Source organism: Macrobrachium nipponense, chromosome 24, assembly GCF_015104395.2.
Source record: "Macrobrachium nipponense isolate FS-2020 chromosome 24, ASM1510439v2, whole genome shotgun sequence".
NCBI lineage: Eukaryota > Metazoa > Arthropoda > Malacostraca > Decapoda > Palaemonidae > Macrobrachium > Macrobrachium nipponense.
Window position 1 is genome coordinate 3,568,068 of NC_061091.1, and position 72,089 is coordinate 3,640,156.

The 72,089-nt window shown below is 36.0% G+C and overlaps 1 protein-coding gene and 19 non-coding genes across 21 annotated transcripts; 13 read left to right on the forward strand and 7 right to left on the reverse strand.

The window, feature by feature from the left end:
• Nucleotides 1-19,920: 19,920 nt before the first annotated feature.
• Nucleotides 19,921-19,993, reverse strand: Trnar-acg (transfer RNA arginine (anticodon ACG)). The gene has a single exon. It is a non-coding gene; the product is annotated as a tRNA-Arg (tRNA).
• A 1,846-nt stretch (nucleotides 19,994-21,839) lies between these two features.
• Trnar-ucg (transfer RNA arginine (anticodon UCG)) lies at nucleotides 21,840-21,912 on the forward strand. The gene has a single exon. It is a non-coding gene; the product is annotated as a tRNA-Arg (tRNA).
• Nucleotides 21,913-22,378: 466 nt separating this feature from the next.
• Nucleotides 22,379-22,451, reverse strand: Trnar-acg (transfer RNA arginine (anticodon ACG)). Its single transcript has one exon. It is a non-coding gene; the product is annotated as a tRNA-Arg (tRNA).
• A 937-nt stretch (nucleotides 22,452-23,388) lies between these two features.
• Trnar-acg (transfer RNA arginine (anticodon ACG)) lies at nucleotides 23,389-23,461 on the forward strand. The gene has a single exon. It is a non-coding gene; the product is annotated as a tRNA-Arg (tRNA).
• Nucleotides 23,462-24,618: 1,157 nt separating this feature from the next.
• Nucleotides 24,619-24,691, forward strand: Trnar-acg (transfer RNA arginine (anticodon ACG)). Its single transcript has one exon. It is a non-coding gene; the product is annotated as a tRNA-Arg (tRNA).
• Nucleotides 24,692-26,502: 1,811 nt separating this feature from the next.
• Trnar-acg (transfer RNA arginine (anticodon ACG)) lies at nucleotides 26,503-26,575 on the forward strand. Its single transcript has one exon. It is a non-coding gene; the product is annotated as a tRNA-Arg (tRNA).
• An 882-nt stretch (nucleotides 26,576-27,457) lies between these two features.
• Nucleotides 27,458-27,530, forward strand: Trnar-acg (transfer RNA arginine (anticodon ACG)). The gene has a single exon. It is a non-coding gene; the product is annotated as a tRNA-Arg (tRNA).
• Nucleotides 27,531-27,853: 323 nt separating this feature from the next.
• Nucleotides 27,854-27,926, reverse strand: Trnar-acg (transfer RNA arginine (anticodon ACG)). Its single transcript has one exon. It is a non-coding gene; the product is annotated as a tRNA-Arg (tRNA).
• A 669-nt stretch (nucleotides 27,927-28,595) lies between these two features.
• Nucleotides 28,596-28,668, forward strand: Trnar-acg (transfer RNA arginine (anticodon ACG)). Its single transcript has one exon. It is a non-coding gene; the product is annotated as a tRNA-Arg (tRNA).
• Nucleotides 28,669-30,926: 2,258 nt separating this feature from the next.
• On the forward strand, nucleotides 30,927-30,999 carry Trnar-acg (transfer RNA arginine (anticodon ACG)). Its single transcript has one exon. It is a non-coding gene; the product is annotated as a tRNA-Arg (tRNA).
• Nucleotides 31,000-32,795: 1,796 nt separating this feature from the next.
• Trnar-acg (transfer RNA arginine (anticodon ACG)) lies at nucleotides 32,796-32,868 on the forward strand. The gene has a single exon. It is a non-coding gene; the product is annotated as a tRNA-Arg (tRNA).
• A 310-nt stretch (nucleotides 32,869-33,178) lies between these two features.
• On the reverse strand, nucleotides 33,179-33,251 carry Trnar-acg (transfer RNA arginine (anticodon ACG)). The gene has a single exon. It is a non-coding gene; the product is annotated as a tRNA-Arg (tRNA).
• A 338-nt stretch (nucleotides 33,252-33,589) lies between these two features.
• On the forward strand, nucleotides 33,590-33,662 carry Trnar-acg (transfer RNA arginine (anticodon ACG)). Its single transcript has one exon. It is a non-coding gene; the product is annotated as a tRNA-Arg (tRNA).
• A 2,740-nt stretch (nucleotides 33,663-36,402) lies between these two features.
• Trnar-acg (transfer RNA arginine (anticodon ACG)) lies at nucleotides 36,403-36,475 on the forward strand. Its single transcript has one exon. It is a non-coding gene; the product is annotated as a tRNA-Arg (tRNA).
• A 454-nt stretch (nucleotides 36,476-36,929) lies between these two features.
• On the reverse strand, nucleotides 36,930-37,002 carry Trnar-acg (transfer RNA arginine (anticodon ACG)). The gene has a single exon. It is a non-coding gene; the product is annotated as a tRNA-Arg (tRNA).
• A 465-nt stretch (nucleotides 37,003-37,467) lies between these two features.
• On the forward strand, nucleotides 37,468-37,540 carry Trnar-acg (transfer RNA arginine (anticodon ACG)). The gene has a single exon. It is a non-coding gene; the product is annotated as a tRNA-Arg (tRNA).
• A 415-nt stretch (nucleotides 37,541-37,955) lies between these two features.
• Nucleotides 37,956-38,028, reverse strand: Trnar-acg (transfer RNA arginine (anticodon ACG)). Its single transcript has one exon. It is a non-coding gene; the product is annotated as a tRNA-Arg (tRNA).
• A 670-nt stretch (nucleotides 38,029-38,698) lies between these two features.
• Trnar-acg (transfer RNA arginine (anticodon ACG)) lies at nucleotides 38,699-38,771 on the forward strand. The gene has a single exon. It is a non-coding gene; the product is annotated as a tRNA-Arg (tRNA).
• An 8,526-nt stretch (nucleotides 38,772-47,297) lies between these two features.
• Trnar-acg (transfer RNA arginine (anticodon ACG)) lies at nucleotides 47,298-47,370 on the forward strand. The gene has a single exon. It is a non-coding gene; the product is annotated as a tRNA-Arg (tRNA).
• Nucleotides 47,371-59,063: 11,693 nt separating this feature from the next.
• On the reverse strand, nucleotides 59,064-69,759 carry LOC135204930 (uncharacterized). Of its 2 annotated transcripts, XM_064235186.1 has the most exons (9): nucleotides 69,527-69,759; nucleotides 68,841-68,993; nucleotides 66,236-66,365; nucleotides 66,048-66,145; nucleotides 64,382-64,516; nucleotides 63,733-63,916; nucleotides 62,176-62,288; nucleotides 60,867-60,935; nucleotides 59,064-59,334 (listed from the first exon to the last, which is right to left on the reverse strand). In XM_064235186.1, the coding sequence occupies exons 1-9, from the start codon at nucleotides 69,575-69,577 to the stop codon at nucleotides 59,284-59,286; spliced, it is 984 nt and encodes a 327-aa protein (XP_064091256.1). In that variant the 5' UTR covers nucleotides 69,578-69,759; the 3' UTR covers nucleotides 59,064-59,283. The 2 variants fall into 2 exon arrangements, with proteins under 2 accessions (XP_064091256.1, XP_064091251.1); XM_064235181.1 differs by having other exon boundaries at nucleotides 66,048-66,365; nucleotides 69,527-69,758.
• Nucleotides 69,760-72,089: the final 2,330 nt, after the last annotated feature.

The window sequence follows — 72,089 nt, forward strand, 5'->3', positions numbered from 1 at the left end:
CACACACACACCACACACACATATATATATATATATATATATATATATATATATATATATATATATACTATATATATATATATGAGCTGATTCAATACAGTTTTCAATATGCCTTTTCCGTGATAGTCTGAAGTTCCGTGAAACCGTTATAAGTGATACTGTGTGTATGTGTAACAAAAACAAGTCAACTGCCAAAGACGTTACAAGTTGGCGTGGCTTGGGCATTTCAAAAGTGCCAAGCATCTCTATATCCCTTCTTGATTGGCCCTTGTGTCTTAGGAGCCAGAATAGCCAATCAGCTTCTTGCATAACGATGCTGTGTGTGTGGGGCATTTGAAACAGGCCGCACCATCGGTCAGATGAGTTCGTTAGCGGGTCCCATACAGTACAGACTGACTGGGTCGAGACACGGTCACACAAGTGCCCAGTGCCCCCGCAGTCCCGTTCCCGTCGGCCGCCACACAAAGACGTGCGTCACCATGTAGTGTCAATAACAATCTAACCTGCCGTCCGGTTGTGCACTAGCATAGTTAACGTAATATTTACAGTTAAAGGCCACCTGTGTAGCTAAGAAGAATACACCTGTGTTAAGCGTTCCGTCGATTATTATTTTTGCATGACCTCTATTGCATGCACGTAAATTTATCTCTCTCCTGTTTTTTTCCTTCATATCCCGAACCCACAAATGACCGAGATCAGGTCATATATATATTATATATATATATATATATATAATATATATATATATATATATATGATATATGAAATTTAATAACTTGATCACGAAGTATATAAACGTGATGCTATGTATAAATTAAAGGTTTTTGCCGCGAAGGAAAACCTTTATATATATATATATATATATATATATATATATATATATATATATATATATATATATATATATATATATATATATATAGTACTGGTAATCTTAGGCACGAAGATAAGATAATTCAGTTGTATTCCACACAGGAAAATGAAAATGGTTTATCTCAGGAAATGCCCAACAGTTTCGTTCTCCAGTGGACCTCTTCTTGGAGCGTTTATTAAGGACAAAACCTTAATAAACGCTCCAAAAAGAGGTCCATTGGAGGACGAAACTGTTGGGCATTTTCTGAGATGAACCATTTTCATGTTCCTATGTGGAATACAATACAACACATATAGTGTATATAGATATATACACATGGCTTGTACGTCAGTTACGTGCTCAACTACCGATCTCATGGTCTGAGTTCGGTCGCCCGCTCTGCCAACGCGAAATCACAGAAATTTATTTCTGGTGATAGGCATTCATTTCTTACTGTGGTTCGGATCCCACAGTATGCTGTAAGTCCCGTTGCTAAGTAACCAATTGGTTCCTAGCCACGTACAAATATCTAATCCTTCGGGTCAGCCCTAGGAGAGCTGTTAATTAGCTCAGTGGTCTGGTTAAATTAAGATCACTTAAATTGTACGTTGTTACTTTAATGTTCTTGTGAACACACGCACGCTCGGATAAACTGGAAATATCCTATTCTGGATAATCGTAACCATCCAAAATCCACGAAAACCAATAAAAAATATAGATAAAAAAAAGATCTCTAGCAGACTCTTGACTAAGAGTGTTTATTCTCACCCCCCCCCCCTCTTAACTTAAGCCTTTGAACCTTTCGCGAATAATATGCAATAAAAACTTTTCCCCGGCAAGGCGCTGTCTGGCAGTGATTTCATCATGGCAACTCATTCTGGCGGGAAATTGCATTCCCGCGCTCCGTGGAGGAGGGAAGGGAAGAGGAGGAGAGGGGAGGAAGAGGAGAAAAGAATTTCTTCAGTTATTTTCGTCTCTCACGGTGATCGTTTCGTGCATAATTTTTCCTCTCTTCGCGACCTTAGTATATATTGCTTTTGCTTACTGGCAATATGGGGAAAAACAAGGCAGTCGTCGGTACGCATGCGCGTACGTTCATACGCACACACACACACACACAGACACCCATAGCTGTGTGGTTAAAGGCTCTTCACTCACTGTACGTCCTGATTCTGATTTATATATATATATATATATATATATATATATATATATATATTATATATACATATATATATATATTATATATATATATATATATATATATATATATACATATATATATATCATATATATATATTTCGGGGTGGGGAGGGGGAAATATTTGAAAAGTCGATGTGGTAAGGAAGTTCTCAGTGACACTGAAGTGTAATGTTTTATTTTTTAAGTGATTTGTAGGGTCGTTGTATATATATATATATAATATATATATATATATATGTGTGTGGTTGGGTGTGTGTGTGTTGTGTGTGTGTGTGGTGTGTGCTGTGTGGGTGTGTATTACTGAATTACGGAAAATTGGGATGTGATAAGTATGCAAATAAAATCCTCGAAAGCAACAAGACTTATGTCTGTTTTAGAATTCTTTGTATGCCAGCCCCTACACATATATTTATGAGTGCGCGAAAAAGCTCGACTAACGCCCACAGAATGAGATAAATAATTATTTCAAAAAACCAACGATTTTGCAACATCTACGCCTGGAAACAAATGTCATAAAAATAACAACAGGGGGCGCACGCACAAAAAAAGACACAGTTACGATTTAAAAATAGAAAAAGTGCCTTGCGGAGGAGCGTTATCGTACATCGGGCGACGGGGAGTTGGTAGATGTTCCCATTTGGATTTTGTTCAGCAAATATTTATTTATACGAAAGGAAAGAATGGGTAGGGAAAATGTACAAGCGCGCCTTTGCATCGTAAAACGCATTTACAGATGAAACAGATTCTTGAATAAGGAGGTTATATATATATATATATATATATATATATATATATATATATATATATATATATATTATATATATATATATATATATATATAATACAAACGGGTGTCCATACAGTCCCATACCATTATAATTATTCATGGATTTGTTAATGGATTTCAGGGATTTTATGGACACCGTGTTTTAAATATATTATATATATATATATATATATATATATATATATATATATATATATATATATATAACGATAAATGAGAAAGACGGGTCAGAGTGTAGTTTTATAGTGGTTTAATTACGTGGAGAGAATAAAAGGGAATATATATAATTACATATATATTAATAGTTTATAACCTTATATTATATATAGATATATTAATTATAATATATTAAAAAAAAAAAACCATACAAATATGTGTATATATAATTACATTATATGCAGAGCTTGAGAGCTAGCCCTTCTCAATACGAATCGCTCGCAAATGCTCGCAGACACTCAATCGCATTATAATTATATTACGCCGTCCATTCACGGTTAAACTTCGGCTAATGATGATACAAAGTTCGCATTGCATAACGCTGACTGACGCATCGAGAGAGAAAGACCTATCGCCCTTTGAGTGACGTCAGTGGAACTATGAATAGAACTGGAACAAGTGATGGATGGTGACCCTGTTTCGATCAGTTTGGCCTCTTGTTGGTTATCGTCCTTTTTTTCGCGGTGGTGGTTGTCATTGGTTTCGTACCACCCCAGTGGCTTGGTCAGTATGGTGCTGGCGTGCCACCTAGATGACTGCGAGTTCGATTCTCTGGCATTCCATTGAGGGGTGAGAGATGTGTATTTCTGGTGATGGAAGTTCATCACTCTTGACGTGGTTCGGAAGTCACGTAAAGCCGTTGGTTCCGTTGCTGAATAGCCACTGGTTCCATTCAACTTTAGATCACCATACACAAAAAAAATAAAAATAAAAAAGCCATTGATTTCGTGTATGATTTACTCTTTGATAGTTTATTATATATTTTTTTCCATTTTTTTTTCTCGATTGATGGCCTTTCGAAGTCGATCTGTATTTTAAGATTCTATCTTCCCGCCGATGAAGGCGAGGCGGTTACAACGGAGGATAAACAAGGCTGTTATTTTATTATTTTTTTTTTATAACTTTTACTTTTGACGTAATACATGCTTCCAACTTATTCAGAATTGTGAAGATATTTTCCCTTTTCTTCGCATAGATGATTTTATTGGTTTAATTGACTTTCTTGTCATTATTTGTATTGGTTATTTTAAATTTTAGTTGTCTGAATTCTTTATTTACCTGTGTTTTAATTTGCTTTTTTTTTTTTTACTTCTTATCGTCTCGTATTTCTGCTTTATATGCTTAAAGGAACTGCAGTGTTATTACAGTGACCAAAAAATGCCCAGTACTGGCACTATATATATATATATATATATATATATATATATATATATATATATATATATATATATATATATATACATATATATATATATTTTTAATTCCGAGGTAGAGCGAATTAGATATTAAAGGACATTTGTAGCTCGATATATAGATATATGTGTGTGTGCGTGTGTATCTACTGGGAAAAATGCCTCCAGACATATACCTCGACCACGAAAGTCCCCCCCCCCCCCCCCCCCCTCCCCCTCCCCCGCGCCCACCCCTCTGGAGGGAATCTAACGGCTTATCCGTGGATTCAAACGCCACGTGGAGCTGTTAGTAAAATAAGTGGCAACAGCGCTAAAATGAGTTGCCATGTTGATCGAAATTTTGATTCCATTTTTTGCTTTCGGATAAAACAAACTGTCAATCGTAAACCTACATAATTGACCTAAGATTCTGCGTAGCGAAAAAGATGACATTTGGTATCTGTCAGTGGAGAAATGATTTTATCTCTGTTGTAGTTGTAGATTTGACACATGTGCGGTGTTGTTATTGTAGATTTGGCAGATGTGCGGAGATGAACCTCACGTGGATAGCCCCGTCCAGAGAGTTCATTTCAATTTGGAATTAACTTTTTTTTTATTTTTTTATCTATTTATTATTATTTTTTTAGTGGGGCTTAAAGATTAATCTCTCGTTATGTTGTGTAAGTCACCGAGGGTGTTCAATATTCATTCCTCCGACCGGATGCGACTCTTCGATGATGAAACGTAGGTGAAATCAGGGCGGAGTTGGATAACGCACAGAGCGGATGCTGCAGACAGATCCTTCATGGGAACAAACGGGAGGGAATGAATTCCAGGAGTTGTATCGTGTTTTCTCCCCGCTGTTCGATTATATATATATATTTTTTTTCGTGATGAGGCAAAAGGAGGCCGTGGTCATTTCCTTTGTATTATTATCATTATATTTCGTAATATGATGATATTCGTACAATTATACAGATTATCATAATATTCATAGAATTATTCGTATTACATTCATAACATTATTCGTATCGTAATATTCATGAAGTTATTCATATCATAATATACATAGAATTACTCATATTATCGTAATATTCACAGAATTATTCATATCATATTCATAAAATCAGTCATATCGTAATATTCACAGGACTATTTATATTATCATAATCTTCACAGAATTATTCACAGACTCTTCATAAAATACTCATATGAATATTCATATTTTCATATTCTTCACAGAATTATTCGTATCATAATTTTCATAAAATTATTTATATAATGTTCATAGTGCTATTCATATCATCATAATATTCACAAATATTCATATTATAATAAGATAGGATTTTTCACATTATCATAACATTCATAGGGTTATTCATACTATCATAATATTCATAGACATATTTATTCACGCCATGCATTAATATAAAAAAAGTTAGGAACAAGACGAAGGAGACACAAAGAAAACTCCATATTGGAACTCCAAACAAGGAATCGTGTAGTACAGCTTACGCAAAAACAACTCTAATGGAGCTCTAGCAGAAGGTCGGATTGTCGTAGCTGAGGCGTCTGACGGCGCCGAATTAATTGCTGGACTATTAACTCAGCCCCCTTCCTCCCCCCCCCCCCACCTCTTATGAGCTCGGTAGGTTAAGGGATCAAACGATGACACCGCAGACAGAATAGGAAGATCCCTGAATACTTTGACGTCGTAGATGTGAACTTACGTCGTGGGTACATATGCAAAGAGCTCGTGCTGGCATAAGGCCAGCTTGATCTCCACCAACAACGACAACATTTACCCAAGGAATTGATTGGTTAACCTGTCAGAGATAAAAAATACGCAGTAAACGTATAAACACGTAGCTAGTAAATATCCAGTTGACATAAGAATATATAATATATATATATATATATATATAAACTAAAAAATATATATTTTTTGTTTTATAGTTTTAGATATGCATATATATAAGTATATATATATCTATGTATATATATATATATATATATATATATATATATATATATATATATATATTATATATATTCATATATAATATAACGAATTCGTAGACACCGATGTCATGGAATGACGGAGTGTTAACCCCCATAATAAGACTATTGAATTTATAAAGAGAGAGAGAGAGAGAGAGACCTTACCTTACAGACCTTACATCTTGTTCGGGTTGCCCCAGGTCCCTCAGTGTGAGGCACCTCCCCTATGTCTAACCAGAGAGTTGCTAGTACATCTTCCGGTATATTTTGCATCTTCCAATCTTGGATGGTCTGGGATGCAGTTTAGATATTTGTCGAGCTTATTCTTAAACACATCTACGCTCACTCCTGATATATTCCTCAGATGAGGCTGGCAACGCATTGAATAGACGCTGCATTATCGTGCTGGTGCGTAGTGGATTAATGTCCCTGTGTGCTTTCCTTATTTTTTCCTGGTATAGTTTTGGGCACTATTAATCTACCTCTGCTTGCTCTTTCTGATATTTTTAGTTCCATGATATTTTCTGCTATTCCTTCTATCTGTTTCCATGCCTGAATTATCATGTAGCGTTCTCTCTCCTTTCTAGACTATATAATTTTAAGGATTGTAGTCTTTCCCAGTAGTCAAGGTCTTTAACTTCTTCTATTCTAGCTGTAAAGGACCTTTGTCACTCTCTATTTGTGCAATATCCTTTTGATAGTGTGGGTACCATATCATATTGCAATATTCAGTGGACTACGAACATATGTTTTATAAAGCATAATCATGTTTTCACTTTTTCTTGTTTTGAAGTGCCGTAATAACATTCCCTTTTTTGCTTTACATTTTGCCAACAGAATTGCTATTTGATCTTGCATAACATGTTCCTATTCATATCACACCCAAGGTCTTTAACTGCTTCCTTATTTGTGATTGTCTCATTATTAGGTCCCCTATATGCATATAGCTTTCTTTCTCTGTCCTCCATAATTTATTGATTCAAATTATCAGAGTTAAATACCATCCTATTTACCTCTGCCCAATCATATACTTTGTTAAGGTCTCTTTGTAGAGCGTTCCTAATCTTCATCACAGTAATTTCTCTGCTCATTCTTGTGTCATCTGCGAAACTACTCACTACCGAATCCTTAACATTACTGTCTATGTCTTCAATCATAATAACAGACAGTATTGCAGCTAACACCGTACCTTGGTGGCACACCGGATATTACCTTGGCTTCATCCGATTTCTCGTCGTTTGCAATAACTATCTGTTTTCTGTTGTGTAAAAATTCTTTACCATCTTCCTACTTTATCCACGATATTGTGTTTTTCTAATTTTCTTCGCTAATAATATTATGGTCTACTTTGTCAAAAGCTTTTGCAAAGTCTAAATAAACCACATCTGTTTCATTTCCGTTTTTCATATTTTTGAATATGTTCTCACGGTGGACTAACAGTTGGGTTTGTGTACTTTTTCTGGGTACGAAACCATGCTGTCCTTTATTAAACAAATTATTTTTTATTAAATGTTTCATAATATTTTTCTTCATTACCCTTTCATAACACTTTCATAATATGTGATGTTAGACTCACAGGCCTATAATTACTTGCCTCTAGTCTTGATCCACTTTTGAAAGTAGGGGTAATATATGCTAATTTGTGCTCATCATAAATCTTGCCTGTATCTACACTTTGTCTTAATAATATTGCAAGTGGCTTTGCGATAGAATGAACTACTTTCTTTAACAAAATAGCAGGCACTCCATCAGGCCCTGCAGCAGCCCCATTTTTTAATTTCATTAATAGCCTGCACAATATCAGCTTCATTAATATCTATGTCAGCTAAATATTCACTATTTTCATCCCTTACTTCTATATCATTATCTTCATTATCTATTCTAGGGGTGAATTCTCTCTTATATCGTTCTGCCAATATGTTGCAAATTTCCTTTTTTTCATTCGTTAATCTCCCTTCAATTCTTAGAAAGCCTATTTTCTATTTCTTCTTCTTTTATTCATCTTCTTTGCATATGAGTATAATGGTTTGGATTTGCTTGATATTTAATAGGGTTTTTTCTTCCAAGTCCCGTTTTTCATTTTCTTTTGATTGTATAATTTTTTGTTCTGCATTTTCTATCTACTTTTTAGTTCTATAACCTTTCCATGCATTTTTTTCTTTTGCAAGACCTTTTTTCCACTTTCTGATTTTCTGGAACAAGATCCTTCTGTCTCTTGGTATGCATGACTGATGTTTACTTTTCTTCTTCGGTATATATTTATCCACTTTTTTTCTAATATTTTATATAATATCTCCGTATTTACCCTTATGTCATCACTTACGAAAATGTTATCCCAATCTTTGTTTAATTCTTCATTTATTTCTGACCATTTTATATTTTTTACTGTAGAAGTTGTTTATTTTCCATATCCTTCCCACTTTTTCATTTCTGCTTATCTCTGTTTTCACTTGCTTTGGAATGGACTGTTAATTCTATGACATTATGGTCTGAAATACTCGCATTATAAACTATTATTTCTTTAACATAATTCATCTCGTTCACAAATACTAGTCTAAAGTATTTTCCTTTCTTGTTGGCAGGTGATTTATTTGTTGAATGTTGTATTCTAGTAGCATATCTAATAGCTTTTCGAATTGCCTCTTATCTTCTGCACTACTATTACTCTCTTTTTTATATGTATAAGTACATCCACAATCTCCTATTCGGTTCTTTGTTTCCAGTCTAGCGGAAAGGAAGTTGAAGTCTCCAGATAGGAGAATAGTCCAGTCCTTGTGATTTCTACATATATCATTCCAATTTTTCTATTATTAAGTCAAACTCTTTAGTATTAGGAGGTCTATATATTACTATGTTCATTAATTTTTCAGATTCAATTCTACCGCTATTAGTTCACATTCTGAGTTACTATATTTCTCATATATTTTTCCTTGTTTTTTGTCTTTCCCATATATTGCGGTTCCCCTTGATTCCTATTTTTTCTATCTGATTCTATAAGTTTGGAACCCTTTTATTTGTCATCATTCCCAGTCTCTTGGGAATACCAGGTTTCACTTATATTCATTATATCTATTTTCTTTTCAATTTGGGTTACTCGTAACTCTAAACCCGCGCTTCATCACTATATGGTTTTCGTGGGTTTCTTTTCAATTTGGGTTCTCGAACTCTAAACCCTGCGCATTCATCACTATGATGGTTTGCGTGTTTCTCCTTCATTTAATATTGGTAATTAGAAGGATTTTCCATGTCTCTTTCCTGTTCTGGTATGTTGTTCTTTTGTTTTTTTTTTCATTTCCAGAAATTCTGACATTAAAAAAAATCCAACTTTTCCATAATATTTGTTTTCTTCCATTCATCATAATTATTCATTTATGTCTGAATCTGCAATTTTCTCCATATCTGCAATATCCTCTTGCATAATAAAAACAGTTATTATCTCTTGAGTAGAATCTTTGGAGCTGATGCATTGAAATTTTTTGCTGACACCGTCTGCATATCTCGTTGATGGCTTGCTTTTTTCTTTTACCTGATATTCTTCATTCCTCTCTTTATTTGTTTCTTTCTTATTTTGGATTTTATTACTTGATTGGTTATTTATTTGATTATTTTTCATGGCTACAGGGTGCATATATTTACATTTTTTTGTCGAACTTACATCTTTTCCTTCTTTTATTTTTTGGTTTTTGCATATTTTTGGATGTAGATCTCTGCAATCATCCTCATAGCCATCTAGGTATGCACATTTACCATATATTTCATAGTTGTGGCATACCTTAGGATGTTTGTAGTAACATTTTTCTCCAAATCTGCAATTCCCTCTTTTCAAAAGGTTGCAGACTTTGTCTTTTTTGTATATTTTTTCCTCTTTCCCGTCATTGTGTAGATCTGGGTAGAGCCTCTTCGGCATTTTCTTTTGTGTTGTCATATCGTAATTTATTTCTTCGAGAGAGAGAGAGAGAGAGACAAGGAAATTTACGTCAAAAAAGAGAGAGAGATAGAGAGACAAGGAAATTTACGTCAAAAAAAGAGAGAGAGAGAGAGGGAAACAAGGAACCTTATGTCCAAAAGAGAGAAAGAGAGAAACAAGGAACCTTATGTCCAAAAAAGAGAGAGAGAGAGAGAGAGAGAGAGAGAGAGGAGAGAGAGAGAGGGAGAAACAAGGAACCTTATGTCCAAATCTGGATGCTACTCCATACACTTCTCATGCAGAAGCGCCTCAGTGGCGTGGTCGGTTTGGTGTTGGCGTCCCAACCCGGTGGTCGCCGGTTCGATTCTCGTGCATTCCATTGAGGAGTGAGAGATGTGTATTTCTGGTAATAGAAGTTCATCACTCTCGACGTGGTTCGGAAGTCACGTATAAAGCCGTTGGTCCCGTTGCTGAACAACCATACTGGTTCCATGCAACGTAATAAAGCACCATACAAACGAACAAACTTCTCGTGCAGCTGATATAGTAGATCTCTCTTCGCCGCCTGATATCTTGTTTATTTTCCGTTGACTGAAGTCATGGAAAGTTGATAACTATGAATGGGAACACTGCTCTGGATTCTTGCCTACTCGGGGAGTAAGCCTACGAATTACTTTGCTGTTGTTGTTCTTGGGGGGGGGGGGGGGGGGGGGGGGGGGGGGGGTGGGGGGGGGGGGGGGGGGGGGGGGGGGGGGGGGGGTGGGGGGGGGGGGGGGGGGTGGGGGGGGGGGGGGGAGGGGGGGGGGGGGGGGGGGGGGGGGGGGGGGGGGTTGGGGGGTGCGGGGTTAGGAAAGCCTAAAAGGTCTGAAAGAAGGAATGTTAGGATAGGGTATTTATGATTTATTTATTAGAATGAAGATGTAAACAGTAAATAATGTGCGTTTTAAACAGTACTGAAATATTATATTTCTGATAAAATATAGAGTATTTATTTTAATTTTTGTGAGTGAAACAACGCTCTATTTGACTGTAGATTTTAGCACGTACCCCCGAGTAAGCTGGATGTCGGATCACGCCTTGTTTACTAAAAGATAGTATAATTTGTAAATACGTACCCGCAAAAATGGTTGCGTCTGATAACAAAGAAAATATATGTTATAAAAAAAAATTAAATATTTTTGGATACATCAGACACCGAACGTCATAAAAAATAAATCAGTGAATAAACAAACAAACAATCAAACACTTGGCTAAATAAAAAAAGAAAGAAAAAAAACTCCTCCTAACTGACAGGTCTGGGATGCCATCACAGGTCGCGTTTGCTTTGAAATGGCTTTCATTCGAGAATGCGTTGCCATGGCAACGGGAGAATTTCGCAAAGAACGCAGTTATGAAGTATAGACCGTCACATGTTGAATCACATAATGAATTATTCTATTTCAGCCGTTTAATTGTAACGGAAATGTCATCATGGACCGGAGATCAAAGACGCGTCTGAATACTCTGTGGTAACACACACACACACACACACACACACACATATATACTATATATATATAATATATATAATATATATATAATATATATTATACATATATATCATATATAATATATATTATATATATAATATTATAATATTATACATATATATTATATCTATATAACTATATTATATATAATTATATGTTGTGTTGATGTAAAGCTTTGTGACTTGGGTATTATACTGTATAAAAATGCAGTGATGTTAGTGATGAGTAGTCTTGATGAAGTGCTGTATAGCGAGTCTTTGCTTTTGTGTTAAAGCGTCCGTAATTTGTTTAATGTTCTGTTTGTGACTTTAATTTCCTTACTAGTTGTTATTAAAGTACATTTTAAGTTATAGTGAGTTGTCACTGTTTCCTGATATATTCTCCTCGTAAATCCTTACCGTAGAGAGCGAATTTTTTTTTTTATGTTACAATATATATATATATATATATATATATATATATATATATATATATATATATATTATATATATATATAGAAATCCATACAGAGCCCTTTAGCCTTTATTGAGGTATTATCGAGGCACAAAAAAAGCCTCAATAAAGATAAAAGCACACACAACACACACACACGGACACAAACATATGTATATATAGTGTATGTATTTATGAAGGTATGTATACCGTTTTGGTACAGTCTATTTTCATTAAGTGTGACTGCAAAGTTGGTATCTGTGTCCGTTGCAACTCGTGCAGCAATTAATCCTTAAGCTGACACCTGTTTTAGACATTAACATTTAGCTTATCTTTAGGGCTACATTAGTAGTTCTGCAGTGTAACCACGACTGAATACTTGGACGAGCAGTGTAAGAATGATCAAAACTAAGTGTCATGAAATGAAATGAAAATCATCATAAATATTATCAGTCCAATAAAAGTAAAGATTAACAGATTTCAAGGACCAGGAAGCTTCTGTGGCTGCAAATAGTCCTCAGTGAACTGCAGCCATTTCTTGCGTCCGGTGTGGCTTATATCCCAGATTTCTTGGATCCTCCATTTCTTGCGTCCGGTGTGGCTTATATCCCAGATTTCTTGGATCCTCCATTTCTTGCGGTCCGGTGTGGCTTATATCCCAGATTTCATGGATCCTCCATTTCTTGCGTCCGGTGTGGCTTATATCCCAGATTTCTTGATCCTCCATTTCTTGCGTCCGGTGTGGCTTATATCCCAGATTTCTTTCTTGGATCCTCCATTTTCTTTTGCGTTCCGGTGTGGCTTATATCCCAGATTTCTTGGATCCTCCATTTCTTGCGTCCGGTGTGGCTTATATCCCAGATTTCTTGGATCCTCCATTTTTTTTTTTTTTTTTTTTTTTTTTTATCTCAAGGACTTCTGTTATAATGGAGCAGATGAAGATTCACACCAGTTTTATAGATTTCCTTTTCCTCTTCTCTCTCTCTCTCATGCCCTCTCATCTCCTCTCTCCTCTCATTCTCTACCGTGGATGAACAGTAAACCTTGCTCCCAGAGATAAGTGAGCACACGATGGCTCCTCTTAGGATGGACTAACAAGTCTTTGAGACATCCTAATCCTTGTAACTACTTGTAACTCTCCCTCTCAGGGCTTTGGTACTATATGCATATTTCCTTATCTTTTCATGGTTAGACCAAAATGTTACTCGGGACGTAACAACATTTTCGTTTCGTCCATTGATGGTGCTAACTCGGATCTTACCACAAGGGCATGATATTGGTAGCCATGTAATTAAAGTGAATTGCCGTATGACTAATCTTGATTATTCTTCAGTAGGCATTCTGTAGACTAAAGAAATACCACTTTTTAACGTAGACCGCCCTCATCATCTTTCGTACCCAGGCCGTCAGAATATATACAAATAAAGATATGCCTCCTGTTCAGTATTGGCGATTTTTTTTTTTTTAGAAAATAAGATAAAATTTTAAAAATCAACAATTTTTTAGATTTTTTATTTATTTGACGTGCTTATTTATTTGGTTTTTTAATTTATTTGTTTTTTATTTGCTTCCTCAAAATGTATTTTATGACAGAATTACTATTGATTTATCCTTCAGGTTTCCAGTTCTGGCCTAAAGTACGTACTTGCAATTTCTTTATATCAAAATAAATAGATGCAGCATAGTTATGCTCAAGTTTTCATTAACCTCCAAACCACATTTTTCAATTTGTTTGCTTTCAAATAAATTTTTTTTTAAATCATGACTTTTTTAATGAAAAAAATCAATGATTTGACCATTGCCAACCCTGCTCCTGTTCATTCATTGCTTCTGTGCACAAGGACGAGCGGAATATTTTTACCCAAAAATTTGTCATTCGTATCCTCCCGAACAAGAGACTGGATTCATAAACCCCAATTAGCCAGCTTGAACGATGGAAGTAAACCGGTATCATACGGGGGCTCGTATCTGTAAGCCCCCCCCCACCCCCCCCTTTGTATAACATGTTTTAATTGCTCTTCCTTGCAAAGGGCATGTAAACAGATTTTTTTTTTTTTTTTTTTTTTTGACTATTGGGTCCTTTACTTTCGAGTTCAGCTTCACGCATCCCTTCATCTTTTAATGACGAACAGAGGTGTGGAATAAATTAAAAAGGTGACGGGATGGGTGGAAGCAAAATCCGTCTGTCTAATTCGAGCCATGCGCTTTGATCCTATCTCACGCATTCATTCATTTGTCTAGGATAAACACAGATGCAGGATTAGATTAAATAGAGAACGAGTGGGAAGAGTAGAAGAGGGGAAAGATGAGAAGTTGGTCAACTAATAAGGTCTTGATTTGACTGCAGTTCAGTCTCGTTTCATGTTTACTATACTGTGTTTTTTCCATCTGTCCACCCGCCTGTGGTGTTCGCGCATGGTAACACTGTGTCCCGGGCTTTAAATAATTACGTTATGTGTAAGTTTTAGGTAAATAAAAGGATATCTGTGTGTACATTTGCAACTGAAAAGTGTTTAAATAATTTACTGTGTGCGCAAAAGTACACCCAGATATCCTTTAATTTACCTAAAACTTACACATAGCGTAACAATTTAAAGCCCGGGAGCAGTGTTACCATGCGCAAACACCACAGGCGGGTGGACAGATGGAAAAAAAAACAGAGTATAGTCTGTACTAAATTTTAGGCTGGTAGAAAATACATCCTAAACTTTAGATGATCTACACACTGAGCTGTCTTATTTTCAAGGTCAACGGTAATATCACCAGCAGTTTAGAAGTAGGAGAAGTCCCAGAACACTGCCCTGTGATACCAGGCATTTATTGGTCTAAGATCACCAAAAAAACATCCTCACCTACACCTCTCTGCGCCTGACCTTTTAAAGAACTAGATGGAATCAAGGACGCAGATAACACCAGGTCATTTAGCAAAAGTGTATGCAGGTGACTCGTGTTTATCCAGGTCGTAGGTTGCTCTGGAACAGGTGACTGAAGTTCATCCAGGTCGTAGGTTGCTCTGGAACAGGTGACTGAAGTTCGTCCATGTCGTAGGTTGCTCTGGAACAGGTGACTGTAGTTCGTCCAGGTCGTAGGTTGCTCTGGACTCTAGCAAAACTGTATACAGGTGACTGAAGTTCGTCCAGGTCGTAGGTTGCTCTGGAACAGGTGACTGAAGTTCATCCAGGTCGTAGGTTGCTCTGGAACAGGTGACTGAAGTTCATCCAGGTCGTAGGTTGCTCTGGAACAGGTGACTGAAGTTCATCCAGGTCGTAGGTTGCTCTGGAACAGGTGACTGAAGTTCATCCAGGTCGTAGGTTGCTCTGGACTCTAGGAAAACTGTATACAGGTGACTTGGGCTTATCCAGGTCGTAAGTTGCTCTGGACTCTGGAGTCAGTTTGAGGAAATCTTGGCTCATCATTATTGTCTTTACTTTTACAGAGTCCCAGCATCGCCTCTATCATCATTAGACTACTGTCATGGCAGTCATCACCACTATTATTATTATCAAGATATTGAATGAAACGATCAAATCGTCCACGAAGACATTTAATCCCCATCGCTAACCCTGCCGTAAATGTTGGACGCAGCAAATCCAGCCTTTATTAGCAAGTCAGTGGGTCGAAAATTGAGTTTTCCTAAAAAGCACCCCCCTGTGCGACTTGCTCCCCTGGCTCAGCTTAATGGGTTCCATTAACTGGGGCTGACTCTTTGATCTGGAAAGCATAATGGTATTCCGTGCGATTAAGAAAACGCCACTGCCTTTCATCTTTCGCAAAATTTTAGGCGGTGGGGGCGCGGTATTCTAATTAATGCGCGCTGGCGGACATTGGGGATTGCGTCATCAAGTTGGGTTTTGGTTATGAAAAGAAAACGTCCTTGTGTTCATTTAGTGGGATTAGGGTGATTCAGTCACAGAGTAATTTATTCATGCCCTTTCTTTTCTGAACTTTGGAACTCCTCGACGTTCTGTTCTCACAGTGCGAGTTATTCTCAAGTACCCAAGTAGAATTATAAAAAAAGGACAAACAAAAACAATAACAGACATTCCAAATTAATTCTGTCGTGCAATGTTAAATTCTAGCACAATTTCCATTCATTTCTCCACTCAGAGTATTTTCATTAATAAAGTCAACAACAAACAGAGAAGGACGCCTTAAATTTAAAAAGAGAGCTTCATATTCAGCAAAAAACTATATTTTGTACATTTAGTTTTTTGCAGGAAAGGGGGGCGTTTCCCTCGCAAGAAATCAATAGGCAATTGAAATGTGACTTGGGGAAGCCTTCGACACTCGTAACGGAATGCTTAGAGTATGAGACAAGCAATGAAGATCAAAGATATTAGTTCCATAAAAAAAGTACAGGTTTTCTTTTTTTCTCTCTCTCTTTTTTTTCTTTTTCAATCCTGTCATCAGGTCTTTCGGTTATTAAGCGGACGGAATAATATTCAGTGTGGTTAAAGTGATTTAGTCACTGAAAAATTTATTATGGCCGTTTTTTTGCAAACTGAAACTGCCTTTCATTTTGTGTTCCCAGTACTTGCGATATACAAAATCTATTGTATTGAAAACAAGGCGCGATCCGACCTCAAGCTCACTCGGAGCGCATGCTTAAAAACTACGGTCAGATAGAGCGTTGTTTCACCAACGAGAATTAAAATAAATGCGCTACGTTTTATTAGAAATATTTGTTCTGTACTCTTTAACATGCACCTTATCTACTCTTTTTTTACAATTCATTCTAGTAAATAAATCATAAATATCCTATACTAAAATTCTTGTATCATTAACTCAACGAAAAGCAACCTTTTCAGTCCTTCATAGGCTTCTCCATAGACCTTTCCTAACCCCCAACAACAAAAACAAAATAGCTTGTAGGCTTACTCCCCGAGCAAGCGACGAGAGCGTTCGTTACGGTATAGGTGACAGGCGCGAATTCATCCTCTCGCGTAACCCGAAACCCGGGGCACAATTTTCGTTCGTTTGTTTACCCAAGAGTTCTTTCGCTCATGATGCCAATGAAGAAAAGAGACAAAGATGGAGTAGATTTACGAGAGGAATTCTCCCCGTAGGAGGTTAGTGCTCTCAGGGTATATATAGATATATATATATATAATATATATATATATAATATCTATATATATCTATATATATATATATAGATATAATCTTATACTATTATGCAGATATAATATATATTATTATAATTAAGGTTTGAAGTGTGCGTGTGAAGGAAAAATCTTTAAAAGATCTTCTCAAGAGGACTTAGAGCTGCTGCTTTTCAAATTAAAATGGAGTGTTTCTTATGCACCGTTGTCAAGCGTTGTTTCCCGTAAGGTGGTATAGCGCCGTCAGTGCACCTCACGCGGTGCACTGCAGGCATGACTTAAGGTCCCTTTGCAGCGTCCCTTCGGCCCCTAGCTGCAACCCCTTACATTTCTTTTACTCTATCTCCGTTCATATTCATTTTCTTACATCTGACTCTCCACCCTCTTCTAACAATTGCTTGGAGGTTTTCCACATTTGTAACCTTTTACTCTCAATTTCCGTTTTAGCGCTGAATGACCTCATAGGTCCCAGCGCTTGGCCTTGGCCCTAAATTTTATCCTCTGTTCTACAAGAGGAATTCTGTATTCAGCACAACACCAGATACAATCAAGGAGAGCTGGAGAAAGGAGACGTCACAAACACGGACGTTCTATTATTATAAAAAAGAAAAACTCCTCGCTTGTCAACCAGGAGGAACGTGAGCAAATATAGCAGGAGAGATTGGTTCTCGGAGAAGGTAACCAGACACTCGAGGGTAAAGAAGCGACAAACCTTGAAGACTCATATCCAGATGGATAAAGTAGAAGCAAAACGAACTTGCATGGCATGAATGTCTGTGACAACGACCATAGTAGACTCACCTCAGCCGTGCATTTGATGTCTAGGCCAGTCCCTTACGACGCTCCTGATTGGCTGCTGTTGATAAGCCAGTCACAGGGCTGGAAACTCTCCTTAGTCTCTCTCGAGTGTTCATATAGGCAGGATGTATGTTCCAAGTCTCCCGAGGGATGCGTCTTTCAGGAGAGGTGGAACATACATCCTGCCTATGTAAACTCTCGAGAGTGATTGAGAGTTTCCAGCCCTGCGATTGACTTATCAACAGCCAATCAGGAGCGTCGTAAAGGACTGGCCTAGACATCAAATGCACGGTTGATGTGAATCTACTATAGCTTAAAAGTTGACGAATGATAAGAGATAGAAGACGATCACTTAACAACTTTAGATAATTAATTGATGAGATGAAGTATAGGCGTATTAGAAGAAGAAAAAAGGTAGGAATTAAGACAAAGAAATTTGCATAGAGACGACCCCAGGCATCATCACCTATAAGGGTCTTTCTCCCACTATATATATTTCGCCAATGTAACTTCTTCTGTCTTTCACTGTTTGATAAGGGTGGTAATCAGTCAGCCCACAGAAATATAGCAGTCCTTAGCTTTAAACCAGTGTGTTTTAATGGGCCTTTTATACTTGAGACGTATGCTGTTTGAACAGAAGAAATTATATATATATATATATATATATATATATATATATATATATATATATATATATATATATATATATATATATATATGTGTGTGTGTGTGTGTGCGTCTTTGTGTGTGTGTGTGTATCTGACTTGAAAACTAAACCGAAGAATGAGGACGTTACTCGGTGTCCTCTAGGGCCTCATTTTGGACCCGTTGCCCCACGCCCCAGATTTGCAAGGTCTGTTTGCAAGCCTCAGTGATACTCCTTTTTTTCGTGTATGTATTTATTGTTTTTGCAAGATAAGGGATTTTTTACTACTTGCAAGATGTCAACAAGTGCCCAGATGGGAAGAGAGAAGCCTTGAACGTCCATAACTGAATGCTTGTATTGTAAGATAAGCAATGAAGATAATAGATAATAAATCACTGATAAAAAAAAGCCTGTTGTCAGTTACAAAGGCAAAATGCTAATGGGGAATTATACAAGATTAGATGAATGTTACGCCCGGTTTTTCACGAGTTAGAGAACGCGGTCGTGTCCGACGGATTAATCATCACTCCTGTGGCATCTCACTCTCTCGAGCTGACTCTATTCTTAACCGATATTCGCTCACCAACGACCAAAGGGTCGTGGCTTCTTTTTACCTTTGGCTCTGGTGCCAAGTCGCGCAGACAGAATGCGCAGCGGTTTTAAGGCTTTGTAAGGCTTCAGTGGTCGCGTGAATGTAAGGATGTATATGTGTGTGCGCGTGTATAATATGTGTATATATATATATATATATATATATATATATATATATATATATATATATATATATATATATATATATATATATGTGTGTGTGTGTGTGTGTGTGTGTGTGTGTGTATGTATGTATCTGAGAAATTAAATTTCCTTAATTATAATATAGGTTAAGAATGTTAGGACAGTAAAAAAAAAAAAATACACAGACATGTTCAACACAGCGGGAGGGGGTGGTGGTTTAGTGCTGCCAGTGCACCTCACGCGGAGCAATGTAGACATTACTTTTGGAGGTGATTTGAAGAGTTCTTCCGGTCGCTAGCTGCACCCCCTTTCATTTTATTTTACCTAACTACCTTTCATATCCTCTTGTGTCATACTTGCGTGCAACTCAGGTTTTCCTTCCGTTACACCTTTCAAACCTTTTCACTCTCAACTTCCCTTTCACTGTTGAATGATCTCACAGGTCCCAGTCCTTAGTCTGAATTTTGCCTTCCATCCCATTCCGAAGTCGCCATGTAAACAGAATATCTTTTCCTGCCTAGATCGTCAAAAGATACTCCCGACCTTGCCAGGATTCGAACCTGGAATCTTCTGATCCGTAGTCAGACGCGTTATCCGTTGCGCCACAAGGCCTGTGTTTGTGTACGGTATTCCATCGTCACCAGAGGCTTGACTCTGCTTTAATCAGTCAGTGGATGATAAACTGAATCAGTATTGTACTTTTTTCGATCTCATTTATTATGGGTTATGAGACGTATACATATTTCATACTTTATTTAATATTTAATAGCTATGTTTCCCTCCTCACGTATTCTCTCTCTCTCTCTCTCTCTCTGTATCGTCAAGCGAGCAAAATTGAAACAGTTATCCAATGTGTTCCACTAATCATCAAAATGTTGAACAAACTCGCACCCTTGAAAGCTGGAGATGTATTTTCTTTTCAAACTAAAGGTAGGGTCGAAGAGGGTTATTCAAATTCAGCCAGTTTCTTTTTCTTAATTTCGTTGGATTAGGCCGTCAAGGATAAATATTTCCCAGAACTTCCTGCGACTCAAATGTGGAATCTTCTGACGTCACAGGGCTTATGGACATGTCACGTTTCCTGAAGTCACTAGATTTGTGATTGCTTCAAAAACTGGATTTGTGATTGCTTCAGTCACTAGATTTGTGATTGCTTCAATCACTAGATTTGTGATTGCTTCAATCACTAGATCTGTGATTGCTTCAAACTCTAGATCTGTGATTGCTTCAATCACTAGATTTGTGACTGCTTCAATCACTAGATCTGTGATTGCTTCAATCACTAGATCTGTGATTGCCTCAACCACTAGATCTGTGACTGCTTCAATCACTAGATTTGTGACTGCTTCAGTCACTAGATTTGAGATTGCTTCAATCACTAGATCTGTGATTGCTTCAATCACTAGATCTGTGATTGCTTCAATCACTAGATTTGTGATTGCTTCAATCACTAGATCTGTGATTGCTTCAATCAAGAAATGAGTGATGCGTGCGGTCAGCTTTTAAAAAAAAGGGGGAAAACATCCATTATTTGTTAGTTTTATTTTGCAAGTTGCTTAGCTGTTAGTCTTTAGTATTCATCAGTCAGGAAATGGCTGTCTTTAGCAACACCTAATGGTATGTGCCAACTGTATCTTCAGCCGTATGCCTGTTCATGGTCCCAGTGTCATGCCCCCACCTCCTTTTTTACGTGATATTTCATTGTAAAATCAGAAAATGTTGTAATTGAAGACGAAGTCAAAGTTAGGCCTGTGGAAACGATGGTTATCCGAGTGTTGTGTTAGACATTTGGCTAATATTAATCCGAATTCTGAATTAATTTCCGCCATGTGACGGTTCTACTTAGAGCGGATATTCCATGTAAGTTGTCACCAGCATTCAATAGCTTAAATAGACAAAATATTATCGTTTATGTACTTGTTGGTTAGGTTAAATATACAATTTTAACAGCAATTTTTTTCATCTGCCAGTGGTTTTCTCCGTATCTGTAATTTCCTGTTAATCCACCTCTCTCTCTCTCTCTCTCTCTCTCTCTCTCTCTCTCTCTCTCTCTCTCTCTCTCTCTCTCTCTCTCTCTGCATCCATTATCATGTAATAAAATTGTTAAGCGATCACTATTAAAATAATTATTGAATTTTTTTAATGAGTCATTATATACGTAGGTTTACAAAATCTTTCAGCTTTCAAAAGTTGAAAATAAGTTTATACCTTCAGTTTCGTTTTTCACAGTTTTTCAGTAAATTTGTTTTCTTAATTATAAATTTAATGAAAATAATGTAATCTTGAATGTTTTTTCCTTTGTTCAGTTTAGTAAAATGCTTTTTGAATTAACTATAGAAAATTAATTTAAATAAAATTAATCTAAATAAAATTTGAAGCTAGAGCAAATAAATTCTGATTGCATCATGGTTCAGACATACAAGGAATTATCAACCTCAAGATTTCCTCATTAGTTACAGTCCTTGTGGCGCAACGGATAACGCGTCTGACTTCGGATCTGAAGATTCCAGGTTCGAATCCTGGCAAGGTCGAGAAGTGCTTTTCACGATGATGAGCTCATATAAAGTAGATGAATAATCAGTAACATTGTAAAACCTAAAGATGCCATTAAATATGCAAGTCCTAACCATCTCCAAAAAGAAGATGACAGTTTTTAATCATTAAATTTAAATTGCTTTATGGCAACAACCACCAGCAAGAAGTATTTCTTATATTTTGTTTTTAGTGTACAAATCACTGGTTGAAATTATTTCAATTTTGATTTTACTTATTTGTAATATTGCTGTCTGATTGCTTACATCATTGGTACCAGTTCTCTCTCTCTCTCTCTCTCTCTCATTATTTTAAAAGAACTACTGCATCTTCTGTTTGCAGCTGTGCTCACTCCTACAGGTCACCTGTAGATTAAGCCTCTGTATGTGTTACCTGTGTATATGTACATTTACTCGAATAGCAGTCCTACCCCAGCTGCATAATCTCACAAAAAGGCTGAGAAATCGACCTTGCCAGGATTCGAACCTGGAATCTTCTGATCCGTAGTCAGACGCGTTATCCGTTGCGCCACAAGGCCTGTGAAAACAACTGCCATCACAGTGCCACCAGACATTTGATTAAATTGGTGGATGAGAAATGAATGGAATTTTGAACCCTCTGCTTTCTAATTCACTGATGCAAAGGAGTGGATACTCACTGTAAGTTCCCAGATTTGTCAGATTTTGGCAAAAGGTAAGACTATGATATATCTTAGCTTGAATGCCTAGTTTCACTCAGCTGAGTAATATTTCAGTATACACGAAAGTCCTTGATTATACAAAATGGACATTACATAAGTGACTTACAATTATAAGAAAAAATAAAAAGATATTCATGAACACAGGTAAAACTGGAGCATACCCTGCTGGCTTGGCCAACGCAGAACCAGAGGAATTTATTTCTGGTGATAGAAATTCATTTCTCGATGTAATGTGGTTCTAATTCCACAATAAGCTGTAGGTCCCGTTGCTAGGTAACCAATTGGTTCCTAGCCACGTAAAAATATCTAATCCTTCGGGCCAACCCTAGGAGAGCTGTTAATCAGCTCAGTGGTCTGGTAAAACTAAGATAGCTATACTTAACTTTTTTTAATGACCTATAGGAATGTGTGAAACAAATGAAGCATTGTGTTTCTGCGAGAGAGAGAGAGAGAGAGAGAGAGAGAGAGAGAGAGAGAGAGAGAGAGAGAGAGAGAGAGTTTAACAATAAACAAATTCAAGTTATTTTTTTTAAAAGAAACCTTCAATTTAAGAACTGGTCATAACCGCCCCAGTTTTAGGGAAAAATTCGGAAAATTATAATACATATGGTCTCATTATAATCAATAACTCTGAATAAGTTTCAGATAAATCATATTTTTTTTGCTAGTTCTGCTAAGACTTTGATCTCTCAGAGGTAAGAAGTTCCACAAAACCTTTCCACATGGTTCAGACATACAAGGAATTCTCAACCTCAAGATTTTTTTAACTTTAATAGGCCTTGTGGCGCAACGGATAACGCGTCTGACTACGGAACAGAAGATTCCAGGTTTGAATCCTGGCAAGGTCGGTTTTTCAGCTTTTTTGAGATTATGCAGCTGAGGTAGAATCGCTGTTCAAGTAAATGTATATATACATTGGTAACACATACAGAGGCTTAATCTACAGGTGACCTGCAGGAGTGAGTAAAGCTGCAAACAGAAGCACAATGCAGTCATTTTAAACTAATGAGAGAGAGAGAGAGAGAGAGAGAGAGAAGAGAGAGAGAGAGCTGGTACAAATGATGTAGGCAATCAGATGGCGGTACTACAAGTAAGTAAAATCAAACTTGAAATAATTTCAATCTGAGATTTGTAAACTAAAAACCAAACATAGAAATACTTTCATGCTGATGGTTGTTCCCATGAAGTTATAAAGTTTAAAACTTGAATACCATTAACCTCTTTTAGGATTTAGTTTGGAATTGGAGAATTAATGGTATATTTTGATTTTTCAGCTTTCGAGGGGAGCCACGATGCAAGCAGAAGTCAATTGCTCATAAAATAAATGAATACCTACTGCTTTAAGATTGATTAGCAGTTGTAATTTTGGACAGTTCATTTTCAAAATCATATTTGACTAACTCAGAATCAATTTTTATTAGGAATCTGGAACGAGAAAATAACTCTTTTCTGATCAAGAAGGAACAAAAGCAACAGGAGATGGAAGTTTGACAAAGTTTATCGTTAAGAAGCAAACTTTACTGCAAACCAATGACAAACGCAATAAAAGGGAAGTAAATATTTTCAGCTTTCAAAACAAGAAAGATTTCATAAAAACACATCTAACTAATTACAAAAATTCAAACATTATTTTATTTGTGACTGCTCAACAATATTAAAAGGGACAAAAAGGAAAGCAGGATGATGGGTGGAGAGAGAGAGAGAGAGAGAGAGAGAGAGAGAAAGACAGGAACCCTGAAGATATCAAGAAAAAAATCGGAAATGAAAATATTGCTTCTTTTAAAATTACTTTTCATCCAAATGATAAAATCTTGAACTTCATTTTTCTGCCTAATTAAACTATGAATGGTTCTGGGAACTTACAAAGAGTATCCTCTCCTATATCACATACCCATCTACTGTTGCATCAGTGAATTAAACAGCAAAGAGTCCTAAATACTATTCAGTTGTCATCCAATGATTTTGTCAAATGTCTGGTGGCACTGTGACGACCTATGTTTTCGCAGGCCTTGTGGCGCAACGGATAACGCGTCTGACTACGGATCAGAAGATTCCAGGTTCGAATCCTGGCAAGGTCGATTTGTCAACTTTTATCTCATAAGAAACATGAAGTAAGAGTATATAAGATGGCCTTAATGATAATTGCAAGGGACTCACAACTGAGAAATGTCTTTGCATCCTCCAGTTTGCTTATTCAACATAATGGTTACTAACCAAGTTAGAGTTGCTATAAAAAAATAACTATGAAAACGTCTTTATCCCTTATTTTCAAAGTTAATTGAATTGATGGTGTAGTATTAATTCTTTTTACTCAGCATCGAAAATCAGATTCTTTATCTGAGAGAGAGAGAGAGAGAGAGAGAGAGAGAGAGAGAGAGAGAGAGAGAGAGAGACTCATTACAATACTTAAGGTAAGCTGAAAATACTGGGGAAAAACTTAACCAAAAATCATAATGTCATTATTTTCCTTGACATTACTGCCTTGGTTTTAGGGAAAATATTTAAGAAATTATAAGACACGTTGTGTAAATGCCAGAAATAACTTTCAATCAGTTTCAGATAACGCATCTTATTATTGTTAATTTTGCAATGAATCAGACCACTGAAAGGTATTAGATTATCGGAAACTGTTACACCAGGTTCAAGCATTCACAGAATTTTCAAGATTTCAGTCACTTTCACAGGCCTTGTGACGCAACGGATGACTGGTCTGATTACGGGTCAGAAGTTCCAGGTTCGAATCCTGGCAAGGTCGATTCGTTGGATTTTGACAAATAAATGGCATGAAATAAGGCTATATAACATGGCCTCAGTGATGTAATTTCAATTTACTCGACTGGAAGTAATTTCAAGTGACTCGACTGGCAAATGTTTCTACAGCCTTCAAATTCACCCAGTAAATAAAATTGTCACTATACAAGTAAGTTGGAAATTATAATTAAGAAAATGCTTATGAACACATACACAGACAGGGACACCCAATTAACAGTGAGATAGCGATAATGCATAGGAAATATACTTTTCAAAATAACTACATATTTAGTTATTTTCCTTAAAGGATGCATTCAATTTAAAAACTAAAAAGTAAGTTTATATAACTGCCTCTCTTCTATGGAAATGGTCTTGATACCACCAGATAACTCGTTTTTTTCCTAATTCTGCATTGAATTAGATATCTTACTGGTATAAATTCTCAGAAACCTTTTCACAAGGTTCAGGCAATCAAAAGAAGTCTTAACCTCGTGACCGTCAATGATTTCACAGGGCTTGTGGTGCAACGGATAATGTGTCTGACTATGAAATAGAAGATTCCAGGTTCGAATCCTGGTATGGTCGACTTGTCATATTTTCTCTAATAAGCCACGATGTAAGACTACTTAATAAATAAAAAGTTCATGAACACATACAGGTCATCCACTGAATGTATCTTGTAAGAGCGAGCAAAACTTATATGAAGCGTAAAGCAGTCATTTGAGAGAGAGAGAGAGGCCAGCAAATACTGAGAAATACATTGGTTTTAACTGCAAGAATCTGTTGTCTTTTTCACAAATTACTCCAAGGAGCAAAAGCCTGGCTTAGTCTAAAATAGCAACAATAGTATTAGGACATGGAAAATTGCTCTGTTAAAAATCTATATCTATACAGGTTAATAACAACGTTAAATCTGTTTTCATGTCTATTAAGAATTCAAAAGATTTTTGAGAACTTACAAGGAGTACCTACTCTAGTGAAACAATCATAGGTTGACATTTATTTAGGCAATGGCAAAAATATTTTTCTGCTGATATAGCAATAAATTAGACAGCAAATTAGTATGAAATTCTTTTTAAATATCAGCCACGGATTTATTAAAATGTCTGGTGATATTGGAACACAATATATTTTCACTGGCCTTGTGGTGCAACGGATAATGCGTCTGACTACGGATCAGAAGATTCCAGGTTCGAATCCTGGCAAGGTCGATTTGACAGCTTTTATACTAATGAGACTATGCAGCTAATTACAGCTATCACTTAAGAAAACATACATGAATATAAGTAGGTAACAAATTTCAGAGGCAATGAGATGATTGTATTGTGATATGTCCTGGACAAAATGGTCAAAACTGATTTAATTTTATTCAGGGGCAACAAAATATGAAGTTTTTGGTCATCTTCATAAAGCTCTATAAATTTGCAGTGTAACCACCACCAAGTTCTCTCATAACTTAGCTAAAAGTTGCATGTTAATGATATCTTCTGATTTTACAACATATATAATATAATTCAGTTAAGAGTCTACTCAAGGTTAAATTATCAAAAGTATTCCGCGACCTTGCCAGGATTCGAACCTGGAATCTTCTGATCCGTAGTCAGACGCATTATCCGTTGCACCACATGGCCTGTGAAAATGCCAAGCGCCATGATGCAAGCAGAAATCAACTGCTCTTAATATATATGAACACCTACTGTTGTTATACAGTTCATTCTAAAATTCATATTTTACTAAACTCACAGTGATTTTCTACATGAACCCTGAAGATAAAAAGATAACTACTGATCAAGAAGGAACAAACCAACAGGAACGATGAAAACTTTTGACTAATTTAAAATTTAAGAAAAGAAATTTACTGAAAATTTATGAAACACAAAATGAAAGGGAATCATTTATTTTCAATTTTAAAATATGGAAGAATTTATGAAAATGCATATGATTAATTATATAAATTCAACGATTTATTTATTTGTGATTGTTTAGCAATATCATCAGTGAATTAGACAACAAAGGGTCCAAATTTATTTTCATTTCTCATACACTAATTTAGTCAAACGTCTGGTGGCACTGTGACAAATTTTGTTTTCGCAGGCCTTGTGGCGCAACGGATAACGCGTCTGACTACGGATCAGAAGATTCCAGGTTCGAATCCTGGCAAGGTCGGTCTGTTAGTTTTTTACTAATGAGATTATGCAGCTAATTACAGCTATTACTTCAGAAAACATACATGAATATAAGTAGGTAACAAATTTCTGAGTAGAATGAGATGAGTGTATTGTGATATGTCCCGGAGAAAGTAGTTAAAACTTATTTAATGTTATTCTGGGACAAAAGAATATGAAGTCTTTAGTCATCTTCATGAATCTATATAAGTTCTTTAATAACTTGGCTAAAAGTTGCAGATTAATGATATCCTCTGATTTTATGACATATATAATTCAGTTAAGAGTCTACTAAAGGTTACATATGTACACAAAAGTATTCCTCGACCTTGCCAGGATTCGAACCTGGAATCTTCTGATCCGTAGTCAGACGCATTATCCGTTGCGCCACAAGGCCTGTAAAAACATGTGCTGTCAAAGTGCCACCAGACATATGACAAAATCAGTGGACCCTTTGCTGTTTAATTCACTGATGCAACAGTAGATGGGAATGTGATATAGGAGTTGATACTTTTTGTAAGTTCCCAGAACCATTCATAGTTTAATTAGGCAGAAAAATGAAGTTCGTGATTTTACTGTTTGGACGAAAAGTAATTTTAAAAGTTGCAATAATTTCATCTCTGACAGTTTTCTTGATATCTTCAGGGTTCCTGTCTTTCTCTCTCTCTCTCTCTCTCTCTCTCTCTCTCAGCACCCATCATCATGTTTTCCTTTGAGTTCCTTTTAATACTGTTGAGCAGTAACAAATAAAATAATGTTTGAATTTGTGTAATTAGGCAGATGTGTTTTTATGAAATCTTTCTTGTTTGGAAAGCTGAAAATAGTTACTTCCCTTTTATTGCGTTTGTCATTGGTTTGCAGTAAATTTTGCTTCTTAACGATAGACTTTGTCAAACTTCCAACTCCTGTAGTTTTTTTCCTTCTTGATCTGAAATGAGCTTATTTTCTTGTTCCAGATTCCTGCTGTCCAAAATTACAACTGCTAATCAATCTTAAAGCAGTAGGTATTCATATATTTTATGAGCAATTGACTTCTCCTTGCATCGTGGCTCGGTACATTTTCACAGGCCTTGTGGCGCAACGGATAACGCGTCTGACTACGGATCAGAAGATTCCAGGTTCGAATCCTGGCAAGGTCGTTTTTTCAGCTTTTTTGAGATTATGCAGCTGAGGTAGAATTGCTATTCAAGTAAATGTATATATACATTGGTAACGCATACAGAGGCTTAATCTACAGGTGACCTGTATTAGTGAGGAAAGCTGCAAACAGAAGCACAATGCAGTCATTTTAAACTAATGAGAGAGAGAGAGAGAGAGAGCTGTTACCAATGATGTAGGCAATCAGATGGCAGTACTACAAATAAGTAAAATCAAACTTGAAATCATTTCAATCTGAGATTTGTAAACTAAAAACAAAACATAGAAATGCTTTCATGCTGATGGTTGTTCCATGAAGTTATATAAGTTTAAAACTTGAATACCATTAACATCTTTTAGGATTTAGTTAGGGATTGCAGACTTAGCGGTATTTTTTTATTTTTCAACATTTATTATTGAGTTACTGTTAACTTGAGATCATATCATGAAAAGCATTCCTCGACCTTGCCAGGATTCGAACTTAGAATTTTCTGATCCGTAGTCAGACGCGTTATCCGTTGCGCCACAAGGCCTATGAGAATGTCAAGGGCCATGATGCAAGCGGAAATCAACTACTCATAATAAATGTGAATACTATTTTTTCACAGTTCATTTTAAAATTCATATTTGACTAAACAGAGAGTGAATTTTTCTACACGAACCCTTAAGATAAAAAGATGATAACTACAGATCAAGACGGAACAAAACAACAGGAATGAAGAAAACTTTTGATTAATTTAAAACTAAAAAAAAAGAAATTTCCTGAAAGTCTATGAAACACAAAATGGAAGAGAGGCATTTATTTTCAATTTTAAAATATGGAAGAATTTATAAAAATACATATGACTAATTATATAAATTCAATTACCTATTTATTTCTGATGTTTAGCCATATCATCAGATCAGCGAATTTAGCAGCAAAGGGTCCAAATTTCTATTTAGTTCTCATCCACTGATTTAGTTAAATGTCTGGTGGCAATGTAACAACCAATATTTTCACAGGTCTTGTGGTGCAACGGATAACGCGTCTGACTACGGAACAGAAGATTCCAGGTTTGAATCCTGGCAAGGTCGGTTTTTCAGCTTTTTTGAGATTATGCAGCTGAGGTAGAATCGCTGTTCAAGTAAATGTATATATACATTGGTAACACATACAGAGGCTTAATCTACAGGTGACCTGCAGGAGTGAGTAAAGCTGCAAACAGAAGCACAATGCAGTCATTTTAAACTAATGAGAGAGAGAGAGAGAGAGAGAGAGAGAGAGAGAGAGAGAGAGAGAGAGAGAGAGAGAGAGAGAGAGAGCTGGTACAAATGATGTAGGCAATCAGATGGCGGTACTACAAGTAAGTAAAATCAAACTTGAAATAATTTCAATCTGAGATTTGTAAACTAAAAACCAAACATAGAAATACTTTCATGCTGATGGTTGTTCCCATGAAGTTATAAAGTTTAAAACTTGAATACCATTAACCTCTTTTAGGATTTAGTTTGGAATTGGAGAATTAATAAGGTATTTATTTTGATTTTTCAGCTTTCGAGGGAGCCACGATGCAAGCAGAAATCAATTGCTCATAAAATAAATGAATACCTACTGCTTTAAGATTGATTAGCAGTTGTAATTTTGGACAGTTCATTTTCAAAATCATATTTGACTAACTCAGAATCAATTTTTATTAGGAATCTGGAACGAGAAAATAACTCTTTTCTGATCAAGAAGGAACAAAAGCAACAGGAGATGGAAGTTTGACAAAGTTTATCGTTAAGAAGCAAACTTTACTGCAAACCAATGACAAACGCAATAAAAGGGAAGTAAATATTTTCAGCTTTCAAAACAAGAAAGATTTCATAAAAACACATCTAACTAATTACAAAAATTCAAACATTATTTTATTTGTGACTGCTCAACAATATTAAAAGGGACAAAAAGGAAAGCAGGATGATGGGTGGAGAGAGGAGAGAGAGAGAGAGAGAGAGAGAAAGACAGGAACCCTGAAGATATCAAGAAAAAAATCGGAAATGAAAATATTGCTTCTTTTAAAATTACTTTTCATCCAAATGATAAAATCTTGAACTTCATTTTTCTGCCTAATTAAACTATGAATGGTTCTGGGAACTTACAAAGAGTATCCTCTCCTATATCACATACCCATCTACTGTTGCATCAGTGAATTAAACAGCAAAGAGTCCTAAATACTATTCAGTTGTCATCCAATGATTTTGTCAAATGTCTGGTGGCACTGTGACGACCTATGTTTTCGCAGGCCTTGTGGCGCAACGGATAACGCGTCTGACTACGGATCAGAAGATTCCAGGTTCGAATCCTGGCAAGGTCGATTTGTCAACTTTTATCTCATAAGAAACATGAAGTAAGAGTATATAAGATGGCCTTAATGACATAATTGCAAGGGACTCACAACTGAGAAATGTCTTTGCATCCTCCAGTTTGCTTATTCAACATAATGGTTACTAACCAAGTTAGAGTTGCTATAAAAAAATAACTATGAAAACGTCTTTATCCCTTATTTTCAAAGTTAATTGAATTGATGGTGTAGTATTAATTCTTTTTACTCAGCATCGAAAATCAGGTTCTTTATCTGAGAGAGAGAGAGAGAGAGAGAGAGAGAGACTCATTACAATACTTAAGGTAAGCTGAAAATACTGGGGAAAAACTTAACCAAAAATCATAATGTCATTATTTTCCTTGACATTACTGCCTTGGTTTTAGGGAAAATATTTAAGAAATTATAAGACACGTTGTGTAAATGCCAGAAATAACTCTCAATCAGTTTCAGATAACGCATCTTATTATTGTTAATTTTTCAATGAATCAGACCACTGAGAGGTATTAGATTATCGGAAACTGTTACACCAGGTTCAAGCATTCACAGAATTTTCAAGATTTCAGTCACTTTCACAGGCCTTGTGACGCAACGGATGACTGGTCTGATTACGGGTCAGAAGTTCCAGGTTCGAATCCTGGCAAGGTCGATTCGTTGGATTTTGACAAATAAATGGCATGAAATAAGGCTATATAACATGGCCTCAGTGATGTAATTTCAATTTACTCGACTGGAAGTAATTTCAAGTGACTCGACTGGCAAATGTTTCTACAGCCTTCAAATTCACTCAGTAAATAAAATTGACACTATACAAGTAAGTTAGAAATTATAATTAAGAAAATGCTTATGAACACATACACAGACAGGGACACCCAATTAACAGTGAGATAGCGATAATGCATAGGAAATATACTTTTCAAAATAACTACATATTTAGTTATTTTCCTTAAAGGATGCATTCAATTTAAAAACTAAAAAGTAAGTTTATATAACTGCCTCTCTTCTATGGAAATTGTCTTGATACCACCAGATAACTCGTTTTTTTCCTAATTCTGCATTGAATTAGATATCTTACAGGTATAAATTCTCAGAAACCTTTTCACAAGGTTCAGGCAATCAAAAGAAGTCTTAACCTCGTGACCATCAATGTTTTCATAGGGCTTGTGGTGCAACGGATAATGCGCCAGACTACAGATCAGAAGATTCCAGGTTCGAATCCTAGCAAGGTCAACTTGTCATATTTTCACTAATAAGCCACGATGTAAGACTACTTAATAAATAAAATGTTCGTGAACATATACGGGTCATCCCCTGAATGTATCTTGTAGGAGCGAGCAAAATATACATGAAGCGTAAAGCAGTCATTTTAGACAGAGAGAGAGAGAGGCCAGCAAATACTGAGAAATACATTATTGGTTTTAACTGCAAGAATCTGTTGTCTTTTTCACAAATTACTCCAAGGAGCAAAAGCCTGGCTTAGTCTAAAATAGCAACAATAGTATTAGGACATGGAAAATTGCTCTGTTAAAAATCTATATCTATACAGGTTAATAACAACGTTAAATCTGTTTTCATGTCTATTAAGAATTCAAAAGATTTTTGAGAACTTACAAGGAGTACCTACTCTAGTGAAACAATCATAGGTTGACATTTATTTAGGCAATGGCAAAAATATTTTTCTGCTGATATAGCAATAAATTAGACAGCAAATTAGTATGAAATTCTTTTTAATTATCAGCCACGGATTTATTAAAATGTCTGGTGATATTGGAACACAATATATTTTCACTGGCCTTGTGGTGCAACGGATAATGCGTCTGACTACGGATCAGAAGATTCCAGGTTCGAATCCTGGCAAGGTCGGTTTTTCAGCTTTTTTGAGATTATGCAGCTGAGGTAGAATTGCTATTCAAGTAAATGTATATATACATTGGTAACACATACAGAGGCTTAATCTACAGGTGACCTGTAGGAGTGAGGAAGGCTGCTAACTGAAGCACAAAGCAGTCATTTTTAACTAAGAGAGAGAGAGAGAGCTGGTACTAATGATGTAGGCAATCGGATGGCAGTAATACAAATAAGTAAAATCAAAATTGAAATGGTATCTTTTGATTTTTCTGCTTTTATTATTCAATTGCTGCTTACTTGAGATCATATCGTAAAAAGCATTCTTCGATCTTGCCAGGATTCGAACCTGGAATCTTCTGATCCGTAGTCAGACGCATTATCCGTTGCGCCACAAGGCCTGTGAAAATGCGAAGAGCCACGATGCAACCAGAAGTCAATTGCTCATAAAATATGTGAATACCTACTGCTTTAAGATTGATTAGCAGTTGTAATTTTGGACAGTTCATTTTCAAAATCATATTTGACTAAACTCAGAATGAGTTTTTATTAGGAATCTGGAACGAGAAAATAACTCGTTCCTGATCAAGAAGGAACTATGAATTCTTCTGGGAACTTACAAAGAGTATCCTGTCCTGTATCACATACCCATCTACTGTTGCATCAGTGAATTAAACAGCAAAGGGTCCACTGATTTTGTCAAATGTCTGGTGTCACTCTGACAGCATATGTTTTCACAGGCCTTGTGGCGCAACGGATAACGCGTCTGACTACGGATCAGAAGATTCCAGGTTCGAATCCTGGCAAGGTCGTTTTTTCAGCTTTTTGGAGATTATGCGCTGAGGTAGAATTGCAATTCAAAGAATGTATATATACATTGGTAACGCATACAGAGGCTTAATCTACAGGTGACCTGTAGGAGTGAGGAAAGCTGCCAACTGAAGCACAAAGCAGTCATTTTAAACTAAGAGAGAGAGAGAGAGCTAGTACCAATGATGTAGGCAATCAGATGGCAGTACTACAAATAAGTAAAATAAAAATTGAAATAATTTCAATCTGAGATTTGTACACTAAAAACAAAACATAGAAATACTTTCATGCTGATGGCTGTTCCCATGAAGTTATATAACCTCTTTTAGAATTAGTTTGGAATTGGAGACTTAATGGCATCTTTTGATTTTCTACTTTTATTATTCAATTGCCACAATGCAAGCAGAAGTCAATTGCTCATAAAATATTTGAATACTACTGCTTTAAGATTGATTAGCAGTTGTAATTTTGGACAGTTCATTTTCAAAATCATATTTGACTAAACTCAGAATGAATTTTTATTAGGAATCTGGAATGAGAAAATAACTCGTTTCTGATCAAGAAGGAACAAAAGCAACAGGAGGAAGTTTGACAAAGTTTATCGTTAAGAAGCAAACTTTACTGCAAACCAATGACAAACGCAATAAAAGGGAAGTAAGTATTTTCAGCTTTCAAAACAAGGAAGATTTCATAAAAACACATTCAAACATTATTTTATTTGTTACTGCTCAACAGTATTAAAAAGGGAGAGTATTAAAGAGAGAGAGACGAGAGAGAAAGAGAGAGAGAGAGAGAGAGACAGGAACCCTGAAGATTTATGGTGAATTTATGAAAAAACCTTTTCCTTACTTTCGTGCGATAACTCTTCCGATAAATTTTTTCGTGCGATTGTCCTAATGTTTGCACCCTTTTCAATTTGCCGTTACATAAAGTTTTATATATGGAAATGTGCGCAATTTCATGCACAATACAACAAAAAACAACCCATGGTTGTAGCTTTTATCAGTTTCGAAATATTTTCATATGAATAACGTTAAGTGCAAAAATTTCAACTTTCGGTCAACTTTGACTCTACCGAAATGGTCGAAAAACGCAATTGTAAGCTAAAACTCTTATATTCTAGTAATATTCAATAATTTACCTTCATTTTGCAACGACTTGGAAGTCTCTAGCACAATATTTCGATTTATGGTGAATTTATGAAAAAAATAAAACATTTTCCTTACGTCCGCGCGGTAACTCTTCCGAAAAAATCAGAATTTTTTTTGTGCGATTGTCGAAATGTTTGCACCATTTAAAATTAGCTGTTACATAAAGTTTTATATATGAAAATGTGCGCAATTTCATGTAAAATACAACTAAAAATGGTTAAAGGTTGTAGCTTTTCTCTTTTTACGAAATATTTGCATATAAATCACGATAAATAGAAAAAAAATCACGTTCGGTCAAATTTGACTCTACCGAAATGGTCGAAAAACGCAATTGTAAGCTAAAACTCTTACGGCCTAGTAATATTCCGTCATTTTTCTTTATTTTGAAACAAATTTTAAGTCTCTAGAACAATATTGTGATTTATGGTGAATTTTTGACAAATATATTTACCTTCACTCCGCGCGCCGATTCGCGGCTGCAAGTCTCCGAAATACGTACATCGCATTATCCTAATATTTGCTCCTTTTCTTATTAGCCGTTTTATAGAGTTTCATATATCAAAATGTGTGCAAATTCATGAAGAATACAATAAAAAATAAGTGAAGGTTGTAGCTTTTTCCATCTCCGAAATATGTGCATATAAAAAAAAATATATATAAAAATTTCGACATTCGGTCAAATTTAACTCGTCCGAAATGGTCGAAATCTGCAATTCTAATCTAAAACTCTTACAGTATCGTAATATTAAATCATTTGTCTTAATTTTGAAACAAATTGGAAGTCTCTAGAACAATATTTAGAATTACGGTGAATTTTTGAAAATAACATTTTTTTACGTCCGCATGTTACGAATTCGTACATCATTTTGTGATAATATTTTTCCGGTGTTGCTTTCATGGTTTTACTATGTATTATATATCAAAATGATTGCAATTTAGTGTACAATACAACGAAAAAAAAGTAACTCGTTAGCTTTGACCGTTTTTTGCACAGCGTGATTTAAATACAATTATCTATGATTTTTTTTTTTTTTGCTACCATATCTCGCATTATTTACATATGATAATGATATTATTTTTCATTTCTGATGATTGCATACTAAACTTCAAGTAATGACAAAAAAATGAGCCAAAAATAAACTCTTAATCTTTAAAACTAAGTGCGCTGTGATTTTTTGAAAATATTATTTTTTCCGCTTCCGCGCTCACTCCAAACCGGCGCCGGCATACAGGAGAGGTTTTGATATTTAGGGCTTCGGCGTAAGAGGGTTAAAAAGGACAAAAAGGAAAACAGGATGATGGTTGCTGAGAGAGAGAGAGAGAGAGAGAGAGAGAGAGGAACCCTGAAGATATCAAGAAAACTTTCAGAGATGAAAATATTACTACTTTTAAAATTACTTTTCGTCCAAACGATAAAATCGTGAACTTCATTTTTCTGCCTAATTAAACTATGAATGGTTCTGGGAACTTACAAAGAGTATCCTCTCCTATATCACATACCCATCTACTGTTGCATCAGTGAATTAAACAGCAAAGGGTCGGCTGATTTTGTCAAATGTCTGGTGGCACTTTGACAGCAATTATTTTCACAGGCCTTGTGGCGCAACGGATAACGCGTCTGACTACGGATCAGAAGATTCCAGGTTCGAATCCTGGCAAGGTCGGTTTTTCAGCTTTTTTGATATTATGCGCTGAGGTAGAATTGCAATTCAAATGAATGTATATATACATTGGTAACACATAGAGAGGCATAATCTACAGGTGACCTGTAGGAGTGAGGAAAGCTGCAAACGGAAGCACAAAGCAGTCATTTTAAACTAAGAGGAGAGAGAGAGAGAGCTGGTACCAATGATGTAAGCAATCAGATGGCAGTACTACAAATAAGTAAAATCAAAATTGAAATGATTTCAATCTGAGATTTGTAAACTAAAAACAAAACATAGAAATGCTTTCATGCTGATGGTTGTTCCCATGAAGTTATATAAGTTTAAAACTTGAATACCATTAACCTCTTTTAGGATTTAGTTAGGGATTGCAGACTTAATGGTATTTTTTGATTTTTCAACATTTATTATTCAGTTACTGTTAACTTGAGATCATATCGTGAAAAGCATTCCTCGACCTTACCAGGATTCGAACCTGGAATCTTCTGATCCGTAGTCAGACGCATTATCCATTGTGCCACAAGGCCTGTAAAAACATCTGGGGCCATGATGCAAGCGGAAATCAACTACTCATAATAAATGTGAATACTATTTTTTCACAGTTCATTTCAAAATTCATATTTGACTAAACTGACAGTGAATTTTTCTACATGAACCCTGAAGATAAAAAGATGATCATAACTACTGATCAAGACGGAACAAAACAACAGGAACGAAGAAAACTTTTGACTAATTTAAAACTAAAAAAAAGAAATTTCCTGAAAATCTATGAAACACAAAATGGAAGGGAAACATTTATTTTCAATTTTAAAATATGGAAGAATTTATAAAAATACATATGACTAATTATATAAATTCAATTACCTATATATTTCTGATTGTTAGCTATATCATCAGCGAATTTAGCAGCCAAGGGTCCAAATTTCTATTCAGTTCTCATCCACTGATTTAGTTAAATGTCTGGTGGCAATGTAACTACTATTGTTTTCACAGGCCTTGTGGCGCAACGGATAACGCGTCTGACTACGGATCAGAAGATTCCAGGTTCGAATTCTGGCAAGGTCGATTTGTCAGCCTTTTTTTGAGAGTATGCAGCTGGGGTAGGACTGCTATTCAAGTAAATGTACATATACAAAGGTAACACATACAGAGGCATACTCCGCAGATTACCTGTAGGAGCGGGCAAAGCTTCAAACAGAGGAAAAAAGCAGTCCTTTTAAACTTATGAGAGAGAGAACTAGAACCAATAATGTAAGCAATCAGATGGCAGTACTACAAAGAGTAAAATCAAAACTGAAATAGTATCAATCTGGGATTTATACACAGAAAACAAAATATAGAAATGATTTATTATTGAATACCATCTACCTCTCTTAGGAGTTGGTTAGAATTGCAGAATCAATTAATGGTATCTTCTGATTTTCCATTTATTAAAAATGTGTTACTGCTTACTTGAGATCATATCGTGAAAAGTGTTCCTCGACCTTGCCAGGATTCGAACCTGGAATCTTCTGATCCGTAGTCAGACGCGTTATCCATTGCGCCACAAGGCCTGTGAAAATGGTTAAAATCTTAAGGTTGAGAATTCCTTGCATGTCTGAACCATGTGGAAAGGTTTTGTGGAACTTCAAACCTCTGAGAGATTGAAGACTTAGCAGAACTAGCAAAAATAACATGAATTATGTGGAACTTATCCAGAGTTATAGATTATGTTGAGACGATATGTATTATGACTTTCCGAATTTTTCCCTAAAACTGGGGCGGTTACGACCAGGTCTTAAATTAAAGGCTTAATTTAAAGAAAATAACTTCTTGAGTATGTTTATTGTTAAATTCCCTCTCTCTCTCTCTCTCTCTCTCTCTCTCTCTCTCTACTCTCTCTCTCTCTCTCTCCTCTCTCTCACACACACAATGAGTTTTTATCTTTTTTTATCAATTATAATTCAACTGTGTAATGTCCATCTTGTGTAATAAGGGAGTTTTGCATATACAGAAATATTTCTCAGTTGAGTGGAAGCAGGAATTCAGGCTGATAGTCATATCTCTTGTCAAAATCTGACAAATCTGGGAACTTAAAAAAGAGTATCCACTCCTACATCACGTACCCTTCTACTATTGCATCAGTGAATTAGAGATCTAGCAAAGGGTTCAAAATTCCATTCATTTCTCTTCCACCAATTTAATAAAATGTCTGGTGGCACTGTGATGGCAGTTGTTTTCACAGGTCTTGTGGCGCAATGGATAACGCGTCTGACTACGGGTCAGAAGATTCCAGGTTCGAATCCTGGCAAGGTTGATTTGTCAGCTTTTTTTGAGATTATGCAGCTGAGATAGAATTTGCTTTTCAAGTAAATGTACGTATACGTACATGGTAACATACAGAAGCTTAAACTGTAGGTGACCTGTAGGAGTGAGGAAAGCTGCAAACGGAAGCACAATGCAGTCCTTTTAAACCTATAAGAGAGAGAGAGAGAGAGAGAGAGAGAGCTGGTACCAATGATGTAAGCAGTCAGATGGCATGACTACAAATAGGTAAAATCAAAAGTAAAATAATATTAGTCAGGGATATTTATACACAGAAAACAAAATATAGAAAATTGCTCTAGTGTTAATACCATAAAGTCACACAATTGCTCAGCTTGAATATCATCTACTTATTTTAGGAGTTGTGAATTGCAACTCCAACTTATGATAAATCTTGATCTTCCAAATATATTAATTAGTTACATTGTATTGGGAATATATCCTGATAAACACTTTCCGACTTTTCCAGGATTCGAACTTGGCATCTTCTGATCCGCAGTCAGACGCGTTATCCGTTGCGCCAAAAGCCGTAATAGTTCATTTCTGAATAACATGGCTATAGGTTGAGATATTTGTCGGTGACTGAAGACTGTGATTTCACTGCACAGCTAACCAAAGGTACTACAATTACTTATCTCAAAGTAAAGCAACGTTAACGATGATACTGAGTCGATCACTATTATCACCCCTCGAAAATGTTCTTTGAAACATAAATAGCAATGTGAACATTTTTGTTTTATGAGTTTTAGAACCAAATTATTTGCTCAAAGTTCTCATCTCATTGCCTCTCAGATTATAATCGATATTCTCTCTCTCTCTCTCTCTCTCTCTCTCTCTCTCCTCTCCTCTGTCTCTCTCTCCGTCTCCTCTCTCAATCCTCTCTCTCTCTCTCTCTCTCTCATTCCAACAATCCCCATTCGTCCAAAATGGCTTTTTTTTTTTGTCAGTTTTTCCCCACAGGTCGAGATGATAGTCCTGACTTGTATATAGCTACGTATGAGAATTGGGCTGTAATAACAATTCTGAAATGACTGCTTAGCTTTGTTTATTATTATTTATTTATTTATTTTAGTACATAATTTTGACGGATACGAAATATTATTATTTATTATTATTTATTTATTTTAGTACATAATTTTGAAGGATACAGAAGCATTCCATCTATTAGGGCTTGTGCCTTGTATGATAAGGCGCCCTATGAGGTAATGTTAGACTAGCGATAATCTTACGCTAAGTCGGTTGGTATTGCACTTCCATCTTCAATGGAGTGTCTGGGGGGTTGTAGATCACTTACGAAGTCGGTATTATCTTGTTAGTTATTACGACGATGTGTTAAACTCATGGTGAGGAGGTTCTTGTAGAAAACACGAAATATAAAAATAGATATATTCTTCTGAAGTTTTACATGCTGAAGATCAGATATGATTGTACAAGTCTTCTAATAACGATAGCTTGATCGCTTCTGCCAATGATGATGGCTAATCCTATTCCTCTACATGATAAAGCTTAGGTAAAGAGGTACAGGTCTTCTAATGACGATAGCTAACTCTGTTCTGCCTGTTCTACATCTCTGTTACAAGTTATCAAGGAAGCAGATAGTAGCTCGAACATATGAACATACTATCAGATGACATAGTTACATACGAACACACAATCAAAATGAGACACGCTAGAGATCACGTAGGCCGCCTGAGCTATAGGTCACGGTGTTTGTCTCAAGCAGGAAGCTTGGACTAAAGTTTATAAACAATTGAATGACTACAGGTGACGGCATGTTATCTTAGCCTACATACTTATTGTATACGTCATCTTTAGCGTCTCTAGTCTGATCACATTCCTGCAAGCAATCTTTTATATATATGACTAAACCATTCCCATATTATTATTATGTAAACACTTACATCAGCTCGGTCAGCTACCAAAACCAACTACTGAATATTACTCAAACTTGACTTGCATTTGACTTATAGGAGTGTGATACAGACACTATGTGAATATATATATATATATATATATATATATATATATATATATATATATATATATATATATATATAAATAAAAATTCATGGTGTACATGAATTGATTCAAGTAATAAAATATAAAACAATGATATTGGTAAATAATAGTGATCACGTGATATATAATGATACATTTTTTTCACTTCATCTCATTAAGATACATAGCTACAGAAAATACTAATGTACTCTGATAATTGCATAGAATGAAGATTAACATGATAAAAATCATATTTTAACTGATAAAAAAAAAAAATTTCATATATGAATTGATAAAATTATTAATGTTTATGCTGATTGATTCGTTGATTTTTATGCTAAATGTTATATATCTGATTCCTTAATTCATATACTAACTCATAAATAACTGCAGATATTGGTAAGATAAAAGGTAACAGATTGATTATAGGCTACCTGATTTGTTTATACATATGCTATGGATTCATATAATTATGATTAATATATGTGCACTTTAAATAGATTCCTATTGCGTACACGCAAAGATATAGTTCGATTCCGTTATTTATGATCATTTATATATAGATTCCTAGTGCGTACGCGCAAAAATATATTTCGGTTCTGTTATTTATGATCATTTATATATAGATTCCTAGTGCGTACACACGAAAAAATATTATTTCGATTCTGTTATTTTATGATCATTTATATATATAGGATACATGACCGAGGTTATACTACTTCACATTTAACTAGCTTTCGAACCACTTTTCGTCCATTACACAGTTCCAGACAACCACCTATAGCCAAATGAAACGGCCGATTTCACAGGGTTAAAACAAGGGGAAAATTTGCCTGGGCGGGTCCAACGTTCTATTTTTGCGCTCATACTTATTCTCTGCATCCTAAGCTACACGATTACGTTCACGATGAATAAAAAAACATCCCCAGCAGCGTCCTTCGCCAGCAAAGTAGAGTTGAATATCCTTCGGGTCGTAATCGTCGGAAGTATGTCCCTTTCGTAGTCGATTCCAACAGCCGCCGGAGCATTCCGCATTAAAACGAGATTAACGACGAGATACGGTGTCGGTCGAAGAAGTCCATGAAATTCCTTTCACATTGTAGGCGGTTGTTACTTGACTGTAGTCATCCGCAGCGACGAACGATTTTTTGAAGTTGCTATGTGAAACTCTCGTACTGCAGGATACTGTAACCAGGTTCCATTAATCAGCCTGCAAGTGAAATTATACATGTCACAAGGGCAAAGTAAATTCAGACGACATCCAAATACAGGGGAGGGGAGAGAGCCATTTAGACCAGACTTAACCCACATGAATTCGCTGATATTTTGGAATTCAAAAGAGTCCGCTGTACAAACTTTTTTATCCATGGCATTAACAATGAGTGAACCTATCCAGGTCTATGATGACTTGTAAAAATATCCATAATTATAAAAAATAAATAGATATCATTACGAATCTCAAAGAAAATTCGATATTACTGGTAGTAAGTTACTAGACAAAGAAGTGGAAAACGGAGCTATTTGTAAGATTGCCAGGCAACATAAGAGTCAAAGAGAAGATTAATCATGATTCTGTATTTCTCTATGCTAACTGAAATTAAGTTGTGATAAAAATCTGATCCTATGTGCCCTAACAAAAGTTTCATATTCAATTTTCCCACGCGCATCCTCTGAGGTTAATTTTAAAAACATTATTAATAGGTAGGAGATGCAACGAAAAAACCCACTATGTAACTAATTTCTAAATAAACTTTGGGTTTTTCAAGAAAATGTGACATTTTCCCATGAATGTTTTACTTGAATTGCAATAGGCTAATGTTGCAAGTAAATATATCATATACATATCTTGATACTTCTAAATGTCTATGAGGTTCAGAAAAATTAATCCATTTTGTTGTTATAGAAATTCTATTTGCTTATTTTGTTATTAATTTTAAAATGATTGCAACTCCTTAGCTAAAGTTGCATTGCGCATACGATAGACACCTGTACCTAACGTCTGCCTTGCCCATGAGAATTTCGGGCTAAGCATTCCTTTCTCCAGTCAATCTGCTTTTGCAAGCAGAGACGACACACAGATGAAACCTGTGTAAGCAGATTATTGAGGTTAAAAGGAACAAATGCTGATACGGCAATGATGACGTCGTCACTTGGCAGGAGATTGCTCTCAGCCAGCTAAGAGTTACGTTACTTGCTGTAATAAATACGACTTTAGGATAAATTTATTATCTTTTAATACTCGACCCACACGAAAAGAATGTCTGAAAAAAAAAAACAGTATATATGGACTAACATTCCATATTATTATTATGTAAACACTTACACATCGTCGACATACAATGATCTTGGTCGAATCGTTTCGAGCAATCCTTTCGTCTCGCGTCAGTAAAACCTCGTAACGATTCGTATTTTGGTGACTTCTGATACTAACTGGCATCATCTGAGATGACCTCCATGCTAGGGGCACGGGTGCGCATTGCCTTACTTAACTGGTAGTCAGTCAGGTGTAGTGGACGAAGACCAGCAAAGGGCACGTAATCTATTCCAAGCTGAACGCAGGCAATAAAATAATCTCACTCACACACGCACACATCACAACACAACACACACACGATACCAATAGGATATATATATATATATATATATATATATATAGATATATTAATTTTTTTCCCCCTCCGAAATACAACCATCGCTCTGAAATGACTCTAAAAACAATCTGTTTATGGCGTGCAATAAGCTGGACTAAAAGAAAAAAAAAAAATGTTAATGGCGCGAAACAATCTATTTTTGGCGTGTAATACTCTGGATTAAATAAAAAAAGAAATTTTAATGGCGCGAAACAATCTATTTTTGGCGCGCAATACGCTGGACTAAAAAAAAAAAAATGTTAAGCGCGCGAAACAATCTATTTTTGGCGCGCAGTACACTGGACTAATTAAAAATTTTTAATGGCGCGAAACAATCTATTTTGGCGCGCAATACGCAGGACTAATTAAGAATTTTTAATGGCGCAATATAATCTATTTTTGGCGCGCAATACGATGGACTAAAAAAAAAAAAAAAAAAAAAAAAAAAAAATGTTAAGGGCGCGAAACAATCTATTTTTGGCGCGCAGTACACTGGACTAATTGAAAATTTTTAATGGCGCGAAACAATCTATTTTTGGCGCGCAATACTCTGGATTAAATAAAAAAGAATTTTTAATGGCGCGAAAGCATTTCAGCTCCTACCGTCTATATTCTGCTATTCGGAAACTCTGCCTTGACAAAACGCACCTCTTGCATGCTTGCATGCTTGCGATTCAGTTTGCAATAAGAAGCTTGACAGTTTTCATTGTAGCGTTTAATTTTTTTTTTTAAGATTTTCGCTTACTCGGGGAGTAAGCCTACAAATTACTTTGTGGTTGGGGAGGGGGTGTAGGGAAGCCTAACAAGGTCTGAACAAGTTCTTCCCGTTTTGAGTTAATTAAAGAGACAGGGATTTTAGGGTAGGATATTTATGATTTATGTATTAGAATGAAAATATAAAAAGTAAAAAAAATGTGCGTATTAAACAGTACAGAAAAATTATTTCTATTAGAATATACCACATTTATTTTAATTTTCGTTGGTGAAACAACGCTCTATTTGACCGTAGATTTCAGCACGCTCCTTGAGTAAGCTGGATGTCGGATCACGCCTTGCCTTTATTGTTGTTACTCAAATTATGTCAACTGACGGAAAACTAACAGCAAAAATTTAATTTTTTTTTTAAGGAGAAAGTGTTTTTATTTGTCTTGTTTTGTTATTTTAAGAAAACATTGTTTTCATTTGTTTTGTCATCTTGCTCTTATCTTGTGCTTGCTTTATTTACGAGTGTTGCTCTTCCGTTTCAAAGTTATAATAAAGGATATACCACCGTCTAAAACCTTGTCTACATTTTTGGTATTTCTGTGTTTATTTCGGCTAATTTCAAACGATCAGTATGATCTATTATTTGTATTGTTTTGCTGTTTGCAATATACTGCAACGAAGTGCAATTATCCAACCTCAAAATGGCGCCGAATTAACCATCGATCGACTGAAACTAACTTCGCATTGAAAAGTTAATGGAAATTTTCAGTAATTATAAAGCCATGTAGTTAGTCATGAAGTGACAGGAATAATTATGTTCTGCTGTGCTATAATATACTTGGCATAAATAGCCAATAAAGCTGCTGTGGTATAACTTGTGAATAGCCAATAAATTTCGTGCAATTTGAAAGATCATTCACGGGGAAATGAGGCGATAAATATACATTGCTTTATAGTTCCGGCCTCCAACGGTTAGCTTTAATTAAACCTCCATGCAATATCTTTCTTCAGGTTAATGGATCAAGTTTATTCATGTCATGGCTAATGTTCGTATACTTGCTGGTTATCTATATATATATATATATATATATATATATAATATATATATATATATATAAACTGATTCTGTGATGCTTCTGTCTTGTGGGTTATTAGAATTAATGATATTTTGTGTTCATGGTCAGTAGATCGTATGATTAGTTTTCACGAACACGTTAAAAAAATTCAATTTTTTTTAAGCAACTGGATTCAGTGATGCTTGTCTTGTGGGTTATTAGAATTAATTATCATATTTTACTCATGGCCAATTGATCGTATGATTGTTTTCACGAATACGTAAAAAAATTCTAAGAAAAACAATTTTTTTTTTTTTTTTTTTTTTTTTTTTTTTTTTTTTTTTTTTTTTGCTCTTCTGTTTACAATTTGACCGATGCAAAATTTTTTATCACAATGACCCGTGACTTGGTCGTATCAGGATAATTATCCCCTTAGGACAATTACCCCCTAAAGTATAGAAAATTTTAAAAAGGTTGAAAAAAGGATGAACAACAAATTTTATAAATAATTTAAACAAAGCTCATGATAAAAGTTGAAAGCAAACATATATATGAATGCAAAAATTTCCATAAAAAATCTTAAAAAGAAAGTTGATAATGTTATAATAAAGTTAAAACGGTAAAAAAAATTTTAAATAGTTAAAATCATACTTTAACTTCGTCGAGGGAGTTCTTGAGAAGTGCATGTTTCACCGTTTCATCGTTCTGCAATGAAGCATTAATTCCAAAATTCTCGAGTAGATATGGAATCTTTCTTTCTTGATCTTCAACTTTCCCCATTATGGGGTCACGGCTTGTTATTAGTTTTCTTTATCTTCTACGATCATGCACGATTATGCGTCACTCACGTTCCTCTGTCCCGCATGTCCCTGTTCATTATACGTCACTCACGTTCCTCTGTCCCGCATGTCCCTGTTCATTATACGCCACTCACGTTCCTCTGTCCCGATGTTCCCTTTCCCATTTTATAACGCCACTCAACGTTCCTCGGTCCCGCACGGCCCGTTCATTATAACCGGTCCCTCACGTTCCTCTCTCCCGCATGTAATTGTTAACTGGGTCTCCCCTCTCCTCCTTGATCCGGGCCCTTCCAAATTCATGATCCTTTCACATACAGAATCCTCCTCTCCTCTCATGACATGCCCCAGCCATTGCAATCGTCTCTGTTGCAGCGTCTTTGATATTTCCGTAATAAGTTTCATTTTTTTTAACATAAAACGTCTCTTTAGCCGCTTTGAATGCATTACCTTATACAGTCAAGAATTTTCAATTCATTGCCTCGATCCCTAAGCATATCTCGTATCACTACCATTCAAGGCTGTGAGGAGGGATGCTGCTGTACTGACAAAACTTATCGGTAGTAGTTTGTAAGTACAGAACTGAGGGAAAAGTGTGAATAGTTGGGGGACTGGTGGCTAGAATTTGACGCAGTAACTTACGAACTGAAGAGATTTTTTTTTTAATTTATTTAAGAAGGTTGAGAGGGCAGTTAGCTATAGCTGAAGAGGTCATAAATGAAGAAACGCACAGAAGTGGTGAAAGAGTTAGCTTTGGTCAAGGATACGACTGTTTTTGGAGGTGATTTGGCCATTCTTAAAAGACAGAGGCCGCTAATGAATCATAAACAGAGCATGAAGGAAGAGAGGAAGACCTCAAGAGAGGAGGACAATGAATTAGATCATTATTAGCATTGGGAAGGAGCACAGAGAAGAAGACAGTGGAAATGGTGGGACATGAGATCCAGAAATTGGATGGTGCAGTGCGTATCAGGAATTCGTCACGTTGTTGATGAGCTTTCCTGGAAGGTGTAATAGAAACCTGATTTTGTGAAGGTTTTCTGCACAGTGAGTTCATCCACATTGGCGTGATATCTGTGCAAAATACATACATACATACAAAGATGTATACATACACCTGCACGCATATATATATATATATATATATATATATATATATATATATATATATATATATATATATATATATATATGTGTGTGTGTGTGTGTGTGTGTGTGTAATCAGTATATATAAGAATGATCAACGAAAAAGTGATATAAATGCGTTATACTCTCTATTGCTTGATTTAAGCAGAAACAAACCTTCTTATCTGCCGTTACCTTCTAAAACACAGGCCTTGTGGCGCAACGGATAACGCGTCTGACTACGGATCAGAAGATTCCAGGTTCGAATCCTGGCAAGGTCGCATATAACCTTTTTATTCGAAGATTGCATTAGATATTAATTGTTGAGTTAAGAAAGAAATTTTTGGTTACTTATAAATGATATTTCAAGTGCCTGCGCTTTTCATGATCACAGAAAACGGAATTGACAGCCAGAAGTCATATGGGACCTTAAGTAATGGACTGAGAAGTAGATAAAAGGCACTTATCAAAATGAAGGCACAAGCATGTATGCAGTATAGGTAGTATCAACTGAAAGAAAGAAAGAGGTAGCGAGAGAGAGAGAATAATGAGGACAAAAAGTCATGAAATGAAATGTAAGGATATGATACAGTGGAAAACATTTTGCGGGAAAAATATGGAAAAGAAATGTGGTGACGTAAAGATGACATGATGGAAGCTGTATTCTAGAATATGTAAACGACACTTTACAATCAATCACTCGATACATAAGCTATAGGCCGTTGCTGAATAACCACTGGTTCCATGCAACGTTAAAGCACCATACAGACAAACTAACAAGCTACAGATAAGACTTATTCGTGTATCTGCATATGTGGTTTAATGCACGGGTCAAAGTCTTTAAATTTGACAGAAAATAATTATTATTTTTATTATTATTGCTAAGCAGCCTTCCACGGAATTGGTCGAAGACTTATGATAAGAGCGCCTCAGTGGCGAGGTCTGTTTGGTCTTGGCCTGCCACCTCGGTGGCCGCGAGTTCAATTCTCGGGCATTCCATTAAGGTGTGAGAGATGTGTCTCTCTGGTGATAGAAGTTCACTCTCGACGTGGTTCGGAAGTCACGTCAAGCCGTTGGTCCCGTTGCTGAATAACCTCTGGTTCCATGCAACGTAAAATCACCATACAAACAAACAAACACATGATAAATAAAGAGAAGACAATAAAAACGACATGCTCGCGTAAACATAAAAACTTGGGGTCAAAGATAAAGATTATTTTTCATTTTCCTCTTTTGCAAAAATTTCTGCGAATTGCAACTCTAGCGTTCCTATGAGCGTAGACTCGAAGTTGAAAAAAAACAAAACAAAGAATAAAGTATGATTTGTCACTTTGAAGTGAATGATAAGAATGTTACTTCCTTCAGTTTTCATCTCTCTCTCTCTCTCTCTCTCTACCTGATGGCACAATGAAAATAACAGATGCTGTAGTGTGCATTTGCCATTCTCTCTCTCTCTCTCTCTCTCTCTCTCTCTCCGTGCTTGATGGCACAGTGAAAAATGTTGGATGCTGTGAGGGCATTTTACCATTTGAGTTAATTGAGACCGTTTGAAATCTCTCTCTCTCTCTCTCTCTCTCTCTCTCTCTCTCTCTCTCTCTCTCTCTCTGATGGCACAGGGAAAATAATAGATGCTGTAATACGCATTTGCCATTTTCGAAATTGTAACTGTCGTATTGACGCATTAACTCTCTCTCTTCTCTCTCTCTCTCTCTCTCTCTCTCTAATTAGGTCTTCGTTTGAATGAATTCTAGAAATTGTATTCTTCACTCTGAACCTATGAAAAGACTATGTTCAAGTGTGCTGTTACCTCTCTGTCTCCCTTATCAGGGAGAGAGAGAGAGTTAAGACTATTGAATGTCCTTGATCATCCCCCTCCTGTTTTTGGTCATTAAAGATAAGATAGCACTGATAAGATATCTTCAGGCCAGACGAAGATCAGAGGAGGGTCTGATATCTCTCTCTCTCTCTCTCTCTCTCTCTCTCTCTCTCTCTCTCTCTCTCTTTCTCTGTCTCTCCCCTTCAAGGTAAACGCATCTTGTGACGGGTCCTAAAATTTTCGTCGAACAGTTTTCCGTTCGTCTTCAGACACAGCAATTTCATTGTAGTTTGCAGTGTTTTGCAACGGCTCTCCTCATCTCCAGGGCGTCGGTTTTCATTAGTTATCGCTCAGCTGTGCTCTTCTGAACCTACAGCGGCTGGCGATGCTTTCATAGAAGCGTTCGTTCCGCTCCAGATATTTTTTCAGACAATCTCCTCTACTCTCATGGCGATGCTTTCAGAACCTTTCGCGTACAACAGATTTTTTTATTTCCGAAGCGTTCGTTCCACCTCAGATATTTTTCAGACAGTGTGCTGCTCTTTTGGGATTACTCTCTCTCTCTCTCTCTCTCTCTCTCTCTCTCTCTCTCTCTCTCTCTCTCTCTCTCTCTCTCTCCACGGAAGGAATTATCAGTATGCATTTGTTAGTTGTATACGTCCTGATTGTATATAATGTTCGCTGTTTGCTTGCCACGTTAACAATGCCAGAGTAAATAGCGTTGAATTTCTGTAGGGTATTCACCCATTTCTTCAATTATTTAGAAATAAGAAAAAAAAGAGCAAGAAATGGATCGCTGACTAGTAGTTTTTGCTCAACAGATAACGTAGACACTTAATTGAATAGTTATTTACAATAAGGAATAAAATCAAATTTTGATGCAAGAAGCAGGTTGCCAACTAGTTTTGTGCTTAATAAGTATACTAGATCAATAGATAGGGAACTAGACGTAGTAATATTAGCAAGCTTGCTTTCCAAAACGTGCTTCGAAAGCATAACCCAGACGGTCCTATATCTGATGCTCTCCGTTGGAGCGGGGTGATGCCGTCAGTGCGCCTCATGCGGTGCAATGTAGGGCGTCACTAGAGGTTCTTTGCAGCGTGCCTTTGGCCTCTAGCTGCAACCCCTTTCGTTCCTTTTGCTGTACCTCCGTTCATATTCCCTTTCTTCCATCCTACTTTCCACCTTCTCCTAACAATTGATTCACCTTTTTCTGTCAATTTCCGTTTCAGCGCTGAATGACTTCGTAGGTTCCAGCGCTTGGCCTTTGGCCTAAAATCTATATTCAGGTCAATATGTGATGCTGGCGTTCGGTTCGGAGCTGTTTTCCCTGACACTGAGCTTAAGCTGGCCTTATGCCAGCACGGGCTCTTGCTTTTTAATCTTAGTTTAACCACAATAAGCTGTAGGGGACCTACAGCTTATTGTGGGATCTGAACCACAACATATCGAGAAATTAACTTTCTAAATCACCAGAAACATATTCCCCTTGGACTCAACGTTGACAGAGCATGCAATCGAACTCGGGACTACCGAATCGGTAGCCGAGCACGTAAACGACTCGTCCAACTGGAAACTTTCCCAACGAAAGTTCTTCTTACATTATAATAATGTTTCTTTCATGCCTTCGTTCCGTCGAAGTTAGCGAAACCCTGTCAAGGAAACTTCTCTTATTTTCTTTCCGTCAACTTCGCTCGGAGGAGCGGTGAAGTTTTTATTGCGTTCAAAATAATCTCGAAGGCCTCCATCCCCGCCCCCCCCCCCCCACCCCCCCCCCCCCCCCCACCCTCTCTCTCTCTCTCTCTCTCTCTCTCTCTCTTCTGGGTCCCCGAACGTCATTGAATTCCGAAGATGCCGATAAAGCCGATGTCCAGTAATTGACGGGCACCTCACGCGGCGTACTGTAAGCATTACTTAAGGTTCTTTGCAGATTCTCTTCAGCCCCCTATAGCTGCAACCTCTTTCGTTCCTTTTTACTGTACCTCCTTTCATTTCTCTTTCTTTATTATGACTTTCCACCCTCTGCTGACCATTGTTTTCTGCAATCTCAATCGTTCTGTTTACTGTACCTCCTTTCATATTCACTTTCTTCCTTATGACTTTCCACCCTCTCCTGACCATTGTTTCCTGCAATCTCTTTCGTTCTGTTTACTGTACCTCCTTTCATATTCCCTTTCTTTCACCTTACTTTGCACCCTCTCCTGACCATTGTTTCCTGCAATCTCTTTCGTTTAGTTTACTGTACCTCCTTTCATTTCTCTTTCTTCCTTATGACTTTCCACCCTCTGCTGACCATTGTTTTCTGCAATCTCTATCGTTCTGTTTACTGTACCTCCTTTCATATTCTCTTTCTTCCTTATGACTTTCCACCCTCTCCTGACCATTGTTTCCTGCAATCTCTTTCGTTCTGTTTACTGTACCTCCTTTCATATTCTCTTTCTTCCTTATGACTTTCCACCCTCTCCTGTCCATTGTTTCCTGCAATCTCTTTCGTTCTGTTTACTGTACCTCCTTTCATATTCTCTTTCTTCCTTATGACTTTCCACCCTCTCCTGTCCATTGTTTCCTGCAATCTCTTTCGTTCTGTTTACTGTACCTCCTTTCATATTCTCTTTCTTTCACCTTACTTCTGCTTCGAGATTTTCCTCCTGTTACACCTTTCAAACCTTTTACTGTGAATTTCCATTTCAGCGCTGAATGACCTCGTAGGTCCCAGTGCTTGGCCTTCCATAATTGACCCAAGCCCGAAGAAGGCAGAGAATGAACAGGGATGGCTATAGGGCGTGGGCACTATGCCTCTTGGAGGGTAAAATGTTATAAGGGTCCGGGAAAAGGTGGGCAGGGAGAGATTTCCAAAGCTTGGAAGTTAAGGGAAAGAAACAGTCAGCAGAGATAGGTGCAGAAGATATATAGAGAGACCAGAAAAAGAGAGAGAGAGAGGGAAAGTTAAAAGTTGTAAATGGATGAAGAAGAAGAAGAAGAAGAAGAGAGAGAGAGAGAGAGAGAGAGAGATAGAAGATTAAAAGTTGTGAATGGATGAAGAAGAAGAAGAAGAAGAAGAAGAGAGAGAGAGAGAGAGAGAGAGAGAGAGAATTAAAAGTTGTGAATGGATGAAGAGAGAGAGAGAGAGAGAGAGAGTTAAAAGTTGTGAATGGATGAAGAAGAGAAGAGAGAGAGAGAGAGAGAGAGAGATTCAAAAATTGGGAATGGATGAAGAAGATGAAGAGAGAGAGAGAGAGAGAGAGTCAAAATTTGCTAATGGATGAAGAGAGATTGAAATAGATAGGCTCAACGATTTCTGAAACGACATAAATGGAGAGAATGAGAGAAATAAAAGAAAAACAATTAATCTAATATATTCTAAACTAGAATGACAGGTTAAAAAAAAAAAAAAAAAACAAAAAAAAAAAAAAAAAGGAAAGACGAATCCACCTGCCATTTCTCAAGGTTTCTCCTGACTTCGAAATCGCTGACAGTGCATCCTGCTGGGCTTCCCGTCCGACTTTTGAATGCTGTTATGGCGCTGATTGCAATCCTGCAGCCAATTTGTCCGTTCTTAATTAGCAAAAGGGGTGTAGTAGGGAGGGGAAGAACCTCTCTCTCTCTCTCCTCTCTCTCTCTCTCTCTCTCTCTCTCTCTCTCTCTCTCTGCTGAGGTAATACAAGATTTGAGAAAAGATACAAGAATTTTTTGTTCAACATGTCTATCATGGATAGACAATGTTATTAAATCAAGATTGAATGTACAAATAGTTGAGGATGAAGAAGAAGAGGAAGAGGAAGAAGAAGAAGAAAAAGAAGAAGAGGAAAACGGAAGAGAAGTAAACAAAAATGAAATGACAGAAAAAAATAAGGAAAACAAAGAACAAGATAAAAGTATGGATGCAGAGATACTCATTGATACTACATATGAGGCAATAAAGCAGCATACCTACGAAGAAATAAATTACGATATGACAACAGAAAAGCAAATCCCGAAGAGGCTCTACCCAGATCTATACAATGACGGGAAAGAGGAAAAAATAGACAAGAAAGACAAAATCTGCAACCTTTTGAAAAGAGGGAATTGCAGATTTGGAGAAAGATGTTACTACAAACATCCTAAGATATGTCAACAAAAACTATGAAATATATGGTAAATGTGCATACTTAGATGGATATGGGGGATGGGATATTGCAGAGATCTGCTCCAAAATTATGTAAAAACCTAAAAGAAGGAAAAGGATGTAAGTTCGACAAAAAATGCAAATATATGCACCCTGTAGCCATGAATCATAATCAAATAAATAACCAACCAAGTAATAAAATCCAAAATAAGAAAGAAACAAATAAAGAGAGAAATCAAGAATATCAGGTAAAAGAGAAAAGTAAACCACCAATGAGATATGCAGAGGTGTCAGCAAAAAATTTCAAAACATCAGCTCCGAAATTCTACTCAAGAGATAATAACTGTATTTATTATGCAAGAGGATATTGCAGAAACGGAGAAAATTGCAGATTCAGACACAAAATGAATAATTATGATGAAGGAAGATCAAATATTATGGAAAAGTTGGATTTTTAATGTCAGAATTTCTGGAAATGAAAAAAAGAACAACATACCAGAACAGGCAAAAGAGCATGGGAAATCCTTATTACTACCAGTAATTAAATGAAGGAGAAAACACGCAAACCATCATAGTGATGAATGCGCAGGGTTTAGTTACGAGTAACTCAAAAAGAAAAATAGAGTACTTAGAAAGAACTAACCCAAAATGAAAAGAAAATAGATATAATGAATATAAGTGAAACCTGGTATTCCCAAGAGACTGGGAATGATGATCAAATAAAAGGGTTCCAAACTTATAGATCAGATAGAAAAAATAGGAATCAAGGGGGAACCGCAATATATGGGAAAGACAAAAAACAAGGAAAAATATATGAGAAATATAGTAACTCAGAATGTGAACTAATAGCGGTAGAATTTGAATCTGAAAAATTGATGAACATAGTAATATATAGACCTCCTAATACTAAAGAGTTTGACTTAATAATTGAAAAATTGGATGATATATGTAGAAATCACAAGGACTGGACTATTCTCCTATCTGGTGACTTCAACTTTCCTTTCGTAGAATGGAAAGAACGAATAGGAGATTGTGGTTGTACTTATACATATAAAAAAGAGAGTAATAGTAGTGCAGAAGATAAGAGGCAATTTGAAAAGCTATTAGATATGCTACTAGAATACAACATTCAACAAATAAATCACCTGCCAACAAGAAAGGAAAATACTTTAGACCTAGTATTTGTGAACGAGATGAATTATGTTAAAGAAATAATAGTTTATAATGCGAATATTTCAGACCATAATGTCATAGAATTAACAGTTCATTCCAAAGCAAGTGAAAAAAAAAATAGAGATAAGCAAGAAATGAAAAAGTGGGAAGGATATGGAAAATACACTTACTTTACAGTAAAAATATAAAATGGTCAGAAAGTTAATGAAGAATTAAACAAAGATTGGTTGGGATAACATTTTCGTAAGTGATGACATAAGGGTAAATACGGAGATATTATATAAAATATTGGAGAAAATAGTGGAAAAATATATACCGAAGAAGAAAAGTAAACATCATTCATGCATACCAAGAGACAGAAGGATCTTGTTCCAGAAAATCAGAAAGTGGAAAAAAGGTCTTGCAAAAGAAAAAAATGCATGGAAAGTTATAGAACTAAAAAGTAAGATAGAAAATGCAGAACAAAAAGATTATACAATCAAAAGAAAATGAAAAACGGGACTTGGAAGAAAAAAACCCTATTAAATATCAAGCAAAACCCCAAGCTATTATACTCATATGCGAAGAAGATGAATAAAAGAAGAATAGAAATAGGCCCTCTGAGAATTGAAGGGAGATTAACGAATGAAAAAAAGGAAATTTGCAACATACTGGCAGAACGATATAAGAGAGAATTCACCCCTAGAATAGATAATGAGATAATGATATAGAAGTAAAGGGATGAAAATAGAATATTTAGCTGACATAGATATTAATGAAGCTGATATTGTGCAGGCTATTAATGAAATTAAAAATGGAGCTGCTGCAGGCCTGATGGAATTCCTGCTATTTTGTTAAAGAAAGTAGTTCATTCTATCGCAAAGCCACTTGCAATATTATTAAGACAAAGTGTAGATACAGGCAAGATTTATGATGAGCATAAATTAGCATATATTACCCCTACTTTCAAAAGTGGATCAAGACTAGAGGCAAGTAATTATAGGCCTGTGAGTCTAACATCACATATTATGAAAGTGTATGAAAGGGTAATGAAGAAAAATATTATGAAACATTTAATAAAAATAATTTGTTTAATAAAGGACAACATGGTTTCGTACCCGGAAAAAGTACACAAACCCAACTGTTAGTCCACCGTGAGAACATATTCAAAAATATGAAAAGCGGAAATGAAACAGATGTGGTTTATTTAGACTTTGCAAAAGCTTTTGATAAAGTAGACCATAATATATTAGCGAAGAAAATTAGAAAACACAATTAATCGTGGATAAAGTAGGAAGATGGTTAAAAGAATTTTTACACAACAGAAAACAGATAGTTATTGCAAACGACGAGAAATCGATGAAGTCAAGGTAATATCCGGTGTGCCGCAAGGTACGGTGTTAGCTGCAATACTGTTTGTTATTATGATTGAAGACATAGACAATAATGTGAAGGATTCGGTAGTGAGTAGTTTCGCAGATGACACAAGAATAAGTAGAGAAATTACTTGTGATGAAGATAGGAACGCTCTACAAAGAGACCTTAACAAAGTATATGATTGGGCAGAGGTAAATGGATGGTATTTAACTCTGATAAATTTGAATCAATAAATTATGGAGACAGAGAAAGAAAGCTATATGCATATAAGGGACCTAATAATGAGACCATCACAAATAAGGAAGCAGTTAAAGACCTTGGTGTGATGATGAATAGGAACATGTTATGCAATGATCAAATAGCAACTCTGTTGGCAAAATGTAAAGCAAAAATGGGAATGTTGTTACGGCACTTCAAAACAAGAAAAGCTGAACACATGATTATGCTTTATAAAACATATGTTCGTAGTCCACTTGAATATTGCAATATGATATGGTACCCACACTATCAAAAGGATATTGCACAAATAGAGAGTGTACAAAGGTCCTTTACAGCTAGAATAGAAGAAGTTAAGGACCTAGACTACTGGGAAAGACTACAATTCTTAAAATTATATAGTCTAGAAAGGAGAAGAGAACGCTACATGATAATTCAGGCATGGAAACAGATAGAAGGAATAGCAGAAAATATCATGGAACTAAAAATATCAGAAAGAGCAAGCAGAGGTAGATTAATAGTGCCCAAAACTATACCAGGAAAAATAAGGAAAGCACAGGACATTAATCCACTACGCACCAGCATCGAAATGCAGCGTCTATTTTTTCAATGCGTTGCCAGCTCATCTGAGGAATATATCAGGAGTGAGCGTAGATGTGTTTAAGAATAAGCTCGACAAATATCTAAACTGCATCCCAGACCATCCAAGATTGGAAGATGCAAAATATACCGGAAGATGTACTAGCAACTCTCTGGTAGACATTAGAGGTGCCTCACACTGAGGGACCTGGGGCAACCCGAACAAGATGTAAGGTCTGTAAGGTAAGGTAAGGTAAGGTCTCTCTCTCTCTCTCTCTCTCTCTCTCTGCGCGGCCCGTGTTCCATACAATTAACGTTATTGCACCAATTTCAGACTAATTTCCTTATATTCTAAATTAATGTTTAGTTGAATATTGCACACATAATATAAAATGTATAGATACATACTATATTATATGTATTGTATATGTGAATTTAATTTTTGGCTCGCCATGGGACAGAACCCCGGTCTTTCGAGCGAGAGTCCAGGACATCAGCAATTAGCCACAAAGGTCATTTATATATATATATATATATATATATATATATATATATATATATAGATATATATATATATATATATATATATAATATATGGGTGTATATAAATGTATACATACATATATGTGTATATATACATATATATACACATATATATATATATATATATATATATATATTTATACATACATATATATATATATATATATATTATACATACATATATATATCTATATATATATATATATATATATATATATATATGTGTGTGTGTGTAACTGTGTATGTAATGTTCGAACAACTGATGATTACCTTGCAATTATCATAAGAAAACTTTTTGTGTAAATCAATTCACTCATACATAATACTGTAACGGTAAAAAGAATAAGTAAGCTTCATCCCCCAAGACTTTCATTTTATATTCAAAGTCTAATTATTACTTGTTTTTATTTTCTAACTTTTATCCTCTTACAAACATTCAAATCCTTCTTAATAGTTTTTGCAGCTCCTGTTCACTGTACCCACCCCCCTACCCCTTTTATACCTCCGTAGGGGGGGTAGTCCCGTCCGTGTATCTCTAGCGGTGCACTGCACGCATTCCTCAAGGTTCTCTGCAACGTGCCTTCGGCCCCTATAGCTGCGACCCCTTTCGTTCCTTTTACTGTACCTCCTTTCATATTCTCTTTCTTCCATCTTCCTTTCATATTCTCTTTCTTCCATCTTACTTTCCACCCTCTCGTAACAGTTGATTAATAGTGCAACTGCTTTGAGGTTTTCCTCCTGTTACACCTTTCAAACCATTTTACTGTCAGTGTCCGTCTCAGCGCTGAATGACCTCATAGGTCCCAGCGATTGGCCTTTGGCCTAAATTCTATTATTCTTGTCTATTAAGAAATTGATGACTATAGCCTGCCTCAGGTTATTGTTTTAGTTATGTAGTTTAACAAGGTGAGCACTGGCGTAATGTTAGAGGAGGTGGACATCTATAGGGGAAAGAAGGGAAGGTAAAAGGCGGAAAGCAATGCAGCTGGAGCCTTAGAAGAGACTAGTATAGGTAGTAGCTTTCGAATTTGCACCAAGGTCACCTCACGAGCGATTTCACCGCTATTTTTGTACATTTATTGAATACTGGTTTTAATCATTCATTTTTTCGTCTGATTTTTTTTTATGATGATTAGAATTTCATGCATATTTAGTGGATTTAGTGTTGCTTAAATGTTTTATGGTTACTATCGGTAATGTTCGTGTTATTGTAACAAGAAACAGCCTCGTAATCCACAGTGACACTGAACGCGCTATAGCCATTCAGTGCCAGATCGTCAGACCAGACATTGCCGAATCAAATTAAAACAAGCTTATCTGCTGAAATTTGTACGTAATATCCTCGTGCCTTTATTTCTCATCTCGCCTCATTTACCCTTATCGCTTCATGTCAAAAGTTGAGTCCCGTCATGACGTGTATAAGCAGGGTATCGTGCAATAAGACCAAGTTCTCTTTTATTAAGAAGAGATGTCGCGCAGTGAGCGACGCGCATCTTCCCTTTTATTAGAATCAGGCAGCACACAACGACCAGGGAATTATATCTTTTATTGAAACTTCTTAATATACATTTGACGACGCTGTCCTCTTATTAAAACCAGTCGCCCAATAGTCGGGTTAGTTTTGTGTTATTAATATCAGACGACATAGACATTTTTTCCTCTTTTGGTAAAACCAGATACCACATGATAATTACCATTTGTTTCTCGCGCTTTTAATGGAAATTGCACAATCAGGATCGTATTATTATATATACTATATAAGTATAAATTAAACATATATACCATATATCTTATATATATATAATATATATCTATAAGACAAGTAGTTACACCATATTATATAGATATAATATATATATATAAATATATATACACAATATATATTAGTATATATATTATATATCGATCTATACTGCATAATATATATCATATATATATATGATAGATATATATAAAATTATAATCTATAGATATAATATTTTATATATATATATACAATATATATGAATAATATATATATAAATATATATATATATAATATATATATATATATACTTATATATACATATATATATATATATATAATAGATATATATACACAATATATATAATATATATATACATATCAATAAATATAATATATACATACATATATATATTATATATATATTTATATATTGATATGTATATATATACATATTACATTATATTTAATTAACAGCTTTCTATACAATTGTCTGTATCCAGTGCCACCTCCATGTTACGGTCAGAAAGGAAGTATGAGTAGAATTGCACATCGCGACGCCACAGGAGTGTTTTAACACATCAGTGAACAGTATATATTGTAGATTCGATTCCCCAGAATTTGGAGGATATTACATTCCACGATTTCCTATAGAGTCTCCTCTACGCTGGAAGGTTGATGGAGCCGATGTTGTTCAAGATCTGTCTGAAAATCTGGAAACGATACGAGTGGATTGGGTATTAGACATTGTTTATTAGATATTGGATATTAGATATCAGATATTGGATATTGGATATGCGCGCACAGTTACTGATACGCGTGCATACGTTTAAGAAAAATAGTTCTTGGTTGTGTGAAAGGCATTTGGATAATTGTGACAGAATAACTAGACTCACGTATACTTCCCAGGTAGCAGTACAAACTACGTGACAAAAAAAAAGAAAAGTAAATTTCTCATATATTATTTAGAGATATATATTATAGATAATAGATTAATATAGATATATTAATATATATAGGGTGATTATTATATATGATATAGATATATATATATATAATATTATACTATATATATAATATATATATCTATATAATTATACGTATATATTCTATTTATTAGTATATATATATGATATAATAGTCTATATTATATTCTGTATATATATACACATATATATATATACAGATATATAAATATATTTTATATGTATATGCACTGAACATACACAATTCGACTATATCGACAACATAGCTACATTTACGTACATACGTGCAACACATCCTCAGAAATGATTTTAAATAATACAGTTAAGTGTTGATAAAAAAAAAATTAACTAGACATAATGCAAAAGACGAGCTCACACGAACGAACTATTGTTAAGGCGAAGATGATAAAAATAAAATAATAATCAGACATTCATTAAATTCATTGACTAAACACATATTGGAATCCTTACTCTCTCGTATGCAGCATTGGAAGTTTGATTGTAATTTGACAAAGGCTGTAGTTATCGGCCCAATAAAAATGCGTAAGAAGCGACAAAATGAAACCATAGTTGCTGTTAGTTTGCCGCAGTAGTTTATCAACCAAGATGTCATTACCATAACTCACTTCCAAAGATCACAGTTATGATTTAAGTCTACATTTATCAGACTTATACGTAACATGTTAACTTGGTGGGCAGCTAGCCTAGACCTAGGCAGTAAATTGCCCAGCCACTAAATAAATTTCGCCCCAAATAGAAACTGTAACTACCCACACACACATATTCTCTCTCTCTCTCTCTCTCTCTCTCTCTCTCTCTCTCTCTCTCTCTCTCAAAAGGGTACTGTAACTACCCACACACGCGTATTATCTCTCTCTCTCTCTCTCTCTCTCTCTCTCTCTCTCTCTCTCTCTCTATATATATATATATATATATATATATATATATATATACATATATATACATATATCTATATATATATATATATATATATATATATATATATATATATATATATATATATATAAAAGTAAATGACCTCTTCAAGCAGTAAAAAAAAAAAAAAAAATAGTTCAGTGCCCACCAGCTAAAAAAATTCTTAGATTTTAGATTTTATCGTAATCGACTGAATTCAATGACTTACTGGATTTTCTTACTTTTATGAGGCCTTATTAGTGTCTGTACGTTTTATGTATCTAATACCTACGCACAAGAACTTTCAATGAGTGGGTTTAACTGATGTCAGCGCTTCAACTTACCCAAGCGGGCACTGGGTAATCGTTTTCCAAGATGGCCAGTAGTAGGGCATCCAGACTTCCGGTTTCTGTCTGCAACAGATGTGAAAATACAGTTCAAAACAGAGAAAGGACAAATGATTGAATATAATGAATCATTCCTCTCCCACCCCCCCCCCCCCACCCCGTTGGAGTTTGAGGATTACCTTGAAGGGTCCCTCTGATTTTGCATTTATCACAGAGTCGATAATACAGTATTTTCGATGCTGCGCTAGACTCCTACCCCATAGGTGGTTATTGCTATTAGTGCACCACAAAGGGTGTACTGTAGGCGTTACTGAAAGGTTCTTTGCGGCGTCCCTTCGGCCCCTAGCTGCAAACCCTTTCGTTTGATTGCGTAAGAAATGACCTAGAATGTACTATTATGTCCTTCCTTACCAAGGATCGGAGTGAACAAAGATGAAAGCAGAATGAGGGAAGGAAGGAGAAGAGGAGCTAGACCGTAATTAAAAGCGACAATAGAAGTAGGAAGAGAATCCCAGAGCTTGGCCGAAGAGAGAAAGACAGTCACTAGACGATACAGACCAGCGATGTTATAATATAGTAAAATTTAGGTCAACTGATTTACACCCAAGGTCCATCCCATAATAGAAATTTTTTTTTTTAAGATGTACCGTTATCAAATAATATAGTAAAAGAAGAGTGCAAGGCAATTGTAATGATGAAAGATTTATCCGTTTCACGGTTTCGTTTATACTATAATAGAGCGCTACTTATAATGATCCATTTTCTTTATTGACGAAATTAGAAAACGTAATTTTAAGACGGACTCTAGAAATATTATATAGTACGTCGCTCAATACCGAATATATTAGGCTATACTATATGAAGTGTCAAATTATTAATTTTATTTATTATTTGTATGAACTCCGTTTATTGTTAACTTTCATAGTAAAAACTCTTCAGTTGTGTAAAACAAGAACGAACTCGGAAGTCTGATAATGTTGAGAAACAGAGCGAGAGAGAGAGTTGTAACAGTGAGTACACATGGTCAGATAGTATATATATATATATATATATATATATTATATATATATATTATATATATATATATATATATATATATATATATATATATATATATATATATATCAGATTGATAATGATTAAAAACTCAACGGTATGAATATTCATGTAAAAAAATTATATGATATCACTAAAGCAATTTCAATAATATATATATATATATATATATATATATATATATATATATATATATATGCGTGTGTGTATGTGTGTTTATAAGTGATGCGATTACACTGCAGTTACTTACCAGTTTCTTATAAATGCAATCTCCTTTTAGAATATCTACCGCGAAGGGCCCTATGCCATGGTAGGGCATGTCATGTCCAACGTACCCGTATTCATAGACGAGATTTCTTTCTCCTGTAAATGATAATAATAATAATAATAATAATAATAATAATAATAAATGAAATATAATAAGTAAGTTTAATAATGATAATCATATAAGGGGACAAATTGTTGGGATTTTGGAATAATAATCATATATAATATAATAATATGAATAATGATAACTCTATAAGGGACAAATTGTGATTTGGAAATAATAATAATATAAAGGGGAAAATTTTCATTTTGCAAAGCAATTCAGATCATGCTAAAAGCAAATTAATATCTAGCTTCACATGAGCTCGAGAGATAGAGTAAGAATAAACAAGGCGTGATCCGACCTCCAGCTTACTCGGGGCGCGTGCTGAAGTCTACGGTCAAATAGAGCGTTGTTTCACCAACGAAAATGAAAAAAAAAAAAACCGCTGTATTTTATTAGAAATAATTTTTCTGTGCAGATTAACATGCTCTGTATTTATTTATCTTTTTTTACATTTTAATTCTGATAAATAAATCATGAACATCCTGTTCTAAAATTCCTGTGTCTAACGCAACGCAAAATGAGCTTCTCAGTGACGTGATCGGTATAGTCTTGACCTTCCACCTCGGTGGCCGCGAGTTCGACTCTCGGGCATTCCATTGAGGTGTTAGAGATGTGTATTTCTGGTGAAAGAAGTTCACTCTCGACGTGGTTCGGAAGTCACGTGGTAAAGCCGTTGGTCCCGTTGCTGAATAACCAACTGGTTCCATGCAACGTAAAAAACACCATACAAACAAACAAAACAAGCAACGCAAAAAACCTTTTTCACAAATGAGTTTGTAGGCTTACTCCCCGAGCAAGCGGAAATAAAAATAGAAATCTTCTCAGGTATCGACAGAATTTTTTTAAGCAGTAATGATAACTAAAGTACCGAAGGCATTTACATGTAATCCATTTGCAGTAGAGCTAAACTCGTAGTCAATTGACAAAAAATAAATTAATAAATAAATAAATAAAATAAAAACAAACCATTCATTTGATACACCAGACTTCAAACATTATTTATATATTAAGGGATTTATTTATCTGTTAGGGTGTTCGGATGATGGTGTTTCCAATTGCTAATTGCAGTTCTGCAGCATTACTTAAGGTTCTTCACTGCGTGCCTTCGGCCCCTAGCTGCAACCAAACCCTTTTCGTCCCTTTTACCGTACCTCCTTTCATATTCTCATTCTTCCATCTTACTTTCCATCGTCTGACAAGTGATTCATAGTGCAACTGCTTTGAGGTTTTCCTCCTTTAAACTTTTCAAACCTTTTACTGTCAATTTCCATTTCAGCGCAGAATAACCTTATACGTACAGGTGTCAGTGCTTCGTCTTTGGCCTAAATTCTATATATTCAATTCTGTTTCAAAGTGCTGAGAAGATTGAGCATAATAATTATAAGCAAGTTGAAGAAAGGTTCTGTTCATAAAACGATTCTTGAGCGGCCTTACCTAGTCGACTGGAGTTCTCCAGCTTCTTCACCTCTGCCTTGACCTCTCCCTGCCCATCCTTTCGTGCAGCTCTCTCCTCTCCTTCCGGCTCGGGCTTGTGACCCTGCCCCAAGTGCCACTGTTCGTTGACCGGATCCATCTGGAATCTGGTGAAGCAGCTGCCACAGTGTTCCCACAGAGGAAACTGAAAAGGATTTTTTTCCCTCAGGTAACTTCGAACAATAGGGATTTACCGATATCAAGAGGCAGATATACTTTCAAAGATTATCCTGATATCTGTACGATAGCAGTTTACATTTTGTACCGGTGCCAGATGCACGGTCATGGAAAACTACCGAGGATAAAGGGCTGCAATTTAGTATGATTGATGATGGGAGGGTGGATGAACAACTTAGAAATTTGCAGCCCTCTAGCCTCCCTACTTGCCAAGTTCTGAGGGCGGACAGACAAGTAGCTATCTCAGTCATTTTCTTTTTTACAGAAAACCAATGAAAAGGACCAATTCGCAGCCCTTTAGCCTCCCTAGTCGTTAAGATCTGAGAGCGGCCAGAAAAAGTGTGGACGGACAGACAACTAGCCATCTAGGTAGTTTTCTTTTTGCAGGAAACCAATGAAAAGGATTGCCTTATCCTATTGTGATCCGCCTTACCCTTAAACCTTTGTCGCCCAGAACCAGTTCTTGCGCCATGCAGGAGAACATGGTGGCTCCTCCGTCCTCAATAATCTTGGAGTCCCCGACATTTTTTAGGAACTGGCCTCCTTTCTTGTAGAGAACACTGGCCCGCTGCAACGCAAAGGGCAGGAATTAGTACTACCCAGTGCTGATCAGATGAGCTGCAATTAGCCTATGGATAGATATAAGTTTTCAGAGCACGAGTTACTACCCAGAGGTCATCAGATGAGCTGCAAGTAGCCTATGGATAGTTATATAAGTTTCCAGACCAATTTGAGAGATAAGTATAATCCATCTACGAAGTTGCGTCTTGCTTTATTCCGCATGCGCTACTTTTAAACGGAAGAGGACTCGTGAATGTACTAGGAATAAGAAACGACATTGGTGACCGAACTTTTCCTCGGGTATTTATCAACTGTTCCAGCAACTGAGAGGATGAATGTGGCAGTGACTGCTGCCTCTTTCATCACTGAAGTCATCCCTCTTAGACCGCAGTTTCATTTGCAGAAAATCAACCTAGAGGACACGTTTAAACACATTATTGTTCGTGTACTGGGTCTCGTTGAAATATAGGCTTCTCTGTTATCTAAAACCTTAATTTCCAGTTGTCTAGTTGACAAAGCTTTTATTATTATTATATTATTATTATTATTATTTTTTTTTTTTTTTGCTCTATCACAGTCCTCCAATTTGACTGGGTGGTATTTATAGTGTGGGGTTCCGGGTTGCATCCTGCCTCCTATTATTATTATTATTATTATTATTGTTGTTATTTTTATTATTATTAAAAGGTTTTATTGAAAATAACGGCTACTTCAGCCGCTTTTAATTTGTATGGAAATTTCTCTCTATTCTTCTCATTATCCTGCCTTTTCCTCTGTACTCAAATTGGCTATTGAAAAGCCAAATGGGGTACTCGTGTCAAAAAACGTGGTATTTGTTAAATTGAATCCCCCATTTGGCGTTTTAGTAGCCAATTTGAGTACAGGAGAAAAGTCAGTCATGACAAGAACAGAAAAACTGCTAGACAAAATAAACGCGGCTGAAATAGACGTTATTTTTAGTAAAACCTGTAATAATGAAGGTCTTCTCCCAGCACATATTATTATTATTATTATTATTATTATTATTATTATTATTTGCCCAGACCACTGAGCTGACTATCAGCTCTCAAGAAACTATCAAGAACGTCCAGGGGGCGGTTGGAGGAATGTCCAATTGATTGATTGATTGATGCAAAAATGTACCATGGCGTCCCAACAACTTAGGTCATCGAAGAGAGGAATGTCTAAATAAAAGGATGACGTGCGAAGGCATGAAGGAATGCTGATGGAGGAAAGATAGGAAAGAAAGGTGCTCTGAGGGAGGGAATGAAAGATAGGAATGGAAACAGGTGAGAAATGTCTGTAGAAGGAAATAACTTTTATCAGGCAGGGGACGGGGGGCGAGTTATAGAGCCATGGATGTTTTAGACAGGATGGGGTCATTAGAGAGAGGTGTATATGGAGGTTTGAAGGATGTTTAATGGCGAAGACAGGACCAGTGAAATTGAGAGAGAGAGAGAGAGAGAGAGAGAGAGAGAGAGAGGGCGGGGATTGTGGAGTGGGGTTGGTGGTGGGACGGGGGGAGGGGGGAAGCTCACATCCTTCTCTCTTATCTGGCTATTTTTTTCTCTCCTTAGACAATTCTGAAGCTTGCTTTGGGCTACGACGTCGAAGCCGTTACCGCCTCCGTTGCCACCTGCATTGCCGTTATCGCCTCCGTTGCCACCTGCATTGCCGTTATCGCCTCCGTTGCCACCTGCATTGCCGTTATCGCCTCCGTTGCCACCTGCATTGCCGTTATCGCCTCCGTTGCCACCTGCGTTGCCATTATCAGTGTTGTCTCTGTTGCCAGTCCTGGAAACATCAGCACAAATCGCAAGGTTTCTCGGAAGCCATTTTGCAACACAGTCATTGGCCTGGAAAAAAAGAAAAAAAACTCGTCATGTTGTAGCTCCTGTGTTTCAGACCAGTTATATTCATTATTTGTTTATATCAATCAATATATCCAATGCAAGCACGAAGGAACGCGCGCTTGGGAATATCGCAGAATCCATGCAAAAGAAGGCGAGTGAAAACCGGGACTTTTGAAGACAAGTACTTTCGTAGTTTATTCTGCATTTTCGACATAGCGTCCTTTACTTAGCTAAGGAAAGGACAGTAAGTTGAAAGGCCTGGCACCATTCCATCGTTGCTCTGCACTTCGTGGCATTTGTCTTTATATACGTTGTGTGCAGACCTTACCGTTTGTAGTCACTCAGCTCTTTCTTTCTTTATGAATAGGTAGTTTTCTTCTCATTCTCTATTTTAACGTTCTGAGTATATTTTAATTTTTATTGTAATTTTTATGTTTATTTAATTTTTATTGTAATTTTCAAGTTTATTCTAATTGTGAATTTCAATTGCAGACTGAAGATGTGTTGGTGACAACATGAAACGTTTCTTAATAAAACACGTACGTGTACATGACTGTCGTCTGATTGGACACCTCTTCCTTTAAATATATATATATATATATATATATATATATATATATATATATATATATATATATATATATATATATATATATATATATATATATATATATATATATATATATATATATTTACTCCTATGTATAAATGCAAGTTTTTTTTTCTCGTGGAAAATTATGTTAAATACTTATAGGAACTCGTGCACTTGTGTGTAAATGTGCACACCTGCGAGTGCTGCGCACACATGCGCACACAAACGCACGCAAATACTTACATACATGAATGCATATACATACATACATTCCCACAACAAATATACTACATATAATGAATGATTATATATATATATATAAATATATATATATATATATATATATATATATATATATATTTATTTATATATATATATAATCATTCATTATATGTAGTATATTTGTTGTGGGAATGTATGTATGTATATGCATTCATGTATGTAAGTATTTGCGTGCGTTTGTGTGCGCATGTGTGCGCAGCACTCGCAGGTGTGCACATTTACATACAAGTGCACGAGTTCCTATAAGTATTTAACATAATTTTCCACGAGAAAAAAAAAACTTGCATTTATACATAGGAGTAATTACCTCTGACGTACTTGAGTAAGATTAGGAATAGAAACTACGCACTAATCGTCAAGCTTTCAACCTCTTATATTCACGTAAAGTCCAGGTGACATTTCCATCACAAACTTGTCAAGAGGCGCCAAGAGATCACCTGCGCGGTGCTCATTAGCCGTAATTAACCTCGTGAAGTGCATTAGGTATCTTTGCCTAAATGGCTGTTGAGAAAGCATACTTTGCACCTGAGGCTAATGACAGAAAATTACCTCACTCAAATTCGTATATAATTCCTGATTAGTTTACGATCGTTTTACGATGAAATGCAATGTTGAATAAAAGGTTTTATTTTAACAGAGGGTAAATTGAAATATATCAATGCTGCTACATTCACCAGGCTTAGCAAAGTACAGTGACCACAACCTCTCGATGCCTGGTATCCGGGAGTCGTAGGTGGTATCCCACCCAAGTGCTGACCAGGCCTAGTGTGAACTTAAAACGTCAGTCTGTCTGAACGCAGGAAAATGACTTTTTCCGTACCATAAAAGTTGATTAGGTAGCTATAGTAGATTCACATCAACCGTGCATTTGATGTCTAGGCCAGAAGTCCCTTAAGACGCTCCTGATTGGCTGTTAATATATCACAGGGCTGGAAACTTTCAGTCTCTCTCGAGAGTTCACATAGGTAGGATGTATGTTCCACCTCTCCTTAGGGACACGTCTTTCAAAAGCGTGCCTCAGGAGAGGTGGAACATACATCCTGCCTATGTGAACTCTCGAGAGAGACAGAGTTTCCAGTCCTGTGACTGGCCTATCAACAGCCAATCAGGGACGGCCCTCGACATCAGATGCACGGTTGATGTGAATCTACTACAGTTTAGGAGTTAGTCCTAATTCAGTAAGGATAATGGAAAGACGGTCGGCTGATCAGTAGACTAGGATTCGACTGGGAATGTTTAAAATCAGTTCACAAAGTCCTCTAAAATAATGAGGTATAGTTTCGAAGCTAGAAGAGAAAATACAAATACTAAAATCTGTGATAACAACAGGACTATACAGCACTCCGACAGGGTGTCCATAAAGTCCCAGTACCCTTACAAGTATTTATTACTTGTAATGGTACTGGGACTTTATGGACACCCAGAATTATATAGCGCTCTGACAGCATAAAACTCCATCGATAACGACGAAAATACAGGGCGTCCATAAAGTCCCAGTACCATGACAAGTATTTATTGCTTGTAATGGTACTGGGACTTTATGGACACCCTGTATGACATGAGAACCGGATCCATCTGAGATTTAAGGGAGAAAGGACCCTTACCTGTAGCCAATCGGAGTCTGCTCCCGCGAAGCAAGCGATGCAGTCGACCCTCGTCTGATCGGCGACGATCAAGCTGCAGAGTTCGAACCCCAGCGCGGGAAAAACGTTCCCTCCTCTCGGGTCTACCACAGGAGGCGCCATTCCACCGCACTCCTTGCGTTCCGAAGGGAAATGGCTCTTTAGCACATAGTACTACTACAGTTTAGAATGTATATAAAACCCAAGAGTGACTCTTATGCGCATAGTACTACAGTTTAGAATGTAGCTATATAAAACGCTAGAGCGACTCTTAAACACATAGTTCTATAGTTTAGAATGTATATAAACCCCTACAGTGACTCTTGAGCGCATAGTACTACAGTTTAGAATGTAGCTATATAAAACGCTAGAGCGACTCTTAAACATATAGTTCTGTAGTTTAGAATGTATATAAACCCCTACAATGACTCTTGAGCGCATAGTACTACAGTTTAGAATGCACATAAAACCCTACAGATTCAATCTTCAGAAAATGTATTTTCCTTGCTGACGTGATAATTAGTCTTTTTATTCGTTTCTCGACGGCAAATCAAAACTTAAATGAAGATACGTATTAGTTTTTTAACGATTTAAATGAATTACACTTCCGACACAACTGTTAAATCGCTTTTTATTAAAAAGAATAAAAAATAAAAGTTTAGATCTACCTCACACGTCACAAGGAGAGCGATCAGGAAGACACCGAACATAGTGGACATTTTTGCTCTGCCAAAATATACCAGTGTCTCGTCTTCTTTTCCCTTCTCTCTCTCTCCTTCTCCTGCTTCCCTCCCACAAGTGGCGTTGGAGAAGTGGAGGCGGAAAAGGAAAAGATCACCTCCGCTAACCAGCAGCAGTTCTCGAGTGCTGTCGAGTGTGACGCTGCTCACTCGTTGGCCTCTCTCTCTCTCACACCTGTCTCATTCCTGATTCAGTTGTGTCTGTTTTGACTCCGCCCCCCTAAGTCTCTCTCTCTCTCTCTCTCTCTCTCTCTCTCTCTCTCTCTCTCACACAGTTTTTATTGCCTGTACACAAGTGGAGAAGTATAACTGCGTGTATATATATATATACTATAATATATATATATATATATACATATACATATATATAGAAATATATGAATAAATGCATTAAATATGTATATATGAATATATACATACATACATAATATATATATATATATATATATATATATATATATATAAAATGTATGGAGAGAGAGAGAGAGAGAGAAGAGAGAGAGAAGAGAGAGAGAGAGCGAGAGAGAGATTCCATATACTTTTCGAAATTCCTTCGTGCTACATCTGGTAACAGCTTGTTCCGAAATCTCCTTTACGAAAAAATAAAATAAGATAAAATAAAAAAATCAACGTTTCCTCGCAAAAACACCAATAAATGAAACGAACCATCCTTCTGAAACGTTTTATTAGCGTGATTCCCAAAATCCGACAGAATGTAAGTTTTGGAAGAAATATTTGAAATAAAAAACGCCACGTCTGGGTCTCTTTCGTAATGGACATTAGGCGACCGTCATAAATCACTTTATTCATCTGTTTTTTTTTTTTTCTTTTGAAGGTTATCGTGGGCAGAAGCTCTCTCTCTCTCTCTCTCTCTCTCTCTCTCTCTCTCTCTCTCTCTCTCTCTATATATATATATATATATATATATATATATATATATATATATATATACATATATATATGTTTATTTACTTTCCTTAAACCCTAGCAAGAAAATCATTATATTTACAATCTCTCTCTCTCTCTCTCTCTCTCTCTCTCTCTCTCTCTCTCTCTCGACATATTTTCCCAGTACTAATGAAATAAACAGCGTGTTTCCCGGTACAAGCTAACCCTACCTGTTGAAATGGAAGTAATTACTATGCAAATGCGAAGTAGTTAACCCTCGTGTATAAGTGATACGTTCGGATTTGACAGACTGAGAGGTTGGTATATACAGAAAGAACTATAACGCATACAAATCATGTTTATATATATATATATATATATATATATATATATATATATATATATGTATATATATATATATGTATATATATATATATATATATATATTATATATGTGTGTGTGTATGTATATTATCTATATATGTATGTATGTATTTTATACGTATATATGCACAAGAAGAAATGTACACATACAAATTACGTATATATATATATATATATATATATATATATATATATATGTATATAATTATATGTGCGTTTGTGTTTGTGTGTATTTTTATTATATATATTGTATATATGAATAATTTTCACATCAACGCGATTCATATAAATTATTCGAGCTACAAATGTCCTTTAATATCTAATTCGCTCTACCTCGGAATTGATATATTTTCATACATGTATAATATGTATATATATATATATGTATATATATATATGTATATATATATATATATATATATATATATACATAATGTGTTTTTGTATTCTACATATATATCTATATATATATATATATATATATATATATATATATACATGCACATTTATATATATACATACACATACGTGTGTGGTTGGACATAGCAATTGCGAACTACAGGATGGCCAAGAAAAGGCCCCAATGGAAACGGTGAGAAGAACAATCATTGTACTCTAATGTAAAAGGGAGAGGGTGGTAGGAAAGATGGAGAGTCAAGTTTATTACAGAATCTAATTTTAGGAATGACAGACTCTAATGGGGCAGAAGGATATTACGTGAAGAATTAGGTTTTTACGACTGGCAATGAACCAGGTGTTACAACTTTCTGTGAAAATGGGCATGAGACATTTTTATTATCTCTCCTGAAGGCGGAGAGATGTGAAAAGTGACTGGTCAAAGTTGCTGGGTTGCAGGTGATACAGAAGTAATTTATGGCGTTACTGAAGAGAAACCACAAAAACTAGTGGAAGAGTTTGAAAGTCTGCTAAAGAGTTATCGTAAGGTATAGCGTAAAAGGTTAATGAGATAAATATACAACAAAGGTGTAATATCGAAATCGGGTAACTGGCGTGAGTACTTGGTAATATGTATAACGAATGATACCACCACAGTGTAGGGTTGCCTTCAGTGCAACTTATGCGATGCACTGTAGGCATTACCTGAGGCTCTTCGCAGCGTGCCTTCGGCCCCTAGCTGCAACCCCTTTCGTTTCTTTTACTGAACCTCCATTCGTATTCTCTTTCTTCCATCTTACTAACAATTGTTTCGTAGCGCAAC

What these genes read in the sequence shown, in the direction of transcription:
- LOC135204930 (XM_064235181.1), bottom strand. Translation starts at nt 69,577, where the DNA reads ATGTCCACTATGTTCGGTGTCTTCCTGATCGCTCTCCTTGTGACGTGT. An exon ending in CTCTCCTTGTGACGTGTGAG is followed by an intron (nt 68,994 to 69,526) that starts GTAGATCTAAAC and finishes TCGGAACGCAAG; the next exon opens with GAGTGCGGTGGAATGGCGCC. An exon ending in ATTGCATTTATAAGAAACTG is followed by an intron (nt 60,936 to 62,175) that starts GTAAGTAACTGC and finishes CATCTGTTGCAG; the next exon opens with ACAGAAACCGGAAGTCTGGA.